This window comes from Oreochromis aureus, linkage group 17 (genome assembly GCF_013358895.1).
Source record: "Oreochromis aureus strain Israel breed Guangdong linkage group 17, ZZ_aureus, whole genome shotgun sequence".
Classification (NCBI taxonomy): Eukaryota; Metazoa; Chordata; class Actinopteri; order Cichliformes; family Cichlidae; genus Oreochromis; species Oreochromis aureus.
In genome coordinates, this window is record NC_052958.1 from 21,867,841 (window position 1) to 21,939,728 (window position 71,888).

General features: G+C 40.4%; 3 protein-coding genes across 5 annotated transcripts in view; all 3 read left to right on the top strand.

Moving 5' to 3' along the window:
• Window positions 1-1,468: 1,468 nt before the first annotated feature.
• LOC116313631 (NACHT, LRR and PYD domains-containing protein 14-like) lies at window positions 1,469-19,778 on the top strand. Of its 3 annotated transcripts, none has more exons than XM_039601604.1 (10): window positions 1,469-1,820; window positions 3,372-3,479; window positions 4,890-5,119; window positions 5,243-7,185; window positions 14,010-14,183; window positions 15,627-15,800; window positions 16,221-16,394; window positions 17,101-17,274; window positions 17,736-17,909; window positions 18,175-19,778. In XM_039601604.1, the coding sequence occupies exons 4-10, from the start codon at window positions 6,119-6,121 to the stop codon at window positions 18,182-18,184; spliced, it is 1,947 nt and encodes a 648-aa protein (XP_039457538.1). In that variant the 5' UTR covers window positions 1,469-1,820; window positions 3,372-3,479; window positions 4,890-5,119; window positions 5,243-6,118; the 3' UTR covers window positions 18,185-19,778. The 3 variants fall into 3 exon arrangements, with proteins under 3 accessions (XP_039457538.1, XP_031587242.2, XP_039457539.1); XM_031731382.2 differs by having other exon boundaries at window positions 5,246-7,185; XM_039601605.1 differs by lacking the exon at window positions 1,469-1,820 and adding an exon at window positions 2,204-2,435.
• Window positions 19,779-22,982: 3,204 nt separating this feature from the next.
• On the top strand, window positions 22,983-34,636 carry LOC116313628 (NACHT, LRR and PYD domains-containing protein 12-like). The gene is made up of 8 exons (XM_039601345.1): window positions 22,983-23,672; window positions 23,789-25,706; window positions 27,973-28,146; window positions 30,414-30,587; window positions 31,038-31,211; window positions 31,653-31,826; window positions 32,686-32,854; window positions 33,697-34,636. The coding sequence occupies exons 1-8, from the start codon at window positions 23,300-23,302 to the stop codon at window positions 33,802-33,804; spliced, it is 3,264 nt and encodes a 1,087-aa protein (XP_039457279.1). The 5' UTR covers window positions 22,983-23,299; the 3' UTR covers window positions 33,805-34,636.
• A 9,139-nt stretch (window positions 34,637-43,775) lies between these two features.
• Window positions 43,776-71,888, top strand: part of LOC116313629 (receptor-type tyrosine-protein phosphatase R) — a gene marked incomplete at its 5' end in the record, with an annotated part of 34,804 nt that continues 6,691 nt past the window's right edge. Inside the window, 10 exons of the mRNA XM_039601346.1 lie at window positions 43,776-43,832; window positions 59,158-59,271; window positions 59,346-59,495; window positions 60,309-60,416; window positions 63,710-63,832; window positions 64,392-64,513; window positions 64,729-64,869; window positions 69,462-69,651; window positions 69,977-70,061; window positions 71,515-71,594. Of these exons, the coding sequence (XP_039457280.1) occupies window positions 43,776-43,832; window positions 59,158-59,271; window positions 59,346-59,495; window positions 60,309-60,416; window positions 63,710-63,832; window positions 64,392-64,513; window positions 64,729-64,869; window positions 69,462-69,651; window positions 69,977-70,061; window positions 71,515-71,594 (1,170 nt within the window). The remainder of the gene's footprint in view (window positions 43,833-59,157; window positions 59,272-59,345; window positions 59,496-60,308; window positions 60,417-63,709; window positions 63,833-64,391; window positions 64,514-64,728; window positions 64,870-69,461; window positions 69,652-69,976; window positions 70,062-71,514; window positions 71,595-71,888) is intronic.

The window sequence follows — 71,888 nt, forward strand, 5'->3', positions numbered from 1 at the left end:
CCTGTGGTACATGATCATATTTAAATTTGAAGAATTAATTATGGCAGGACTTCTTTGAGCAGTCTTGTAGGAATGGGGTCTAAATGACACATTGATGGTTTGGAGGAAGTAATTACTGAAGTTAACTCAGAAAGATCAATTGGGGAAAAAAACTGAATTAGTATCAATGGTACTGAAAGTAGCCGTAGATAATATTACATCTGTGAGACGATTAAGAGTAATTTTTTTTCTAATGGTTAAAATTTTATTTGTGCAGAAGTTCATGAAGTCATTACTAGTTAACGCTAAAGGAATGGTTGACTCAGTGCTTTGACTTTTTGTCAGCCACAGAAGAAGATGATAACAGCAAATGAATTATATCCCTAAACTTAGTTGCAGCACTTTGATAAAGACATCAACTGTTATTAAATATATTCCCCACTGCTGTGCAAATGTAAATGTTATTAGGAAATGATCAGACAAAAGAGTTTTCAGAGAATACTGCTTCTATGCCATATTTTTGGACAGGATGCAGTGTGATTAAAGCTGGAGGAGGTGGTGAGAGGGAGGTATGAGCTTCCCTGCTGCCTCTACGACTTTAGATAAGAAGAAGAAAATTGCTGATTTATGATTTTGTTATTTTAGATTTTTAACTTTGTGATGAATTCAGTGTTCATCAATCAAATTGCATGGCACAATTCGCTGTGCATTATTTTGTTATTATTTTTTTCAGATGTCAATTTGTCATGTTTTAACAATGTGAACATCTTTTATAGTAACATGTTTTCATGTCATATTCAGCATGTCTGTTGTCTGTCTGGAGTATAATGTGTAATGTTGTCAATGCCCCTGGGATGTTCCTGGCCAGTCGCCTATCTTGGGGGTCACTGTACCGAGTGCTCCGATTACCACTGGGACCACTTCACCCTTCATACATAGGGAGAGGAAACAAACAAACAGCAAAAGATGGCACAGCAGATAGAAACGCAGGTTTGTCCTCTAACTCGTTTGTGCAGTCCAAAGGAACGCTTCATCTGGATTGCCGAATGTCAACATGCATTTGGGCCTTCAGGCTGGAGGTGGACGCAAGCACTACTGGCACTGGGGCAGTACTGCTACAAGATGGAGTTGATGACATCAGTCACCCAGTTTCCTACTTCTCAGCTGAGTTCAAGCCTCACCAACTTAACTACTCCACCATTGAGAATGAAACGCTAGCCATGTTGCTTACTTTGCAGCATTTTGACGTTTACGTAGGGTCAACTACAACTCCTGTTATGGTATATACCAAGCATAACCCTTTGATATTCCTGAAGCGCATGTACAACCACAGCCAGAGATTGATGAGGTGGGCTTTGCTTGCTCAAGAATACAATCTAGACTTCAGACATAAGAGAGGTGTGGACAATGTAATAGCTGATGCACTTTCAGGGCGCAGTGTTGACCTCCCTGATGAACATGGTGGTATGTGTTAAAAGAATGTCTGTTTTACTTTATGTAAAATTTTATGTGGGGGTGTTACAGTCGCTGACCTCTGGTGGCTCTCCCTATGTGAGAGAGCTTTTTCTCGTTTCTCCCTCTGCTGTATTCCAGGTCTGCCTCATGAGCCGCAGCTGACATGTGTTGCAGCTCATCAGCCATGGCATGAAGACTGCGTCTCTAACTGCCAAGCCCCTTCTTCTTCTTCCTCCCCTTTTTGCCTGAGCTGTGAGCTGCAGTGGTTTGGGCAGCGGGCTGTAGCTGTGTGTGTGAATTTATGAAACTTGGCGTAACTTTGGCTTTTCTTTTTGTGAGTAAAGGTGTACCTTTACTGAGATAATTGTGAACCACACTGGAAGCAGGTAGGGGTTCTCTGTCATTTTTGTTTTGACTGTTTTCTCCTGTTTTGTGGCTAGACAAGGAGTACAGCCATTGTATTTTGTTTTCTGATAGAGAGATCTTGGTTTGTCTTTTAGTTAGAAAGGAGATGTTTTGCTTGTTGCTTTGGCCTTGAAGACCCTGACGCGTAGAGCTTCCCTGTGTTTATTTTTGGGCCTAATTAGTTCTGTGAAATAAATCGTGTTTTAATGACATCGACTTTGCAGTCGTAAATGGGTTTTCATTACACTTTGTGTTACCCCCCCACCCCATTACTACTTCGTTTCTAAGTGGGGTGTAACAATGACAAGCAAGTTAATAATAAAAACTTTACTACTTGTGTTCATATACATGCTATTTAAAAAAAAGAGAGGTGATCATATCGCTTTAAGAAGCTCAACTATGACTTGCACACAACAATGTAGTCATGTGATGTGAGGGAGGAAAGAAGAGCTGCTTTACAGGAAACTGCTCAGTAAGTTCTGACTATATGCCATAGTTAACAGAACAGGAAGATTGTCTAACAAGAATGACTGTTAAAAAAACCATCCACTCTTCAGCAGTGTAAGGGCCTGCTTCCAATGAAAAGTGACATGAAGGTGAGTCATATCCAAGGAAGAAAGAATGCTGCTCTGTTTGTTAGATCAGCGTCACTAAAACTGTTAACAGTTATTAAAAGATTCACACATAGCTGTGGTAGTCTGACGGTGTGAGGAGGCTTTGCTGCTTCAGGAACTGGACAACTTGCCGTAACTGATAGAGCAGAATTTATCATTCTACCAAAAAAAAATAATAATAATAAAATAATCCTGAAGTACAGTGTTCAGCCATCAGTTCATGCCACCTCTAAATTGCTAAAAAACAAATTTAATGTCACAGAGTGAGATGCTTTGGCATGATCTTAAAGGGGCCATTCATCCTTAAAACTTTCCATTGTTGCTGAAATAAAGAAAATCATAATTTAAAACCTGCAATTTATGTTTATTCTGGTTACATTTATATAATTAGAAAATTTGTTGTAGCTGAAATATTTAAGTGTCACAAATATACCCCTCCCCACCCAGGAAGGGGCAAATAATTTTTCATGACACTGTTTCCATTCAAATGACTTTATGCTTAAATTTTTCAAAAGGCATGATAACATCAGAGTTGGTGTGATAGAGATTTTAGTATTGTCTAAGCACTTTACAGGCTCAGAGTTTAAATGTAGTATTTGCACAGTGAAGAATATCACTTGTTGAATAGTAAAATAAAACAGACAGCTGTTTTTTCAAGCACAGCAGCATGTGTGTATGCAGAAAGATCACACAATAGAGCTGTGCCTTCTGTTCTGCCAGCACTTCATTTTGACTGCCCATCTTCAAAACACAAGTTCCTGCATAGCCATAATCAGGATTTAGGATTTAAATACCACACTTGATCATGTTCAGAGCCTCAGCCTCATGAACCCGACCATGATAGCGTCATCTCAGTGTCCAAGCAACAGGAACATATACAAGAACAATGTGGGATTTATTCTATGTTCCTGTTTCCAGAGGTCAGCAACAGAGACAGAGAGCAGTCTCCAGGATGTCTATGGAGAGTGAGCAGCCCAAAGATCCTAATCCACATTTGAGTACTGAACCTGAACCTTCAAACACAAGGTTAGAGACTTTTTGTCCTTCATGGACTTGAGGGTCAGCTCACAACGGAAAGAATGTTTTCATTAAGGAGAGCTAGTCCTGTAGTGATAGTTGTATAGCTACATCTATCACTACAGACTTCTTTCTCTGCTTGTCCACCTATGTGCGGTTGATTGCCGTCACCAGATTGCCTTTCTGTATCTGGAAGTCTCACAGGATCTTAGTCATTCTCACCCATCACTGGGGGCGTACACCATCTTAACCTTGGGACCAGCACATACTCTGCACAGATGTTCCTGTATAACTCTGTATGTATGCCCTGCCTGCTAGCATCTTGCACTCAGCTGTTATGTGCTGGATTATCTCAAGGGCATCTCTATACAGGGTTTTGGCTGGTGTGGTAGACCACAGCCTCTATTGATCTCAGGCCCAGAGCTCGTTCCTGTGCTGCCACAATTACTGCTTCTGTGCCATCTTTCAATCCAGCTAAGAGCCACTTCTTCTATCTGCTGGTGTTTGCTGTGCAGTCGCCTGTCCTTCTATGATAGTTTCTCTCCTTGCTCCTCTTATTTTACAGGTTTGTGCTACCTGAGGTATTCACAAAATACACGATCATTTGTGGTCATCTTTCTGATGTACTCATGGCTCTTTCTCGTTTCATCCTGGATAGTAGTTCTGACACTCACTAGTCTTTGGCCTCCTTCTTTCCACTTAGTGTATAGTCTCAGGGTGCTGGATTTTGCACGTAACCCTTCATGCATGGGTAAGGGGCTTTCTAGTCTTATTGTCAGTGGTTTCTATTTTCTTCTTTGGCCAGCTTATTGTCCAAGCAGGGTATCTGATAACCAGCAAGGGTGTAGCTGTTCATTATTCTTCCCATTAAGCTAACGTCTCAGGACTTGCCTTACTCTTCAAAGGTATAGCCTGTGGGATTCCAAGGTACTTATAACTATCCTCATTTTCTGCAATGTAATACTTCTGGTAGTACAATCCTCTCATTTCTGACTAACTTCCTTCTCCTTATTACTATTTGAATGTTATCTGATATTGTTGCTCCTCGTGGTGGGGATCAACAAATCAATGTCTCATTCACTCCTGGCATACAGCTTGATGTCATCCATGTAGAGGTGGTGGCTGATGTTTAGTCCATTCCATAGTTGGCATCCTTAACCTTGTTAATGATCTTGCTGAGGGTTATCAGGACTATCCAGAACAGCAGTGGGGATAGAGCATCTCTTTTGTAAATGGTGACAACTTCTGCAATTGGCTTGAAGTTGGTGTTTAGGGTTGTTTGCCATATCTACATCTAATTCCCGATGAAGGCTCTGACTTTACTGTCTTTTGTACTGGTCAGAATCAGAATAATCTTTATTTGACTAGTTAGCGCACACAAACAAGGAAATTGACTATGATTTTTCTTCATGTCCACAGCCAAAAGAGATGTCATGTTTATGAGGACAAGCAGCTATCCTGCTGTGCTTTGTGTCATGACATGCTGAAGGATCCAGTCTGTACTAGATGTGGACATTGGTTCTGCAGACAGTGCATCTGCCCATACTGGGACCAGTCTGCTTCATCTGGGGATTCCTGTCCTCAGTGTAGGAAAACTTCAAGAACCAGTAATGGACTACAGACAGCAAGTTGGAGCAGCGGTGTACAAAGTAAGACTGAATATCTGCCTGCTGAAGGGCTTATTAATGAAAACTATTTTTTGGTGTTTTGTTCAGATATTAAATCAATATTAAATTCTTTCTTTGTTTTTGATTATTTTTCTTGTCTTTCAGAAGATGCTGGCGGTCAGAAGGTTTTAGATGAACATAAGATCGATCTCAGGAAGAAATATAAACATGTGACTGAAAGAGCTGATGAAATGGGCAGTGGAACTGTCTATCAGGGAATCTATGCAAAGTTCCATATCACAGAGGGACAAAGTAAAACGGTTCATACCCAGCACGAGGTGAGGCAGCTAGAAATGGCTTCCAAGGAGAAACCCATGCATGACACTCAAATCAGGTGCCAAGACATTTTTGAAGCCTTACCTGAACAACAGAAACCCATCAGAGTGGTTCTGACGACTGGTGTTGCTGGAGTTGGAAAAACATTCTCAGTACAGAAGTTCACTCTGGACTGGGCAGAAGGTTTGGAAAACCAAGACATCGATGTGGTGGTCTTGCTTTCATTCCGGGAGCTGAACATGATCAGAGATGACCGGTACAGTCTTCTGGAACTGCTTGATGTTTTTCATCCAATATTACGAAAGGTGACAGCAGAGCAGCTCGCTGTCTGCAAACTTTTGTTCATCTTTGACGGCCTGGATGAAAGCAGACTTTCACTGAATTTCACTAAAGGGAAGCTTGTGTTTGATGTCACATGGAAGTCATCAGTTAGCGAGCTGCTGACAAATCTCATCAACGGGAATCTGCTTCCCATCTGGATAACTTCCCGACCTGCAGCAGCCAATCAGATCCCTCCTACATGTGTTGACAGGGTAACAGAAGTACGAGGCTTCACTGATGCCCAGAAGGAGGATTACTTCAGGAGGAGATTCAGTGATGAAGAGCTGTCCCGCAGAATCATCTCCCACATGAACACATCCAAGAGCCTCCACATCATGTGTAGAATCCGTTTTCTGCTGGATCACTGCTACAGTTCTGGAGCACATGTTGACTACAGAAGAGAGAGGAGAGCTGCCCAAGACCCTGACTGACATGTACTTACATTTCCTACTAATTCAACCAAAAAAGTACGAGTATCATGAGGGACATAAAACACGTCCACAGAAACTGATGGAGACTGATAAGCAAGACATTCTGAAGCTGGGAAGCCTGGCATTTGAACATCTAGAGAAAGGAAACATTGTGTTTTACCGAGAAGACATGGAGCAACATGGTATCAATGGTGCAGGGGTCTCTTTGTACTCAAGAGTTTGTACAAATGTCTTCAAAAGAGAATGTGGTATCTTCCAGAAACCAGTCTACTTCTTTGTTCATCTGAGCTTTCAGGAGTTTCTTGCTGCAGTCTACATGTTTCACTGTTACACCAACCAGAAGACAGAAGTGCTTCAGAAGTTCCTGAGAAATGGTCTTTGTATTTATCCTGAATCTTTAGTATCTTATTCATCATCATCCACAGATATATCCTTTCTGGATAAATTTTTGTGGAGAGTCATGCAGAAATCCCTCGAAAGTAAAAACGGCCACCTGGACCTGTTTGTCTGCTTCCTTCATGGTCTCTCTCTGGAGTCCAACCAGAGACTCTTAGGAGATTTGCTTTGTCAGACAGAGACAAATCCGCAAATAAATGACAGACTCATAGACCTTTTCAATTCAGAGACTTCAATTCAAAAAATGACACTAAACAGCTATAGAAACTTCAGAGGCCTGTGGGGTCAAACAGAGGAAAGACCCAGAGCATTATCAATCACCCAGCGAGTCATCAACAATGTGACGACAATGAACATTTACAACATGTCTCCGGACACAAGCATCAACATCTTCTATTGTCTGTTGGAGATGAATGACCGCACATTGCATCAGGAAATCCAAGAGTTCCTGAGGTCAAAGAACAGATTAGGGAGAGCCCTCTCTGAGTCCCAGTGCACTTTTCTGGTCTTCATGCTGCAAACATTTGAAGAGGTTCTGGATGAGTTGGATCTGTGGAAGTTTAACACAACATTGGTGGGAAAATGGAAATTGATTCCAGCTGTGAGGAACTGCAGAAAGGCTCGGTGAGACAAGGAGTGATTAACATCTTAAATCGGTGTTAATTAAGCTGTTCTGGGTGTTTTTTGTTTTTGGTTTTTGTTTTTTTTTTTTTTTTTTTTTTTTTGTGCTTGATTATTTGTGTGTGTGTGTGTGTGTGTGTGTGTGTGTGTGTGTGTGTGTGTGTGTGTGTGTGTGTGTGTTTATCTTTTTAATTTTTATCTTTTTTTTTTTTTTTTTTTTACAACTTTATTTATAGTTTTCAACAAAACAGTTCAGCATTTCTTACAAAAGTTGTGAACCCCACCCCCATCCAGGTGGCATCCCCACAAATAAGAAAACACAATTAAAAAAAACAAAACAAAACAAAAAAAAAAAACCAACCAAACAAACAAACAAACAAACAACAAAAAAAAAACTCAAACCAATCTGTGTCAATCATTATAGCACCAACATCCGGACCTCTGGCACATGAGAGAAGTAACAAAAAATAAATAAATCCCAACAGTCAAGGTGCGGACATTGAGGAGACTAGGGACGGCAGTCAGAGAGGAGAGCAAGAGCATAAATTACCAACAAATAAAGAACAATAAGTCAGGCAAAAGGCAGACTCTTGATATGAGTTATGAACTGCGACCAGGTTCTGTCATATTTACCCTCCAAGCCGTGCACTGTATACCTAATTTTTTCCAGAGCTAATCCCAACATCACCTCTCTAATCCAATGGACATAGGAAGGGGGATTCGTCGCCTTCCAGTCCAACAGTATCAGACGGCGGGCATGCAACGAGGCAAAGGCTATTGCATTTTTATGGAGGTGGGAGAGCTTTAGCTCATCACGAGCTACACCGAAGATAGCTATCAAAGGGTCAGGCCGCAGTGTTTCGCCAGATATAGCTGACAGTGATTGAAAGATTGATGACCAGAAACCATACAAAGAGGGACATGACCAAAACATGTGCCCCAAAGAAACAGGAGAATAATCACATCTAGGACAGTTTGGTGCAACATTAGGGTATAATTTAGACAGTCTGTCATTAGAATAATGCAACCTGTGGACAACCTTAAATTGAATCAAGCCATGTCTAATACAGAGAGAAGATGTGTGTATCGCTGTATGGTATTTTTCCAGGTGTCTTCTGGTATAATTTCTCCGACCTCCCCTTCCCATGCTGCCTTAATTTTGTCCCATGTATGAGGGCAGCTATCAAGAATTAATGCATAGATCTTTGATATTGCTCTTTTAGTGGGTTGACTCACATTAAGAACTAAATACAGTAGGTCTTTAGAGGGTGGAGATGGGTACCCTGAGAAAAATTTAGAGGCAAAACTCCGAGCCTGAAGGTATCTGAAGTAGTGAGACTTAGGTAAATTATGGTCTTCACATAAAGATTTAAATGAAACAAAGCCATCCTCAGTGAAGAGATCTCGAAGAAGACCAAGCCACTTCTGTGCCAAGCTGCAAATGAATGATCTATTTGAGATGGTGCAAAAGATGATTAAACATTATTGGAGAGAAGCTACATGTATTTGTCAAATTAAAATGTTTCCTGAATTGACCCCAGATCTTAATCGAATTTTGAACCACCAAATTTGAGTTCAGCTCAGGTGCTTTGATATTTAGTGGGAGAGGGGCAGTTAAGATCGAAATCGGAGAAACTGGGAGTGTAGCTCTCAGTTCCATATCAGTCCAGACTGGACCCTCCTTACCTGCAAACATGGTTATCCAATATGTCAGCTTGACAATATTAGCTGCCCAATAGTAAAATAAGAAATTGGGTAAACCCAAAACACCATCAGATTTAGCTCTCTCCAGGCTTGCTTTCCTTATACGTGCAGGTTTTTTGTTCCATATGAACAAAGAGATAAAGCGATCCAGCTGAGCAAAATAGGATTTGGGGAGAAAAATGGGAATCATTTGGAATAAATAAAGAAACCTGGGCATTACAGTCATCTTCACTGCATTTATCCGTCCTGCCAGTGAGAATGGAATTTTTGACCACCTATCCAGATCAGTTTTGGTACGATGTAAGATAGACCTGTAGTTATACTGGAAAATAGCCTTAATTGAGCCAGCTATTTCTATTCCCAGATATGTAAATTTGTCATTTTCAATTTTAAAAGGCAAATTTTCACAAGTGATCTGTTTTGCCAGAGTATTTAATGGAAACAATAAAGATTTTGACAAATTAACTTTATACCCCGATATGTTACTAAACTCTTGTAGCCAGTGGAGAAGGTAGGGCATACTCTCAATTGGGTCTGATATCTGCAAAAGGAGATCATCAGCATAAAGCAAAGTTTTATGGTTTATTTCACCCCTGGATATACCTTTAATCCTCCCATCAGATCTGATAGCAATTGCCAGTGGTTCGATTGCAATGTCAAACAGGAAGGGCGACAGGCAGCAACCCTGCCTCGTTCCCCTGTAGAGCGAAAAATATTCCGAAATCAGACCATTTGTCCTGACTGCAGCCATAGGTGTTGAATATAGGACTTTGATCCACCTACAAAAAGTAGGCCCCATGCTGAATTTTTCTAAAACTGCGAAAAGATAGGACCATTCGATTCTATCAAACGCCTTTTTCAGCGTCAAGGCTCAGAATAACTTCCGGATGTATTGTTGAATGGGGAAAATATCACATTAAATAGTCTTCTCACATTAAAAATGACTGCCGTCCAGGAATGAAGCCTGTTTGGTCCTCATTAATAATGGTGGAAATAATAGGGTCTAAACCGTTGTGCAAGAGTTTTGGTTAAAATCTTATAGTCACAGCACAGAAGACTTATTGGCCTGTATGAACTACACTGTACAGGATCCTTATCTTTCTTTAGTAAGACTGAAATCGTGGCCTGGGTAAGCGTCTGCGGCAGATTTCCAGTAGCAAAAGATTCATCATAGACTGATTTTAGGATGGGTGTGAGTTTTGAAGAGAATTCCTTGTAAAACTCTATGGGGAAACCGTCCGGACCTGGCGCCCTTCCAGTCTGAGACAACTTGATAGCACTCGCTATCTCCTCAATCGACAATGGCTGTTCTAAAGACGACTGAGCATCTGGAGAAAGCTTGGGAAGATCCAGCGAATCAAGAAACGACTAGATCTCAAGCGAGTTACTACCCACCTCTGATTGATATAGGGTAGAATAGAATTGTTTAAACTGGTCATTAATGACTCGGGGGTTGCGGGATATCGAGTCAGCACCTATTTCAATTCCTGAAATCATTTGTCCAGCTGACTGCTGTTTGAGCTGAAGTGCAAGGAGCCTCCCCGCTTTATCTCCATGCTCATAGTATACCTGTCTGGATTTAAAAATATTTTTTTCGGCTTTCCATGTCATAAGCGTGTTAAATTCAGTTTGCAACAGTAGTTTCTCCTTAAAAAGATCTGGCGTAGGTGAAAGAGCATAGCGCTTGTCAATATCTGCAATTTTGTCAGCCAGTTCTTTAAGTTGTTTAGAACGCTCCTTGTCTCTATGTGCCACATAAGAAATAACTTGGCCCCTAATATAGGCTTTCATAGACTCTCACAAAACTCCCTTGACACATCCTGAGTGTCATTAATTTCCAAAAAGAAGTCAATCTGATTGTTGAGAAATGTTCTAAAGTGTTCACATAAAAGTAATTGGGGGTCTAGCCACCATGTTCGTTGGGGCGCTACATTGCCTGGAAAAACCAGACCCATCTGCACAGGGCTATGATCTGATAACACTATACTGTGATATTTGGTGCTGGAAATTAAGGGAAGTAGCTGGTTATCGACAATAAAGTAATCAATCCTGGAGTAACTATGATGAACAGGGGAGAAAAAGGAAAATTGCTTCGTAGTTGGATTTTTTATACGCCAAGGGTCTGATAAGCCGTAAGAACAAAGGAGGGAATTAATAGCCACTGCAGCTGACGAGAGATTGTTGCTCGACCTTACGCTTGACCGGTCCAACTGGGGATGAAGGACACAATTAAAGTCTCCACCTAGAATTAGTTTGTAGGAGTTAAGGTCTGGGAGAGTCGAAAAAAAATTAAGAAAGAATTGTGCATTGTCCCAGTTAGGTCCATAAATATTAGCCAATATTAATGGTGTATTAAACAGCTTGCCCACTACAACAATATATCTGCCATTAGGATCTGATATTACTTCAGAGTGTTCAAATGGAACCCCTTCCTAATTAAAATTGCTGTTCCCTGGCTTTATAGTTAAAAGCGTGAATGATATATTTGTCCAATCCACTTACAACTTAGTCTTTTTGGGAGTTAATATTTAAGTGTGTCTCCTGTAGAAACATTACATCAGGTTTGAATGATTTCAAATGACTAAATACTTTGCTCCTTTTAACCAAATTATTCAGCCCTTTGACGTTCCAGCTAATGAATGAAACCGCTTCTTGTTGATTATTTACATTATCCAGAATCATAGTGCCACAATCGATAATAAACCGATCCTACACGTTGGCTATATCTCAGTACTTCAATGCCTGTTTGAGTCAAATCATAAACCACAAATAAACCCAAAACAAAACTGACAAAAGCAAACAGATAAACATAGACAAACCTCTTACCATCCTGGACCCCTGGGCTGGTCTTCCTTAAACCTGAGACTGCCCTGAAAACTCTCCTCTCTCTCCTAGGCATATAACACGTTTACACTAACTTAAACTCTTACATGAACTCAGCAAAGGCAGAACAAAATGCAATAGGACCCTTGTCTCAACACTATTATTGCTGCATGCATGCCGGCACCCATCCGCTTACAGGCTGGTACGGTTCCGAACACTCACAATTGGAAAATAATCCCACAAGAAAAGAGTAAAATCCAATAAAATTAATGACACTGGTGGTAAAAAGGGGATTAATTAAACAGAATACATTAGAAAACAAAGTAAAAGTACTATTAGGGTTATAGTGTCAAGTTGGGACTCAACGTTAACCACACTGACGTGGCAGAGAAAAGAGAAAACCAATAAGGATACTAAAGATATTCTTAAATAAAATATTCTCCAGGCCGCATGATGTCCACAGAAACTCTCAACATATTGTAGCTATACATTGTCCAAACATAAAATGCATCCAACTGTAGCGTGGCGACGTTTACCAGTCAAAGTACAGCCTGTGCAGACTACCTCAATGCTAGCATGCAGCGTATGATACCTGTTATGGCCCGTGAATTAACTGTCACTCTCCCTCCGTCTCCCGTGGGCGCAGATTGGTCTCGACGTAGTGCTTTGCCTTGATCGGGTCTTGAAAGACATCTGCTCGCCAGCTGGGGCCGTGATCTTCAATGTAGCTGGATACAGGAGACCATATTTCACGCCCGTACACCGGCGAAGCAATCCTCTCACCTCGGTAAAGGCTGCTCTCCTTTTTCTGACGGCGGCCGAGTAATCTGGGTAGATGTAAAAACGCTTCCCATTATGGGTGATGGGACCTGCTCCCATGGCCTTTCGAAGAACATCCACTTTCTCCTGAAAGTAGTGGAACTTGACGATTATCGGTCTCGGGGCATCTCCATCCTTTGGCCTCGGCTGCAGGCTCCTATGCGCCCGATCAAGCGTCGGCGTATAGTCGAGGGCGAGCGCTTCCTTCAACAATTCAGCCACGGCTCTCTCCAGTCGTATATTTCCGAATCCCTCTTCCACTCCAATTAGTCTGCAGTTATCTCGCCGCTGTCGGGACTCCAAATCATCGGTCTTGTCTGCCAACCGGGCGACTTGAGTAGATAGCGTATCAACTTTAGCTTCAAGTGCTACAACACGGTTAGCCTGGCCATTAGCTTCCTCCTCAAGATCATCAATGCGGGTCGAGAATGTGGCGCTTTCTTTCTGTATTTCTTCAATAGCCTTCGCAAACTCTGCGCGCACATTCAGGATTTCTGTCCTTAAATCACTCGCTAAGTTGTCTATTTTCTTGTGTAGTTCACCTGCAGCTGCCATCACAGACGAGTCGATCTTGGCTAGCACATTCTGCTCCGTTTGCTTTATGGCAGCCATGATTGCGCCGAGATCCGACCCTGACCCCACCCCCGCGGCCGGATCCACATCAGGCAAGTCTGAGGCATCAGGCCCCGGCCTCGGCTTGTGCGATTTAGGCATTTTGAACAGCTTTAGACTACAAAACACAACTAATTCGAAAGACTAGGCACTTTTGAGACAGGTTCGCACCGGGAAGTACGAGAAGGAGAGTGGGAAAATTAAATAAATGTTCAATCTAAGCAGAGCTCGCAAGAACACGTCTTCACATGTCGCTGCTCAGCTGCGCCCCCCTTAATTTTTATCTTTTGTAGTGATAAAAGAATGAGGGTAGTGCATATAATGTACAATGATATAAGGCTAAAGGTTGTCCTTGTTACTGAAATTATTGCTATTATTTACATTTATTTTGCCTAATCCATTATTTGAGAAAGAATACTGTTAGACCCGGCCTCTCCCTTAGATAGTGTGAGGTTTTTGGCAATTCAGGATGGGCTCAGCATATAAGCATAAGTGGATGGATGCAGTAATAAAAGAATGTGACTGTGGTTCTCATTGTTGTGGTTGTTTGTTTTGTCTTTGCCTTTAACTATCGAGTGTTATTGACTATGTTTTTAGGTGCAAGGTCATTTTGGGTGACTTAGCATCAGAAGGCCACCAATGCATCACTTTTTCACACCTAATTCAAATCTACATGATTATCATATCTGCATTTGTACACCTTTGGGCCTTTAGGCCAAAGGACAAGGGAGTGAACTGATGAGGACATCTAGTGGGCAAATAATATAAGATAACCACAGATTTGTGTGTGAGCACCCCATTTCCACATGAAATGTATGAAAAATGTGCTATCTTTATAATAAATTTTAAAAATGTATCTGTCATTGTAGACTTTCTGGATGTCAACTGTCACTGGCTCACTATGAAACCATAGCCTCAGCTCTAAAGGCCAAGAACTCCCATCTGACAGAGCTGGACCTGAGCTTGAATGTGATGCAGGATTCAGGAGTGGATCTGCTGTCTGCTGCATTGAAGAGCCCAAATTGTAGACTGGAAACTCTGAGGTCAGTTTACTGAATGAGCCTTAGTTTGAAGTGTTAAGCAAGTTCGTCTTGCAATCGGAAGGGTGCCGGTTCGAGCCCTGGCTCGGACAGTCTCTGTCCTTGGGCAAGACACTTCACCTACTGGTGATGGCCAGAGGGGCTGATGGTGCGATATGGCAGCCTCGCTTCTGTCAGTCTGTCCCAGGGCAGCTGTGGCTACAACTGTAGCTTGCCTCCACCAGTGTGTGAATGTGAGAGTGAATGAATAGTGGAATTGTAAAGTGCTTTGAGGGTCTCGAAAAGTGCTATATAAATGCAATCCATTATTATTACCTATGCTGTGTGATGAATGTAATGTTCCCTGTCTCTGCTCCGCCCCCCGGTGATGCATTGGATATATTTGTGGCCTAGTGTGATATTTTATGTGTTAGTAATCTCTGTTTTCAGTACTTTCAGTACTGGTTTTCCTTTTAGATATGGCTACTGAAGATTACTTGTAGTTAGAATGCTCTGCCTCCAGTGTCTTTCAAATTGGGTCCTTTACAATCCATACACCAAACCAATAGTTGAGGATAAAATCAACAATTCTGTTCTCTAGGTAAAAAAAAAAAAAAAAAAAAAAAAAAAAAAGGTTACCTCACAGTAATCTGAGATAAGAAAACCTGAGGGCCATATAAATTTTGTTCTTCAGCATGTAATCTGTGTTTGTGGCAATTGAAGTCTTCTTTCTGGTTAGAGGACTGTGTCAGATGTCTGAGAGTGATTTGATTTTGTTCTTTTTGATGAGCTTCTAATTTTTGTTGTCATTATTTTGTTTTTAATAACTTGATATTGGAAGTAGCTTTCCTTTCTCTTTAAGTTTAGTTTTTAATTGTAAACAGAACTTGCTTTGTCATGTGGACTTTTTAAACATTATTATTATTGTTACTCCCCCACATTACCGGGAACCCACGCTAACAAAAGCTTTTTTTTTTTTTTTTTTTTTTTCCCCCCAAAACTAGAAACAATGACATGAGACACGTACCTTCAAAGTAAAACAGTAAACACACCAACTGAACTCTAGACATGTAAACTTAGCAGACTGGGGAGACAGAACATAGGGACCTGAAACATGGGAGAGAAAGGCACAGTAGACATAACACGGAACACAGGGAAGCCATCACACAAAACCTAAGAACTAAACCCTTGACAGCAATAATTGAAACCTAGGGAAATGACAATAATCAAAACAGTACAACCAAGGACTCAGAAAATAAACCATAATATAAAAATACAAAAACTCAAAATGCTGGGTCACAAAGACCCAGAACCGTGACACTATCATAATGGTGTAACGCTGAAGGGAAATGTGATTCAATTTTATTTCAGAAATGGTCACTGATCAGGACAGACTGAACATCCACATTTAAAAACACATCTGATTGTATGATCAATGGTTTTGTTCCCGTTTTATTCTTTGTGTAGATTGTATGGCTGCAAACTGTCAGAGACCAGGTGTGCTACACTTGTCTCAGCTCTGAAGTCTAACTGCTTCCATGTGAAAAACCTCGACCTGAGTATCAACAGCTTGATGGATTCAGGAGCAGAACAACTGTCTGACCTTGTGAGGAGCCCACACTGTAGACTCGACACTCTGAGGTCAGACATCATGTTTTCGTTGTTTGTTGAGATTATAATGTTAAGTGCTGGAAACACTAAACAACAGATACGAGCATTACACTGGTACATCACAAGTATCCTAATGGCAGCCTGCTTTCATATTCTGTGGTTCATTGCATTTGCTATTACAGATCAATACTGAGCCTCATTCTTAAAATAACAAACAGTCTGCTACTAAATTTGATCTGCAAAAGGTGATATTCTGTACTATTGGTCACATTAAAAAAAAAACTACTATGATTTTTTTTAATTGATTGATGAATATTCTTTGACTGGTATTCATTTTCTAAACATCTCTTCTTCAGCCCAGCTCTGAAATTGATTTTGAAACAATGAATGAATTCATCAAGCATGCTGTTTAAAAATTGTCCTTTTTTATTTATTCATTTTCTTTTAAAGATTGGAGGAATGCAGTTTGTCAGAGTACAGCTTTGTCTCTCTGGGCTCAGCGCTGAGGTCCAACCCCTCCTATCTGAAACATTTGAACCTGAATGACAACAACCTGCAGGACTCAGGAGTGAAGCAGCTCTGTGGTTTTTTGGAGAATCCACTTTGTACACCGGAAACTCTGAGGTCAGTTCATTTTTCTTTTGCTTCATATTTGTTTGCATGTTTTAGAGCAGAAAAGGGAAAAGCTATCCAAACCGACCTGGCCCTATATGAGAAGGTAAGTACTCATAAACCTAATAACTGGTTTTGCCATTATTGGCAGCCATAACTGCAATCAAACATTTGTTATAACTTACAAGGAATCTTTTATATATCTGTAGAGAAAATCTGGCCCACCCATTTTTGCATAATTGTGTTAATTCAGCCAGAGTAGAGGCTATTAGAGTATTAAAGGGTTTTTTATTTATTTAATTTTCTTTTTACTTGTGTCCTGTCTGGCACCTTTTGTAATGAGAATTGTGATCTGAATGTGATGTTGAGCAAACTATATTTGCTTGTCCAAGATGTGCTTTGTAAATTCTTTATAGGCTCCTCTTCCTCATGTGTTACTTTTATCATTCTTCATTTCCATTTGTGCCACTTGACAATAGTGCATTAAATGTACAATTTGGCAAAATCCAACCTGACAGGCAGGAGGGGAAAAAAAGACAGAACGGAAAAGGAACTGGGGAGAAAAGGGAAAAAAATAGTTATAGTTAATAAAAATAGGATAAAAATAGAAAAGATTTTCACATCTATGGACAAAAAATCCTCTGAAATCCACATGAAAATGAGAATACGTGTGATTAGAATGTCTATAATTTTGTCCATCTTATATTCTTGATTAAAGATTGAGGAGCTGCGATTTGTCAGAGATCAGCTGTTCTTCATTGGTCTCTGTTCTGAAGTCCAACCCCACTCATCTTAAATATCTGGAGCTGAGTAACAACAACCTGAAGGATTCTGGAGTGAAGCAACTGTGTGGTTTTCTGGAAAGTTCAGACTGCAGACTGGAACATCTCAGGTCAGTTCGTTACCTGAAATTTTATGTGTTGTAGAAACTTAGATACGCCGTGTAAGTTGTGAAAGGAAATAAGCAGAGTTATGTTTTGATTATTCTCAATCAAAAAATGTTCAGTCATAACATATTCTCAAAAGTGTCAAATCTGTTTACAGAAAATTAGAGTTAGAAAATGAATTTCATGAAGGAGACATTTTCTGGGTTTTTTGTTCTGTTGATTTGAATTCATTAAAATGCCTGATAATCCTGTGGAACAAACACACATAAGCGAAAGCCTTTTTAATGAGTATGAGATTAAATGCTGTCGCAACAGTTTACTGATGTGTAAAATGCTAACATGAAATTGATCTTCAATAACAGGAGGAAGTTCTTTTAGAATGTAGAGGTCACTGAGACATAGAGCTCTTTAGGACAATTAATCATTTTTTAAATATAAAACTATATATAACTTATTCTTTATTCAGATTAGGGTGGTGCAGTTTGTCTGGGATGAGCTCTGCTCTTCTTGGCTCAGCCCTCAAGTCCAACCCCTCTTATCTGAAGCATCTACACCTTAGTGGCAATGAACTCAAGGATTCAGACGTGGAGCTGCTGTTGGATCTAGCCAAGAGTCCACACTGCAGACTGGAGTATCTAAGGTTAGTAGAGGGGTCGAGTCATTCAGGACTCAATTTTGTTCCACGGTGGACTGGAAACGGAGTTCACACATGCAAGGACTTTCAGTGTGGAGCTTCTAATTTAGCACATTCACTCCAACTTGTTATCACAAGAGCTGAGAGAAAGCTGGTTACGCTGCTCCACAGCTGCTCTGAACAGGAGTGGTTGCATGTACTGCATCAGCTAATGAAGGGAGCCTATGTACACAGCCATTTATCAATTCTGTTCTTTGTTCTCTCTTCTTAGCTGGAAGTAAAGGGTGGAGCCTTGAGAAAGGATGATCTGTGTCCCGATCTCCAGAGATGTTGAAACAGCAGCATCAGCCACAATCCCCGTGTGTACCTCTGGATCTGACTGAGGCTCATCAGTGTATCTGCACTGCTCTGCTGCTGCTGTCCTTTTACAGTCTCTGCAGACACATTCACACTCCTCCTTGACCTGCATTTTATTTCATGTTTTTATTTATTTACATATTCTTAAGCCAGAATTTTTTCTGTTTATGACACAAGTCCGAGAATCATATAAGTGGCACACAGAGTACTTCAGTGACTTTGAACTAGTGTAAAGTCTGTGGCTATCACTGTTTTCGTCTTCTTCTTCTTCTTCTTCTTCTTTATCATGATACCTGATCACAGTGTTGGGTGTCACTACTTCAACAGTAAAACTAATCTCTGTAATCAGATTACATTTTTCACTAACACAGTAATGGACCATAGTGTAATACTAAATTAATTAATTGCATTATAGTTACTTATATTATCTGTGTTATAAAAGGTTGTTCAGTTGTCTGCATGCCAGTCACACTGAAGTCTCATTAGGCTGGTTTTCAGCTGCTTTCTCTTCCCGTTGCCTTTTTTGTTTGTTTGTTTGTTTGTTTGTTACCAACACACAACCACCCATATCTTAATCAATACATTTTCTTTTGTATCTTAATGTTTTGTTGGTCAGTTTTCGTAATATATATTCAATATATTATGCCAATAAAGGTTATTGGTAATTGTAATCATTAGAGATGTCTCCGTTTTATATGTGAAACATCCATGCACACAATAATGATAACAGTCACTACTGCAAACCTTGACGGCTAATGTACAAAAAACGATTAAACAATAAAAACAATACAAAAATAAACAATAAAAAATAAAAATGTGGCTCTGTATCATCGTCTCTCTGTCACGAGTAACCTCTGGCTATGAATATTTGCAGCTACATGAGCATATCTGTATGTGCATAAATAATCTTAAGCTTATTGCATAATGTGATTAAAATTTGCTTTATTGTTCCCAGTGTGGGCATTTATAATTTGATCTAATATCAGCCTTCTCTAATAGATGATAGCATCTTTAAAGTCACTGTTTCACATTTAACTTAAAAAAAGCTTTCCAATCATTCATGGATGTAAAGTTTTAGAAAGAGAGAGAGATAATTTTGTAGTGGTTAAAGGAGCTGTGGCAGTTTGTGTTAAAATAACAACCTTAATCTCAACATTTTGATCTTGAATAATAATATAAATAATATAAATTCTATTTTGAATTTAATCTTAAACCCCGGTTCCTCCGGGGTTTTCATACAGCTGAATAAATGTCAAACAGAAAACTGATTAAACAGAAGTGTGAGATGGTCAAGAATTTGCGCCACCGTCTGGTTATATTTTAGATAGCAAAGAGCAGGAGGCAGAGTTTCACTCCACCGAGAGAGCTCATGACGTAATTCTGAAGGCTAGACCATCAAATTTCACAGTCGCTCACTTCCGGCCTACCCGGCTTTGGGAGGACCCGGCCTTCGTGATCTAAGTGGGCCAGGTCCTCCCAAATCCTCCTCAGGAGGATGCAGCCTCTGAATTTGGACACCCCAGCTGTTTCCGGCCACTACTATCACTAGGTATAGCAACATCTATCCCTGTGGTTGTCTTCTTTGGCTTGTCCACCACTGCTATGTGGTTGTGGCTATCATTCTGAAGTACTCATGAGTCTTTGTTGTTTTATCCTGGATAGTGTTTCTAAAACTCACTAGTCCTTGACCTCCTTCCTTCTGCATAGCGTACAGTCTCAGGATGAGATGAAATCCACCATGCGCTATAAAGAGTTTCCTTGTCTCGATGTCAATGGCTTCTATCTCCTCTTTTGAGCGATTTATAATCCCAGCAGGCTATCTGACGACTGGGTTGTTGACCGAATCTTGTTCTACCCATTCAGTTGACTCTGTACCACTTGCTTTACTCTCTGCAGATATTTAGTGGTTGCAGCTTTCCCAGTGGCCTCTTCATGATTCTCATTTGCCTGTGGGATTCCCAGGTACTTGTAGCTGTCCTCAATGTCTGCAATGTTGCCCTCTCATTGTGCAGTCCCCTCAGTTCAGACTACTTGCCCTCTCTTTGTTACCATCTGACTACACTTCTCCAGTCCAAATGACATTCCAATGTTGTTGCTTTAGATCAGGGGTAGGCAACTCTAAGGCTGCATTCACACTGCAGGTCTTGATGCTCAATTCCGATTTTTTGATCAAATCCGATTTTTTTGTCTGCTTGTTCACACTACAAATAAAATGCGACAGCAAACGCGCTCTAGTGTGAACCCTCAAAGCGGCCCGCACGCGCAAAAGAAGACGTCACACACAACGCCTTGTTTAGACCCAGAGCAAACAATATTGTTTGACTGATGGCCCTTAATATAGAGACTTCGGACTTTACGTTTCCCAGTTTTTGCTTTAAGTTATTTTGTTATTTACATAATAATGTAAATAACCTAATAATGATCCTTATTGCTGTTTTAGAGGAGCGGTGCTTCAAAGGATAGTTGCAGATTTCTGTCAGAATCTGCAGATTATACAGTACAAATAAAATGTTCACGTTGTCTTCCCAACAGTTTCACTAACATCTACACTGAATGGCCAGGAAGCGTTCGCGATGTCTTCTCGGGTGCTTCTCCGGCGCTGATAATTGGCGTCTGTCTTGTGTCAGTGACGTAAAAGACGAATTTAATGCGATATGACCATTCAAACAGCAGTCACTTTCTAAAACATCGGATATGTATCGGATTCAGTACCACATACGAAAGTGACCCAGGTCGGATTTGAAAATATTGGATTTGTGCCGTTCACACTGTCATATCAGGATTGGATATGGGTCGCATAGGGTCAAAAAAGTCGGATTTGATGCGCTTTCGCCTGCAGTGTGAATGTAGCCTAAGGCTCGAATGCCGGTGTGTCCTTGATCCAACACAGCTGATTCAAATTGCTAAATGGCCTCCTCAACATGTCTTGAAGTTCTCCAGAGGCCTGGTAATGAACTAATCATTCGATTCAGGTGTGTTGACCCAGGGTGATATCTAAAACCTGCAGGACACTGGCCCTCGAGGCCTGGAGTTGCCTACCCCTGCTTTAGATCCTTGTGGTGTGGATCAGTGAATTGACATCTTGGTCATTCCTAGCACACAGCTTGATGTCATCCATGTAGAGGAGGTGGCTGATGTTTGCTCAATTCCGTAGTTGGTATCCTTATTGATTCTTGTTAATGATCTGGCTGAGGGGGTTTCGGCCTTTGCAGAATAGCAGTGGGAACAGAGCGTCTCCTTGGTAAATTCTGCATTTGATGGTGACTTGTGCAGTTGGCTTGAAGTTGGCCTCTAGTGTTGTTTGCCACATCCCACATCCCTGCCACTAAGTTCCTGATGAAGACTCTTAGGGTACTGTTGATCTTGTACAGTTCTAAGCAGTTCCTGGAGCCATGTGTGGGGCATTAAGTCCTAAGCTTTCTTGTTGTCAATCCACACTGTGCACAGGTCATCTTGTAGTCTCCAGCGATTGCTCTGCCTACCAGTAGTTGATGTTTTACTCCTCTGGTGTTCCTGCCAATTCCTTTCTGGGCCCCGCTCATGTAGTGAGCCATATGCCTGTTGCTATATGCCTGTTGCTATAATGTCTGACAGGAGTTTCCATGTTGTGCTGAGGCAGGTCATTGGCTGGTAATGGGATGGGACCAGACACTTCTGGGGATCCTTGGGAATCAGGGATGACTGGCCTTATGTTAGCCATTCTGGGTATGTCTCGTCCATTAGCAGCTGGTTGACTTGTCCTATCAGGCACTCATCGAGTGCATTTATCTTCTTTAGTCAGTAGACATGAATCATGTCAGGGCCTGGTTCTGTCCAGCTCTTCATGCTTGAGAGTCTTTCTTGAGATGTCTGCTTCAGTCTGCTCTTTGACCAATGATTCATAGCCTCAAACATGAACAATGTTATTTTTTATTTTTACTTAGTAACAAAAATGTACATATTAACCCTCTGGGGTCAACGGATGCGCTGGTGCGTCAAAATCACATGACCAATTTAAGATGACACAGCACCAAGATGCAGTGACCCAGACTTCAAACTATATACCAGTTTTTAAATTGTGATGATAGGCCACATAAAAATAGAGTTATGATAAAAAATACACAAAGTGTTTTCTTTTCTGAATAAAACAGTGGTATTTACAGCAGGAAAAAAAAATGTATAAACTGCATTTTCTAAGGACAGCGCTAGCAAACACTCTCTGCTTGTGAGCAAAAAAAAGAAAAAAACACCCCTTCCCTATTGGTATTAAAGTGCACCATGTCGACCAATCAAAAAAAACAACAACATGTGACTTTGGTTGTTTAGGAAGAGGGGGAACTTTTAGGAGTGACGCTGGCGAGAGAGAGCAAGCAAGCGAAAGAAAGAGAGCGAGTTTTGAGATGGGAGAGATTTGTGACGTTTACCGTGTTTGAAGTGTGTAGTTAGTGTGTAGTGTAGTTGATAGTTTTGTTTTGGGTGTCAGAACAATGAGGCGACTGCTGCAAAAAAGCCACCAAAGGTAGACTGCAGCGTAAATGCTGTCTCCAGGTGGAGAACAGGAGGAGTGATGTTAGACCTGCAGAGTTTAGGCCTGTGCTGTTCTCCTCTGTCTTATAATGGACAGAAACTATTTTTTGGATTGGCACAAATAATTTGTGTGCCTTCTTATTTCATGGAGAACACCTGATTGTTCTGTAAATTGTTTTAAATGGTTATATAAAAAACACATTGGTACATTTTAGGTTAATAGCAGCATATAACTTTGTTTGCAAAACCTGTGCATAATTTAAAAAAACAAAAAACAGTTTAAATTACAATTACAATTCAGACATGTGAGATTGTACTGAAAAGAATGATACCAAACAAGACAAGGTAAACAGTTTTTAAAGGTGAAATATAGAAGTAAAATCAAAAATAGTCAAAAACAGCCAATTATACCCTGGACCCCAGAGGGGTAATACAATCCAAATTATCTTATTTCTGGCATAAAAGTAATTTCAAGAAGCTAAAATGCAAAGTAAAGTTGCCTGCACAACCAGGCCAGATATCAAAACTTCTAAATGGAAGAAACTACTGGGTACTCACAACCACAAACATTCCAGAGATATTTTTTTTTCTGTTATCCAGGGTTGGCATTCAGCTTTTGTATTTCTGATTTTACTGTGTTTTGCACTGTAAGATTACTTTTGCTTCATGTTTACAGTCAAAAGAGGAGACACACTGATATGGAGAAGCAAGTGTCCTGCTGTGCTTTGTGTCACGATGTCCCAAAGGATCCAGTCACCACCAACTGTGGACATTGGTTCTGCAGACAGTGCATCTACCCATACTGGGGGAAGGCTTCCTCACCAAGAGACTCCTGTCCCAAGTGTGGGAAATATTCCAGAACCAAAACTGGACTACAGTCAGTCAATCAGAATACCTCTGTACAAAGTAAGACTGTGTGCTTCTAGTTAACTACTGACAACTAAACTTCTTGTCATGACATTCAGACATTAACAAATTTCCTTGTTAATGTTATTTTAATTTTGTGTGTCTGTCTTTCAAAGATGCCAGTCTTCACGAGGTTTTAGATGAACATAGGATAATTATGAAAAACACATGTGAACATGTGACTGAAAATAATGATGAAACAGGAAGTGGAACCCTCTGTAAGGGGATCTATGCAAACTTCTATATCACAGAGGAACAGAGTGAAGAGGTTCATACCCAGCATGAGGTGAGGCAGCTGGAAATAGCTGGAAAGAAAGCCATGCATGGCACTTCAATCAGGTGCCATGACATCTTTGAACCCTTACCTGAACAACAGAAACCCATCAGAGTCGTTCTGACAAATGGCATGAGTGGTGCTGGAAAAACCTTCTCAGTACAGAAGTTCACTCTGGACTGGGCAGAAGGTTTGGAAAACCAAGACATCGATGTGGTGGTCTTGCTTTCATTCGGGGAGCTGAATCTGGCCAGACATAAGCCATACAGTCTTCTAGAACTGCTCCATCTTTTCCATCCAACATTACAGAAGGTCACAGCAGAGAAGCTCGCTGCCTGTAAACTTTTGTTCATCTTTGATGGCCTGGATGAAAGCAGATTTTCTTTGGATTTCACCAACAGGAAGCTCGTGTCTGATATCACACAGAAGTCATCAGTCAGTTTCCTGCTGACAAACCTCATCGAGGGGAATCTGCTTCCCTCTGCTCTCATCTGGATAACTTCCCGACCTGCAGCAGCCAATCAGATCCCTCCTACATATATTGACAGGGTTACAGAAATACAAGGTTTCACTGATGCTCAGAAGGAGGAGTACTTCATGAGGAGATTCAGTGATGAAGATCTGTCCAGCAGAATCATCTCACACATGAAGACATCCAGGAGCCTCCACATTATGTGTACAATCCCAGTCTTCTGCTGGATCACTGCTACAATTCTGGAACACATGTTGACTACAGAGCAGAGAGGAGAGCTGCCCAAGACCCTGACTGACATGTACTCACATTTCCTGCTCATTCAGACAAAGAAACACAAATACCACGAGGGACATGAGACAAGCCAACTGATGGAGGCTGACAGGGAAGTTCTTCTGAAGCTAGGGAGATTGGCATTTGACAATCTGGAGAAAGAAAACACTGTGTTTTACCAGGAAGACCTGGAGCAGTGTGGTCTGGATGGCACAGAGGTCAAATTGTACTCAGGAGTTTGGGCAGAGATCTTCAAAAGAGAGTGTGTAATCTTCCAGATACCAGTCTACTACTTTGTTCATTTGAGTATTTGTGATTTTCTGGCGGCGGTTTATATAATCCACTGCTACACTAACACAAAAACAGAGGTGCTGCAAGGCTTCCTGAGAAATGGTCATCATTATTATTATCACACAGATTATTCCACAGATATCCCATCTCTGGATGTCCTTCTGCAGGTAGCCATGCAAAAGTCCCTCCAAAGTGAAAATGGCCACCTAGATTTGTTTGTTCGCATCCTTCATGGCCTTTCTCTAGAGTCTAACCAGAGACTCTTAGGAGATCTGATAGGACAAACAGAAATGATTCTAGCAACGAATGAGAGACTCATAGACCTCGTGGAAGTGAGAAATATTAGACAGATAAACAACCTGAGAAACTTTAGAGGTCCACAAGTTCAAATAGAGAACAGACCCGGAGAGTCATCAATCACCCAGAGAGTCATCAACAATCTGCAGACAATAGACATTTATGACATTTCTTCTGACAGAATGATCAACATCTTCCATTGTCTGATAGAGATGAATGACTTCTCAGTACATCAGGAGATACAGGCGTTCTTGAAGTCAGAGAACAGATTAGAGACAGAGCTCTCTGAGTTCCAATGCACAGCTCTGGCTTGCATACTGCAGATGTCAGAAGAGGTTCTAGATGAGTTGGATCCTTGGAAGTACAACACATCATGGGGAGGACAATGGAGCCTGATTCCAGCTGTGAGGAACTGCAGAAAGGCTCAGTGAGTTCAAATGTTAATGAAATCATAAATCATTGTAGGTTTGTTTAATATTACTTCAGATTCTTTTTGTGACATATTATTGTTCTCATGACTAGGGATGGGTATTGATAAGATTTTCACGATTCCGATTCCATTTTCGATTCTGTTTAACGATTTTATTTTTAAAAAAGGAGAACACACAGGTCGATTAGCTTAGAACTTTGTTTTATATCTTCTCTTTGAACAAGATAGAAATTTAGGAGTAACATGGCCTTACAAACCCAACAGTGAGATCTTAAGAGATCCACAGTCTACGGCTCTTCAATGGGGTGTCACAGGGTCCCCAGGAAAAAAAAATTGTAAATGTAAAATAATAAAATAAATATTGTTCTGTAGCAATAACAAAATATAACATAAATTATTCTGTAGCAATTACACAAGAATATCCAGTAATGTCCCTGCCTACAATTAAACACATTCACTTACCGAAAATCGGGGGCATCTGCTGTGGCAAATGGGTGCAAGCCTTTGACCACAAACTTAGTCACTGCTCGGTGACATTCGTCTATCCTGGCCTGAAAGGAGACGCTAACGGTAGACTGCAGCGAGAACTGCCAGCCAGACTGTTGTCTGTCTCTCTCATCATGGTCACCTAAATGCACAGTAATGGCAGGTTTTGTAATAAGGCAGATCGCGCTAACATAATATGCACTGTTAGCGGATTATTTACCTGCCGTATTAACGGGAGAGGATGTGCAAACGTTACTGCTGCTGCTGGGTTGAGATTCACGAGTCCGGAGCGGAATTAAAAACACGACATTCATTTAAGGTTATCGCGTGTTTTGTGAGCAAATGCTTTTGCATATTTGTAGTGTTTCCTCCTCTAAATGAAATATCTACTTTGCAAGTATTGCAAGTTGCCCCGTTGTCATCCGTTCTCGTCAAGTATAACCAAACTTTTGAGCGTTTGAGCCGCTTAGGCGCCCTGCCAGGTAAGTGACGCTCCGCAACGTGGTGACGTCATTCGGGGCGACTGGAATCGATAAGGGAATCGTTTGCAAAAATGGCAAACAATTCCAAGGAATTGAAACAGTGGGAACTGGTTCTCAACAAGAACTGGGTTTCGATACCCATCCCTAATCTAATCTAACTAATCTAATCCAAATAGGTCCAAATTAGGGATTATTAGTTAAAATAAATAAATAAATTGTAGGCTAACCGTCGCTGTCTCAGCTTCCCCAGGCACCAGGTGAAGCAGCCAACTCATCTCTCTCCTTTACTACACCTGATAAACAAACTCTGACACTCTTTATGCTTTCAGGATGTTAAGGCCGTATATCTGTGTCCCTTCACCCTTAAACAAACGCATTGCTTCATAATCCACCTCCACTCACATGTGACCACAAAGGGTCCTTGCCACTTGAATAGTAACTTTGAGCTGCAAGAAAGAAGCAATTCAAGTAGTTTATCTCCTGGCTTAAATTGCCTGAGACGAGCCCCTCTGTTGTGCAGGCTTTGCAGACGTTCCTGGGCCAAGAACAAATTGTTCCTTGATAGCTTATCCAGTGTTGCAGCTTTGCTTTCAGGACAAGGATATTTTTAGTCACATTTTTACTGGGACTTTTACTTTTCTCCAAGTTTTCCTTAAGTAGGTCCAACACGATGTTTATCCTCGTGAATGAACTTAAAATTCAATGGCATTCCACCAGTCAGTCTGGCGGTGGGGCATGTTAATTACTGCCAGCTGCTAGCTTGAAGGCCTATGATACATGGCCCAAGACAAACTATTCAAAATGACTGACTATTGTGAAATAATCAGGACCCGCACAGCATTCAATTCTCAGTCGTAGCACCTTTATTTTGACCCACAGTGTTTTCCACTCTCGGCACCTTGTGTTGAACCGGGAAGCCAGCTTTCCAGTTGCCTCCCACACCACACACTGTTCCTTCCCGACTCCAGACACTAAAAGGGGAGAGCTCATTAGTTCCAATCCCTCTCACCTGTCCCCTCCGACCTCCCTGCACCGCCCCGTGAGCTCACCGTACCACCCCTCCACTGCAGCAGAGCCAGAGACCACATCCCTGCCACAACTATGTTTTGCTGCTAGGTCATTTTATAACCTTATAACCTTTCGGCATCCTATAGGCCCAGAGGTAGGGGAGTGAACTGATTACAACATTGGCGAGGAGACGTGATGAGATAGGGAAAGAATAATGAATCACAGATTTGTATAATAAAATACATCTTTTTATAGTAACATGGTTTGCAATGTATCTGTCATCATAGATTTTCTGGATGTCGGCTGTCCGGGACTCACTATAAAACCTTGGCGGCAGCTCTGAAGTCCTATCCCTCCCATCTGACAGAGCTGGACCTGAGCCTGAATGAGATGCAGGATTTACAAGTGGATCTGCTGTTCGCAGCACTCAAGAGTCCAAATTGTAGACTGGAGACTCTGAGGTTAGTTTACTTACTGTAACTTCTGAAAAAAATAAGTAGTTCAAAGTGTGATGTTCCATTATGAAGTGACACCAGTGCTGTGTGAAGGATATAATTTGCTCTGTGTTTTGTGTTCTTTTGAGTTTCACAAAGAATTGTATCCATTTCCAAACAATCTAAAAAAACAGATGATTTAAAAAAAAATGTCAATCTTTCTTTAAGAGGCCTTTCAAGAACCATTGTACTAATAAGGAAGCATGACAGTAGTTTTTTTTTTTTTTTTCTACAGGCCTAAAATAGTCAGTATAAAAAAAATAACTTTCTTTAGAGACCCAGAAGTCTATTGTTATGCTTAGAATGTAAGTCTCTTACCATGCTGTTAACTACTCCCTTCTGAGAGTGGCACAAACAGCCCTAACATGCACAGAGTGGGAGTGGGCACGACTGTGCGAGAAGACAACTTTAGGATGCTAGACTTAATGGCGGAATTCCCATGAAAAAGCCATATTTTAGACTGACCAATTAAAAGAAAAGACTGAGATGGACAAAAGAGAACAGACACTGGAGGAAGGCATTATGGACAGATCAGTCCAAATTTGAGGTGTCAGAACATTTGTGACATGGAGAATGAATAAAAAGATGCATGAACAGTGGTTAATCCCATCAGTCAAGCATGGTTGAGGTGTGATAGTCTTGGGGTCCTTTGAAGGTAATAAAATAGCAGATTTGTTCAGAGTGGAAGGGGCCTTGAGGAACGAAAGCTCTGCTTTTACTCTGGTGTTTGACGTTTGGATTTTTGTGTTAGCTGAACTTTGAATTCCTGTTCTGATTTCTTTATTTCTTTAATAATTTCTTTTATCTCAGGTGATATCATTTTGATCCCTGCTTTCACTTTATGGTTGTTTTAGCCTAACTTCCTTTCTGCAGTTGTGTTTTGGTTTAGTTGTTGATTTTTAGGTCTCGTGTATTGTTCATATATGGTCCTTTACACCCCACACAACAAATTGTGATGGAGTGTCATGTTTTGATGTGTGGCAGGCAGGATGTTGGACCCAAATGCAGGACTCATAAACAGAGGAGTAAACTCAAAACAGCAGCTTTAATGCTGAAAAACTTCTAATCCAAATACAAAGCAAAACTAGAAACTAGACACTCAAACACCAGAAAATAGACCATAAACTGAAAACTAGGAATTGACTTTGAAAACAAAGCTCAGAAACATACAGCATAGTAAGGGTACAACATGACAGAGCAAGGAACACACAGGGCTTAAATACACAGAGGGATAATGAGGGAATGGGACACAGGAGGAGATCACAGCTAGGAGTAATCAAACATGACAAGACCAAGCGAAAGCAAAACTGAAAACATTAACATAGGACAAGGACTACCACAGTAAAACAAAAGACCTGAGACAGTTCACAACAAAATGCAGACTAGACACCAAGACGTGGAAATGTGACAGACCTGGGAACAGAGGAAACATGAAGCACAGAGACAGGAGTAGCAAACTGCAACATGAGACACGACTGACTAGGGAGCAAGAAAATGAAAATGACAAAACTAAACCTATCATATGAAGGGCACAGGAAGCAAAATCTAAGAGCTAGAAATCACAAAACAAAGAAAAACTAGAGAGCTAGAAATTCAAAACAGAAACCAAAACACTAGCAGTCAAAAACTATGATGAAATCTAATATCAATAATAGTACAAACTCAAAATACTGGGTCACAGACCCAGGTCCGTGGCATGGAGGATAATCCACAATGTTGTTCGGTTCTTAAACCAATCTGAGAGACCATTGAGGGCCATATTACTTTTGTTCTTCGGCGTGTAGACGTGTGTTTGTGGCAATTCTTGATTTTTTTTTTCTGTGGAGTGTTTTACACTGTCTGAACTATTTGAGTCCTTTTCAACCAATTTTTAATTTTTATTTTCTTCTTTGTTTATTAATTTGGTAGTGATGTGGGAATTCTTTGTTGCTTACCCACATCACTGGTACTTAGGTAACAAAATAGGCAGTTGTCCATGATATGGTATTATTTGGTTTAACTTCCAGGTTAAAATAGGTAAGCTAGATAAGCTGCTTGTTTTTCCTCCAGGTGTCCTCTTCCTTATTTTTTCTCACAATGTTCTGAGAATTGTTTAACTTTGTATCAGAAGGGCAAAAACACATCATTTTTTTTCATGAACGGTCACTGATCAGGTCAGACTGTGAACATCCAAATTTAAAAACACATCTGATTGTATGATCAATGGTTTTGTTCCCATTTTATTCTTTGTGTAGATTGTATGGCTGCAAACTGTCAGAGACCAGGTGTGCTACACTTGTCTCAGCTCTGAAGTCTAACTGCACCCATGTGAAAAACCTCGACCTGAGTTTCAACAGCTTGATGGATTCAGGAGCAGAACAACTGTCTGACCTTGTGAGGAGCCCACACTGTAGACTCGACACTCTGAGGTCAGACATCATGTTTTCGTTGTTTGTTGAGATTATAATGTTAAAGTGACGGAAACACTAAACAGCAGATATGAACATTATACTGGTACACCCCAAGTATCCTAATGCTCGTTTGTTTTCATATTCTGTGGTTCAATTATCAATACTGAGCTACTATCATAATATTTATAATTACAAATTATAACAAAAAGTCATCTATTAGATAATTTGATCTGAAACACGTGATCTTCTGTTTGATATATATATGTATATATATATCTATATATATATATATAGATATATATATGTATATATAACAAGATCCTTTACTTTTAAGACTCCATTGTTCCTCAAATAGCTATTCTAAGCTTCTATATTCCAAATCTTCTTCAGCCCAGCTCTGAATTGATTATGAAACGCTGAATGAAGTATGTTGTTCACAAACTTTGATCCTTTCTTCTGTTTTTAAAGGTTGGAGGAATGCCGTTTATCAGAGATCAGCTGTGCTTCTCTGGGCTCAGCGCTGACGTCCAACCCGTCCTATCTGAAACATTTGACCCTGAATAACAATAATCTGCAGGACTCAGGAGTGAAGCAGCTCTGTGGTTTTTTGGAGAATCCACTTTGTAGACTGGAAACTCTGAGGTCAGTTCATTTACTGTCTTTTACCACCATGATTTTACACTCACCAGCCTTTTCATTAGGTATACCTGTTAAACTGGTAATTAAAGCAGATTTTAAATTATGTAATCACATGGCAGCAACTCAGTGCATTTAAGTGTGTACAATCCAGTGAAAAAGTATTCCTGAATTCTTTCTTTTTGCATATATCAGCAAGATACTAGCAAGGTATACCAAATGTGCCAAATGTATGCCGAGTGTATCATCTAAAAGTTTTGAATTGTCTTTCTTGATTTTAATATTTTGCCCAGCTTCCCTAGATTTAGTCTGTTATCACAAAATGAGTGTGAGTAGTTCATGAAGTAAATTATTGTTTACAAAATATCCTCTGAAATCCACATGAAAACCAAAAAACATCTGATAGATTATCCATCATTTTGTCGATGTTATATTCTTTTTTTCAAGATTTAGCAGCTGCGGTTTGTCCGAGATCAGCTGTTCTTCACTGGTCTCTGTTTTGAAGTCTAATCCCGCTCATCTTAAATATCTGGAGCTGAGTGATAACAACCTGAAGGATTCTGGAGTGAAGCAACTTTGTGGTTTTCTGGAAAGTCCAGACTGCAGACTGGAACATCTCAGGTCAGTTCATCTGGGAATCTGTCGGTAGCCCTGGGTTAAATCCAGCATTGTAAAAAAGCAAGCAGTGCCCAACCCGTCCAGGAGCTCATTGTCCCGGGGCATGGGGTAAGCATTAAACCATAACAGCTCACAGTAGTCAACACGGAACCATATAGACCCATCTTTCTTTACTTCAAGAACTATGGGGCTCCACCAAGGGCTGTGTGACTCTTCTATTACTCCCAGCTTTATCATTTCAGCTAATTCCTTTTGCACAGTTTGTCTCTTTTGCTCAGGTAAGCTGTAGGACCACGTTTCAAAATGGTGCTCTATTAGATTCTTATGGCCTGGCAGTGCTGGCAATGGGGAGAACACAGCTGCAAGCCACTGTTGCAACACAACAACATCCGCTCTCTGGGCCTGTGTAAGATGGTTATCACAAAGGAGAGAGGTGGCAATGGTGGAATTTGGCACCTGTGGCCCCAGCCACTCTCTCTCCTTAACCGGGCTCACCAGAGAATGATCTCTGCTGCCAGCTCCTCTCGCACCAGATGCTCCAATCAGATGAAGCTCCCCTCTCCAGCCCTGGCCACTACTGAAATAAGGAGGGAATGATTATGCTAATAATGATGCTATAATAATAATTATGTAATAATTATGATAATGTTCACTGGTTGGGAAGATCAGCCTCCCCTCACACCACACCCCGAACCCTCTGCTCCAGTGACATGATAACGATCCATGAAAACACTGTACTCAATTTAGAAAGTAGACCTCACTGAGACATAGAGCTCATTGGGACATTAATCCACTCAGTTATCACTGGAAAAACTGATTAGATTATTAATAATTTTATATGCATGTTTTATTCTTTATTCAGATTAAGGTGGTGCAGTTTGTCTGGGATCAGCTCTGTTCTTCTTGGCTCAGCTCTGAAGTCCAACCCCTCTTATCTTAAACACCTACACCTGAGTAACAATAAACTGAAGGATTCAGATGTGGAGCTGCTCTCTGATCTAGCGTCCACACTGCAGACTGGAGTGTATGAGGTCAGTAGAAGGTGTACTCCATCTTTGCTTGAGCAGTATTGTGCTAAACAAAGTTAGTATGAAAGCAAAACTCCCGTGTTGTCTGTAAAACTGCAGTCTTTTCAGTGCCTGCTTTATTCATTGGAGACGTAAGAGGAGACTGACGCCATTCGACCAGTCAGATGATCCAAAAATCTTTTTTTGATCAGGTGTTTAAGTTCTGTGAAGATAATTAGTGTTGTGTTCATGTCTACAAGAAATAAAGCTGGATTCTAACTGACAGCCATACGATTTGAATCAAACTCTCCAATCTGATCTCACATATTTTTGTATTCATTTTAACACTAAGCAACAGATTAGCTTCATCTTTGTCACTGTTCTGAGATCAATTTAACTGAAGCAGAGACATTAACTGGGTGTTATTTAAGAGTACATTTATTAGCATGCAGAACGGAAGCTCCGCTCCCATTTTATATATATTTTATATATGTATAAATGTTACATATATTTTATATATATTTGTCCTTCTCTTAGGGGTTTCATCCAGATATCTTCAGGGACAGTCTCTGTTTATTAAATAGTGATTCAGAAATAGATGAGCTGTTCATGAAAACACAGAGACCCATCACTAAAGTGTTGGTACAGTAATGACGTACTCAGGACTCTCAGCAGTTTGTACAACAATGTTTCTAGTTCTGCATATTCAGTCCAAAACTGAGAGGAAGGCACACGGCTGCTCCACCACAACCAAGTCCCTGATGCTCTTTTTGCTGGATTTCCTGCGACACTGACTGACAGCTGCTGAAGAGAGCCTCTGTAAACACTCATTTATCATCTCTGTTCTTTTATTCTTTGTTCTACAGCTGGAAGTGAAGTTACCAGGGCTAAGAAAGGACAGCAGCAGCTTGTGTTTGGGGAGATGCTCCAACTGGTCAATGTTACTGGGAGGTGGAGTGAAAAGCAGAGTCTAATCGAGCACTGACTGACAGAGGAATGAGAAGCAGTGCAGATGACTGTTAGTGCTGCAGAGTGAACTGCTGTGGGAACAGCTCTGCTGTCAGACACAGCAGAGTCCACCATCATTCCTATGTCTCCCTCAACAGTATGTCTGGACTGCTCTGCTGCTGCTCTGTCCTTCTACACACTCTCTGCAGACACACAGAGACTCCACCCCCTCTGCTCCACATTCACCTGCATTTTATTTCATCTTTTTTATTCATTTACATATTCTTTAAAAAAAAGTCTCTGCAGAATATTTCTGTTTATGACACAACACTTAGAATCAGTGTGCTTTGGACTAGTGTAGGCTGTGGTTATGGTTGTAGAGTTTTGAGCTGCAGCTTCACCCTGTGGAATGATGGGGAACTGCAGTGAATATTCAGTTTATACTTCAGAGCTTGTACAGTGGTGTGTGAAAGTGATCGCCATCACTTTTTCACATGGGGCCATGTAGGTTTGAAATTTTTCCCCCTTAATAGAATTAGAATTAGAATTCAACGTTATTGTCATTGCACATGTCACAAGTACAAAGCAACGAAATGCATTTTGCATCCATCCAGAAGTGCTTTAGCCATAATATAGATATATTGCAAAATATATATTAGCAATAATATAGATATATAGATATATTACAGAAATGGGTCTGTTATAGGTATGAGGGTACAAAATATAGGTCTATTATGAGTATGTTACAATGTGCACGGTATGAAGGTATGTTATGAATATGATATATCTATAAGTATGTAGAGGCTGTAGTGGGTGTACAAGCTATGTACGGCCTATGAACAGGATATAAATATGAAACTATACAGAAATATGAACTATGCAAGTTATAAACAGTTGTGAACAGTCGTTGAATTATAATAAACACCTTCATTTAGAAACTGCATTTTGTGTTTACTTGTGTTATCTCCATCCATCCATCCATTCGCTTTCACTTATGCTTTTCAGGGTTGCGGGGGCGCTGGAGCCTATCCAAGCTGTCTTAGGGCGAGAGGCAGGGTGCACCCTGGACAGGTCGCTAGTCTGTCGCAGGACTAACACATAGACAGAGACAACCATTTGCACTCACATTCACTCCCACATTCACAATTTAGTGTTTCTAATTAACCCAACCACAGTGTTATCTTTGTCTAATATTTAAATTTGTTTAACAATCTGAAACATTTAAATGTGACAAACAAATATGCAAACACTTTTTCACACTACTGAATTTGCAGCTTGTCATTCCTGTCAGTGCAGGATTATTTTGATTTTCATTTTATTTTTCTAATTAGTTTTTATCTATAGTCTCTATAAATATGACAACAACTCTACCAGCAAGTTGAGCAGTGACACGATAAGATTCACAGCAGAAGAAAAGGACATTATGAAAGCTTGCTTTTTTCATGTCTAAAAATTTATACAACTCCAACTGTTTTATAACAGGAAATAAATAGTTATAATATTGTCATGGTTACCTGTTGCCTCTTTACTCACAGTTTACTAACACATAATCACGTGTGGCCATTATATTTGTTCATCTTAATGTTATATTAATTTTTCTACCATCAATATGTATTAACAATATAATGCTAATAAAAATGTTTAATTTTGAATAGTAATGTTTATTTAATGATTTTATGGGAAACATTAGCAAAAATGACACAACAGTCACTACTGCAAACCCTGATAAAGTCAGGGTTTGCAGTAGTAGTCTAAATATTTGTAGTCTAAATATTTGTGACTTTGTTAAACACATCAATGTGAAAAATCCTGAGAGCCATAAATGTTTGAACCTCTCTGTCAGGAATAATTGGTAGAGATGAATATTTACAGCTACTGTGCCAAGTGCATAAATACACACAGCTCTTTCACTTTGAAGTTGCAGATATTGACTATATGAAGCTTCGGGTGTTTCACTAATTTCTGAAACAACCTACACAGGTAAAAATCCTTTTGAGAAAACAGGATTACCAACCTCTTACAGACAGGTCTGAGGAGCGGTGTTTGGTTTCCTCCAGAACCTCTTGGAACCTTGTTAAGATCCAACAATTCTGCCATTTTTCAAGTGGTCGTAAACTTTTGATCAGGACTGTATTATCACAGCAGGGCTGCTGTACATTAAGTGACCACAAGATGTCAATACTTCCAAATAAGCTGTTGAGCAAGGCTTCATCGCACACATATTTATGTCTATATGTATCTATATGTATAATCAATCCTTGCATAACATACAGAGCCTTTCCAAAAAATTAGAATATCATGGAAAAGTATATTTATGCCACGGCGCATCGAGGCAGTAATTAAGGCAAAGGGATTCCAAACCAAGTATTGTAGATTGACATATCGTTTTGAAACTACCACATTTTGATTGATTTGATGTGATCCCAATTTTTTTTTCTGCAAAAACAGAAGTAAATGGTGATGTCTTGATTCTCATTTATTGAATTCCTGTTTTCGTGGGTTTAATGAGCTGAAAGCCCAAATTATGTACAAATAAACAACTAAGTCCTTAAAATTGTTTAAGTTGTGGGCCCTGAATATATAATCTATGAAAGTTTAATGTTTTGAATGGAATTATATTTTAATTATACTTTTATAATTTAATTATACTTTTCCATGATATTTTCATTTTTTGGAAGGGCTCTGTATATTACTCCATTGTCTTTGCACATGTTGGTATTGTCTGTTGTCCACTGTGTTCTGAGAGCAAAGAAATAATCAGAGCCCAATTCCTTGTATGTGTGCACATAGTTGGTCAAAAAGAAGTATATCTCAAATAAGTAAGAAAATTTATGTTTTACTAAATTATTTTATTATTGTAACAATGCTTCTTGGCAATATGATTTTTTTGTTCATTTATTTATTCTGTTTATTTCCCCTTAAAAGGAGCCATATTTGTAAGGAAAACACATTTCTGGGATGAGCAGCGGAGATGAGTATGTGGGCCGTGCCCATGAATAACTTGACAGATCTCTGCCAAACATTTTGTTTTAAGCTTCTGGCACTCCAAGTGCTGACAATCAGGTGATTAGCATGGACTCTGCTACAACTGTCAGTTGTTGTCTCCTCCAAGCATCCCACGTTTGACTGATCTGGATTGGGCCGGAGCCACAGAGCAACTTCAAGCTGGTCTTCCACAGCAGCATCTCCAAACTGAAGGTATTATTTGCATTATTATTTCATACTTTACACTCCTGGTGATGAAGCAAAGTCCAGACAGCCAGAGATAGAGTTACCTTGTAGTCTCTTATAGTCACCTATATTATATTATATTATATTACATTATCCATTTTCTTCTTCTTATCCAATTTAGGGTTGTGGGGAAACTGCCATAGGGCAAGAAGCGGGATACACTCTGCACAGGTCATCGGTCTGTAGCAGGGGAACACAGACCAACCATTCACACTCACATCTACAACGCCTACAGCCAATTAAAATCACCAGTGAACCTAACAAGCTGTGTTTGGACTGTTGGAGGAAACCAGAGTACCTGGAGAGGACCCAGCCAGACTCCACACAAAAACATCCGCCAGATGGTGGATTATATGATATGATATAATATGATATGATAAATACATTCTGGGATCAGGCCAATGACTGAAAAATGACAATTTTATTGCAGTCATTTAAAGTAAAAGGATTTAGTTTTTTCTGGGTTAACGATTTGCTCCATTATTGCTAACATAGGTTTTATAAATGTAATTCTATTAATCGGTAAACAAAATAATGGAGAAGATGACTGAAATCATTCTAATAGTATTGAGATTAATTTGAGCGCTGATATTCTTAAGGACGAATCCTCATCTCCTCTCCTCCTCTCCACGCTTTCTCTCCTTCCCTTCGTCTCTCTCTTCATCCTCGCCAGCCTTCATCCTCCACCTGAAGCTGATCTGGACACAAACACTATTCTTCCTTTGATGTCAGAGGGGGAAAGTCCTCTGCTTTTGCTCGTATCTACCGCGGTTGCAGAGCGACTCTTCCTTTTTCGGCCAGGCCGCTTTAGGACACGGCAGGGCGGAGAAGGAGCGACGCGGGGTTCGGTGCCGGAGCGGGTCTGCGGAGCTCTGGCAGCGGCTGCTTAATGAAGGAAAGAGCCGCGGGCTGATTACAGCACCGAGACAAGCTGCAGGAGGAAATCCGAGGAGCTGATTCTTTCTTTCAGAGTGAGCTGCAGAGGAAGCACAGGAGCATTCACCATGTTTCTGTCCGTGTGTCTAATATGGACACAGCTGCTGCTCACAGGTAAGCGCCTTCTGTGTGTTACTTCACAGTGATCCTGTTTCGGTGATTAGATATGTTTCTACAGTCCAGCCTGTAAACATGAGCGCAGATGGGGGCTCACATCTCCTCTAATGTGCGGTTTGCTTGTTTGATAGCTGGCTGAAGGTCTTCCAGATAAAATAAGCAAGAATAACCGCTAGCCTCCTTAATATATTAAGGAGGATTTTACCCAGTGCAGGTGATGATGTTATATCAACTGCAAATACATAGTTGAAGTCCTTAAGCTGACATTCCTCAGAAGCAGTGTTTAAGTCTTCCACAGCATGTGTGCTGTACACATGTAGAGGAACAAAAACATAGAAAAGACAGACTTTTAAATATTGTTGATACTGAAGTGTTGAATAAAGAGGATTCTGTTGCTGCAAATATTGCAAAATAGGCTATGATAGAACCCATTTCCATTGCTGACTCATATAGTTTTCCAGTATTTTCTAGTGTAGATGCTATATCATATTCACAGAGCAACATTTTAATAGTTAATAATAGTGTTAATAGTGTTTAATAATGTTAATCCCAGAATGACACACTGAAGTGGGTTACTGTGATTTTGAGCACAGCATTTTAAGACCTGTGCTTGAAAAATTTTCCATTGAATAATTTCTGTATCAAAAGGATTGCATTTAAAAATATTCCATTTCTATAATAGAGTCATCTGAAGCTGCGGCAGAAGGTGCTGGCATCCTCGCTGCACCTTCCTGGCTGTTTTAATGACGCAGTTCCTGAGCAGAGCCTCAAAATTGAATCTAGGTCAGAGTAAACCACCAGACTGTGTCCCCACAAACCTGGGCTCCTAATTGGCGGCGGGACAGCTGCTGTGTTTTACACATGAGGTCAAATAGAAATTCAAGAAGATCGATGGCTCCCACATTGCAGCGATTCACTTTTACCTGTGTGTCACAGATGGATGTATTTCAGTATTGCTGCATGAAATGACTGGTAGAAGTAGAAGCAGGTGCTGGGCTGGAAACAAGCGCACAGCTGAAGAATAAGATCAGCTACTGGCTCACTGCAGGGCTCCATTTTTACCAGGCTGAGGTAAAACTGGAGCTCTGCTGTGGAGCATTTTCCTCTGTTGTGAGGTTGTTTTGGCACAAATGTTGCCCTTTTTTGGCATGTATATGTAAGAGGTTTCCTTTTTTGTAAACTAGAAACTTCTCAGTTCAGATTCTTCCAACTACAGTTAGGTTCTTGCTATTTAAAGACAAGTTTTTATTTTTTTTATTTTTTTACATTGGCTAAAAATGTATCATTGCTCCTTAGATTTGGCTTCATACAAGCATCCCTTTCACTTTTCTGTCTGACAATGGGCATGAAGCCTCCAGGGGGAAATGAAAGCTCCTAAACAGGAAGAAGATTGCACTTTTGTTTTCCTGGTAGTTGCTTTTAGATTTCCCCAGGCAGGTGAAATGGATGCTGCTGGAACGACTGGAATAACTCTAATAAAAGGCAGAGAGAAATGGGTTTGCTTTTTGAAGCAGTTTAACAGTTTCATAGGAAAGGTTTGGCGTTTGTTGTTGGGTTTCTCCAAATTTGAGAATGGATTTAGGAGGAATCTAAACAGAAGAAGGGGACTCAATCGGGATCCAGAAATTTCTGAAAGGATTCTTTACCAATACAAGAGAGTGGGCATGATTAAATAAGAATGACAGAAGAAGAAAATATTACAGACGATTCCAGATCCAGATATTTGTCTTGTTCCAGTGACTTAGCTCATTCATGTTCTGAAAGGAATTTTACTGCCTTAAAAATTGTAAAGAGTCCTGATTCTGCATCCCTGCTTGGATGTAAACAAGGATGGCAATAACATTGATATCTCACACCTTGAATGGGATTACTATGAAGCTTTTAAGGCAAAGAAAACTAAAAGTAAGCACTTTTGAAACATCTTGACACAGGAACACTGAGATCTGAGACGCTGGTATTGTGCGTTGGTTTGAGATGGAGTCTTGACTATAGTGTGAGATCTGTAATCTTCATAATTTGATATTTGTGAGGGACTTTGAGAGGTACATAGCTTTTTGCAGATGTACGTACATCACCTGTTGGATGAGCACTTTTTTGTCTTCCTTTTTTGGCCCTTTCAGGGCAGATCAGTGTTTGGTGTCTGTGTTGATTGTGGCAGACTTTGCTGACCACAAACAGTTGTGGTCTCTATAGCTAATTGGAGTCTGTTGGGACCTTCTTACAAGTATCTGATCAACAATATGAGGTATATGCAGTGAAATTGTAGGATTTTATTCGGATGTTTGCTAACCTTCTAACCAATTTTGCTCACTTCTCTGATAACTTGGCATCTCATCACAGATATGGTGACTAGGTCCAATAAAACATAATGGAGGCCCAAATGCTAAAGGTGAGGCTTCAAAATGCAGAGCTCAGAAACAAAAGGGTGATGTCACAGTGGCTACATCCATCTTTTCTATACAGTCTGTGTTATAGACCCAAATGTTCCAGTGGGTACATTCCTACTCGCTGCAGTGTAGGGACATTTTTTTTTTTCAAGACAAACATTGGATGGAAATAAAGACAGAAGACAAACACGATACTTAACTTGAAACAGATTTATTTTACAGAAACAAGAAGTCAACATCCTTGTGTCCTTGTTTTTTCTCATTTAAACCTGGTAATGAATTTTAATAATCATAACTTTAAACATCTCTCCTCCTCCTCTCACACGCGCCCGCACATACTGAAGACTTTGCCCTTGCTCTAATTTGACCTGTGATTTGCTGGTAGTCTCATGGAAAAGAGGCAGAGCCGGCTCCTCTGTCCAATCAGAGCACAGCTCAACTCAGCATTGTGCATGGCAACCAGGACGCTGTCACTAGGGAAAAAGATGCCAAACAGAGACGAGAAGAGCCATGTCAGCTTCCCGGACGCCTGAAAGGCCTGCTTCAGTTTTTCAATTCAGCTGAGACCTGATTTATTGTTGCAGCTTCCTGTTGTTGTTAATGTTTTACAGCAAAATTCAACATGTTTCTTTGTCTGAAACCTACTTTCAGACATATGTATTTTCCAGATAAAATTGAGAATCTGTACCTGGTCTCTCTTCCTGGTTTTTGTCTGCATTTGTTGACTCACAGAAAACAGATTTTTGGCACCGATACAGCAGAGATAAATAATGTTTGCAGACCGACAGCAGTCGGAGGACACCTTCTTTTCCGTGTCTTTGCTGCCAGAACAAACATTGGACTCTAACAGACGGCCGGACGAACAGTCTGTCAGCTCAGGCTGAAGCTGCAGGAGAAATTTCCAGCATCATCTGCTCACTCCTCTTCCTGCAGACAGTTCTAATAACATAAGTGATGCAAGCTAGCGTTATAGCTAGGCAGCAGAAAAACCTACTTTATTAAAGTCAACAAAATGACTTTAATAAATAAAAAGATGGACAATACACAAGTCTATCGCTGTGAATATACAGAGTTTCATGCACTTGGCCTCTTGTGTTGGTTAGACATGATTAGTCATTTTAAAGTCTAATTCTTGATTGATTCACATGCAAACTTGAGCTTTTTAATGTCTTCAAGTGTATATTTCAGAAACTTTCTACTTAAGTCAATTTTCTGTCCGCCAGCAAACTAAACATGAAGAGGACTGGCCACATCTGATGGTTCTTTCATGTCTGAGTGTTCTTTAAATAGAAAGGACCATGAATGAATATGAAATGGAGAAAGTGCTTCTCTCAGTCATCCCCCCCCACCCCCCACCACCACCACCCCCCACCACCACCACCACTCAGGATAAATAAAGACTGATGGTGAATTATGCAGTGTTCGTATTTATCACGGTTGGGTGGGTTCAGTCAGTGCACAGGGGTTTCCTCTCAGCCTGCCTGCAGACTCATGAAAGTCTCTGTCCTGCCCAATGAGCTGGGATGGCAGAGGCAGACAGATGGGATCTCCTGCTTTCATTTCGTCTGCTGCTTTCTCTTCATCTCTGTGAGAGATACTGAATGTGATGTGTTGGAGAACGACATGATGAAAGATAAGAGGCATGAGGAGGAGGACACAGCAGAGAATTTTTACAAGAAATAGATTGTTGAACTGTAAAGCCTTGCTGCATGTCTTCTTTCTCAAGTCTTGAGTTTGAAAAGCTTTGGATAAATGCCTGCACACAGATTACTTTGAAAATGTATCATGTGTAATTAAAATCTACTAAAGAACTATTAACATTCATTTAAATTAATTATTGTAAAATAACGCTCATTCTCTGAGATTATTTTAATTAGGAAAGCGTCAAATCAGTTGTTACATCTGTGGACATCCACATCTTTACAATAAAAATAGAAAAAGTATTTTTATTTTTGAAGTCCGAAAAATTGCTCATCTAATTCCCACTTATGTCAAATGTGTCATGTTCATGGTTTTACAGTTAACATTAATTGGTCTCTTTATCCATCATAACAAATGTAGGGAGGTAATGTTTTTATAACTCACCTGTTTTAATTGCATTAAGCTTTAAATTTGCATTTATATGCTTGTATATTTGTACATTTTATATATATATATATCTTTCTCCCTCTTTTAATACTGTCCATATGTATATAGCGCTGCAGAACTGTGTTTGCACTGAGTAGGAGATGCTCTGTATCTCATTGTACAACTGTATAGTGACAATAAAGGCATTCTATTCTATTCTATTCTATTAAAGGCGTGGCTTTTTGACTGACAGGTGAAATGTGACACAGACAGCTGCTAGCTGTGTGCTAAGCTTTTTGAGCATTTTTAGTGCAATTATCTGACCAATAATATGTTTGCTGTCAGGTTAAATGCACTAACAGTCCGTTCAAGAAGGCAGTGCTCCAGTTTATGTGAGTAACATTGTAGGATTTATTTTAGATGTTGCTTAGTGCTACCTAGTAAGCTCTATTTGTGCATTGCACAGACCTGCTAACAAGACTAGCTAGCATTAACGAATATGTTCGTTAATCTGGTCACTTCTGGCTCAAAAAAAAAAAACAACAACATGGAAAAAACAACATGGCAGGAGCCAAAACACTAATGTTGAGGCTTCCAAACCAATGGATGAGGTATAGCTTTAGAAAAATGCTTTAGTTTAATGTGGTGTGGTGTACCTCAGGGTTCTGTACTGGGTCCACATCCACTAAGATTATCTCATACCACTTTCATAGAGATTATATTCAGTTGTATTGTATATGCTCATATGTGAAATCACATATGCTGCTGCACTGAAAGTACTTCCTCTGGGTTTTTTGTTCCTTTTCCCATGATAATTAAAGGGCGATTGTGAATTATGCAGTGTTCATATTTATCACAGTTGGGTGGGTTTAGTTGGTGAGCAGGGGTTTCCTCTTGCACAGTCTATGGCTCCAACACTATACCACTGAGATGAAAAAGGTGCATCATTCATTAGAGCAGCTTCAGTCCGAGTCGATGCAGCAGCATAATTCTCTCTCTCTCTCTCTCTCTCTCTCTCTCTCTCTCTTTTCTCCACAGAATCATCTTCCAATGAGGCCTCCTCACCTTTACGGCACTCGGGTCGTTTCCCTCCATCTTTGTATGGTCATCAGGATGTGAACAAACTGCCAGAGTCCCAGCACCACCTCCATCATCATCGTCACCATCAGCGCCCTGCCAGATTAGCCAAAGACCTACCTGATGGTCTGTTTCCTCAGGAGCCCGCCGGCCAGCAAAGCCTTAACCTGCTGGCACGACCACATCACGAGGTGCAGCCGGAGCATGCCGCTATCTCGGCACGACATTTGGTTACTGTGGTGAGTAACCAGCCATTTGATATCAGTGGAATTCTTATGATACACATTATGTTGAGACAAACTGAGGAGTGAACGAAATGTGAAAGGGTCTCAGTTTTTTCAATTATAGCTTTAAAGGTTTGAAGTCTGGACATGAACACAGTCATATTAACTGTGTCCGTTTGGGTTGCAGCTTGTCATGTTATGATTTTAGCATGTTATGATGTGTACTACCAAAACTGGGGATTAGAAGGGAATTTGGCTTTCTCTTATATCGATGCAGAAAAGTTCGTTTATAAAAATTCACCAGAATACAGAAAACTGAGTGTCTGTGCTGAAAAATGCGTTCTTTCTAGCAGAGGATGTTTGGTTTCTGAAATATATTTCAGACACAGAAATGTTCCTTGCTGGAAGTAAAGCCCTGGAACTAAATCAGACCAACAGGCATCCATAGTGATGAAATGTCAGTTTGACAGCTGGTGAAATTCCAGCAGCTGAAGGCTGCACTTAAGGAATTTCTGGACGGTGTGAGTCACTCGTCTTATTTTCCCACCGTTGATATGATTGTTTGATAAACGGGGTGAGGGAGGTTACAGGCACCTCATGCTGAAAAGGTCAGAGGTCGCAGTGAAGGGGCAGGAAGTGAATGATGGGTGAGGCGTTGCTCTATCCACAACATGGGAGGAGGAGGAGGAGGAGGAGAGATGCTGCACTCACTGTTGCTATGGTAACCTTCATCATAAGTATGTATGCATGAGAGACCCACTTTACCTTCACAATGGGGTGGTTGCATAACTCGGGGACAAACAGCAGCGACCTTCACAGCGATACTGAGACAACGACACAGGTGGACGAATGAGGGAGCTAGGTGGGTAAAAGATGGCAGTGCGAGAAGGCGATATGATGACACCGACAAGCTCTCCTTATAAATAACGATGTTGGAAAGCCATAACATTTTTTTTCTGTGACCCAGATTCTGACTGCAGGTTCAGCTGTGCTGTGTTCTCACACTGATGCTCAGGTGTGTTCCTCTCAGCAAAGAACACATTCATAAATCTTTTTTTGGACTATTTTTACTCTCATGAGGACTTTTTTTTTCCCAGTGGGTCTGTGGAAAAAAAAAAAAATTCTTTCATTTGCTTGTTGCTGTAACTGCATGAGTCATAGTATAAATGTGAATATTCATCCTGTGTCTGAAACAACTTGGGCAACTCTTCCTTTATAATAGCCGTCTTCTGATTGGCTGCTCTTCACTCTAGCAGAAGGTGGAACAACTACTTGTAAAGCTCGTTTTTGCTGGGGTTTGATTGTAGTAAGATACCTTTGAGGTGTCACAATGCCCTGAGGTAGATTGATTTCTATCAGTGGCCTCCAGACTTCCTCACTATTGAACACAAGCAGCCACTTTTATTATATATAAGAAGCAGAGATTACCAGGGCGTGACTCTAGTTATAGGAGTTCATGTGTCATCATGTGAACACATTAAAATATTTCCTGTACTATTTTCGTCTTCATTTACCATTTGCTTGCTCCCCACTGTACCACATATTGGATTTCATGATTGATTCCTTGTGTACGTCTTCAGAGCTGTGGTCAGTCATCTGATACTTGGTCTGATTCACAGCAGGCAGAGAGATTTATTTATAGGACAAACACTGTTGCTGATTCATTTAACTGAATCTCTACATGCCTGAAATGTGAAGTCTCGCTGCCAACACTCCCACAATATTTCGCCAAGCAGTCAATGGTGTCATCGCCACAGATGCATTGTGGGAGTAGAGGCAATGTGGAGAAACCTCCAGTGGAAACCAAAAGACGGGCGAGGATGCTGGGAGCTTACAGATGGCTACCTGTCTGTCTCCGCAGCTCAGTCTTCCTCTGTGTTTGTTTTTGGATCAGTCTGCAGGATGCGGGGTCCTTCCAGCGGGTCACCCTTCACAATGCACAATGAATAAAACACACACAGACCAAAACACATGAACATTTGAAAGGACTGCTGTGAGAAAATAATATGAAATCTAAATTTGTATTTAAGGAATTAACACATTCATGGGACCAGTTAATCAGGGTCACATCAGCTGGTATGAGCAGGTAATAAACATCATGAGATGTATTCAAATACAATACCACTTTTTGGTCAAAGTACTAAGAGTACATTATTGGACTCTGGCATTTCTTTTTTCTTTCGTAAGCAAGTGTTTATTTCCTTTGTGGTTTCCAAGTTTAATGCTTGTGTGTAATTTTACTTTTAATTAAATTGTGCGGCTAATTTGCTGGTGAGTAATCTCTGACTGCCACTGGGCCACAGTCGGCCTGTTTTTGAAAGACGGTCAGATTTTCCGACACAATGACTTGATTTTTCAGCCTATCCTGTCCCCTGATGACCTTTCTGCTTTTATCAATGAGAAACTGCTGTGAGGCGCAGTGTACACTTGAATAACTCGTTTCTGTGTTAACTGGCTTCCCGTGTGGTCACATGACCCATCCCTGCATGCTGCTGCCGTGCCATCACTTCACCACTAATGGACGGAGAGTTTCTGTGACACAGTTGAGCCTCACTGCACTCACACTGATCTAGCCCTTTGGTGGCCACGGTGCATTAAAAAGCCCCGACAGCACAAACACAGTCCAGAGGTCCAGCTCAGGGACTCCACTTACCTGAGTCTGTGTCACCATCCACCTTAAAGGTGTAGTTTCCTGTTTTTGTTCTTGGATGACAAAAAAATTAGGCCTGCTACTGTTTACCTGCCATCACTTACAGGCTGTTGCTCTGCGTTGTTTAGTCTAATAAAAGTATGATTCGCATAAGCTTAAGACAAAAACCGAGCCACCTACATTACCTATGAACCTGAAACTTCCCTTTCTCTCGTCCACCCCCACACCTCCTACAGTTGCTGCTCTCAAACTCCTCTGCTGCACTTCTTGAATATGCAGACTTGCAAACCTCTTCCTGAATCTCATGTTGTTGTTATTATTCTGTTGTGATATGTCAACATAATATGACTCAAGGAACATGCTATGATGGAAGCTGAGGGAGGCGGAGCGGTTGCGTAACTCCCAGATGGTACCCAGTCACCTCCTGTCTCTGCATCCCATCGCATGCCTGGAAGACACTACTGTATGTGAGTGTGTGTCTGTGTGTGTGTGGCCTTTGTTTCCCTGTCAGCTTCTCACTGCATGTGTGAGCTGGTTGTTGCACACAGATTCTGCTGTACTTGATATAAAAGTGCTATGGTTTACCACTTTAGCTGCGGAAGGGACACGTTGGAGGCGTCCCTCTGTGAAGGTGAAAAATCACTGGGTGAACAGTGCTGTCGTGTATTCTTATACAGTAACTACATCAGTGCTTTCACAGATGTGCAGTAAAACCTTTTCCTGGAGACAGATTATTGAATTTCTCTTGTTGAGTTTGAGTTTTTTCAAATTTTCGAATGTGCAAAGCAAATGTTTAAACATGCAGACCCAAACCAGCGGGCGGATGACTGAGTTCATATCTCTGCCTACACACATCACAGTGTTTGTGTGATGTGTGATTAAATAGTGTCTGTGTGTGTGTGTGTGTGTGTGTGTGTGTGTGTTACAACTGCTGGTGGAGGGAACTTTGACGCCACTTCAAACCCACAGAGATGAACATGATTCATCCACTGCTCTGCGTTTGCTCGGTTAACAGGTTTGCTTTGACGTTCACACTACTGTATCGTTGAGTGTTTTTTAACTTTTAAATGCATAGTTTAGTGAAGTGAGACTATTTTAGTCCCACTTCTCTTTATATTTAGTTTTTTTTATTTTACTACTTTAACAGTATTAGCTCATTTTGAATTTGATGGCAATGGCACATTGCAGAATGGTTGGGACGGGAGCAACGAAAGGCTCAAAGAGGAAATGGTGCAGCAGGTCAGAAACATGCTGGATTTAAAATGAGTAAAAATGAGTTTTACCAATCTACAAAATGGTGTCTACACATTGTAGAAAAATTTCAGAATAATGTTCATCAGTGTAAAATTGTAGAGACTTTGAATATCTCATCACTTACAGGACGACATGTCCTCAAAAGTTTTAGAAAATCTGGAGAAATCTCTGTGCATAAGGGACAAAGCTAAAAATCAATATTTGATGCCTCCGATCTTTGAGCCCTCAGGCGGCACTGCATTACAAACAGATGTTATCCACATCTGCAGGTTAAAGCTCTGTCATGCAAAGAAGAATCCAGATGAGACCTGCTAACTTCTCTGGACTAAAATGGAGCGAAGCAAAGTGGAAAGTTAATGAAAAACGTGGACACTTCTTCCAAACTAAAGAGAAGAGAGACCATCAGTTATCAGTGCTCATATCTTCATATTAGAAGAGTGCAGTGCTGAACTGGCCTGCCTGTACTTCAGATCTTTCACCACCTGAGAACATCTGGAGCATCATGAAATCAGAAATACGACAAAGACCCGGAACTGCTGAGCAGCTAGAATCCAGCTTTCTGGAGCTGCCAAATTCAAAATGATTTTTTTTTTAAATGGTGTTTTCTCAGGGTTTGTGATTTGCAAATCATTGCATTTTGATTTCATTCCTGCTTCCTTTTTCCCTTTGTCATTCCTGGGCGCAGCTTTGTTTGTGTTGTGTTTTTAATAGAGATGGCACGATACCACTTTTTTATGTACGATACCGATACCGATATCATAAATTTGGATATCTGCCGATACCGATATGAATCCGATATAATGTGTTTTTTTTTTTTAATCAATAAAACTGTTTTTTTAATATCTTGCTGCATTTTGTATAAGTTCATACTCAAGTTTAAATAAACAACAACACTAAAGCTATTCTGTTATACCTGTATGTAAAAAAAAAAAAATACACTGCGCCCAAAATATTTCATAGTTCAGCAACACTGATCAATCTAATAAACTTAAACCTGCTCCATCCTCCCTATTCTGGTATTTTAAAGAGTACTTAGCAGAAATATTAAGCAACCTAACTAATAGGGTTGCAAAATTCAGCAAAAAAAATAGGAACCACCCCCACCCTCCACCTCATGATGCTTAATCGACGTAATCAACTTTAATTTGATGCAGGGCGAAAAAAAATGCACAGAAATAAATTATTTTTCAAGAATAATTAAATAGATTCAACATCTTTCTTCAACAGAATTGCAGACTGCACAGATGGTACCTTCCCAAAGGAAAAGTATTATAGCTTACTAGGGTATATAGACTTAACAGTTACTATATACAGTAATGGACTTCTATACATTTTACATCAGATTAAAACTTTGGGTGTAAGATTCAGATAATTATTTATTAAAAGCTAGACATTTTAAATGAGAATAAGAAAGAAAAGTATGTCTTTGTGCCCCCTTTTCCCTGTTCATGCCCTATCGGCCCCCCTGGCTAAACTTTGCTAGATCCGCCCCTGCACAGTTACCAGCCGTCAGCTACGTGAAAAGGATCCTGGTGTGAAAGTAATATTAAATAAATTCTAACAACAGCTTATCAAGCTTAAACGTGCTGCTGTTGTTCAGCCGCTGGTTTCCTCTTTCTGGTGAGAAGTGGGCCAAAAACAAAGAAGAGAGACGGACTCGCGACAAAAAAGCCGATCAGCTGATCATTGATCAGTTTCATGATTGAAGTAGCGGCAGGAGAGGGAGAGAGAGAGAGAGAGGCAGTCGCTCCATATATTGGTTGTTAAGCTTAATGCGGGAATGCTTTACAAACATTCAGAGATGAACTTACACATTTGCTTTACTTCTCTCTGGGATAACTTCCTCGGAGATGAAATGCTGATTTGGTAGCGAGGCTACAAATACACACAGCCGCTCTATCACTTGAGGCATACTGCTGCAACGTGCTACGGTTATGAGCCGAGTTATGCCGTGTTGCAAGTTTTGTGAGATGCTTTTTTGATATTTAATGGATCGGATTACATTTTTTATTTCTCGCTGATATCCGATCCAGTAATTTAGGTCAGTATCAGACCGATACTGATACGTAATATCGGATTGGTCCATCTCTAGTTTTTAACATCTTTTCCATGTGGGTGTCCAAATAGTTGTAAATTCTGTGAAAAGGGGTGGATGTTAATCTAATGTAATACCCACCCCAAACCCTACCACCATTACTGCTTCCTGTACTCACATCATTTTTATATCAATATACTGAAAATCTTTACATTTGTAAGTGAAACATGGTGTGTTAGCACTGCACTCTATACTGTTTACCAGCCTCTTACAGAATCACAAAGAGCCTTTGTATTAGAGATGGACCGATCCGATATTACCTATCGGTATCGGTCCGATACTGACGTAATTACTGGATCGGATATCAGCGAGAAATAAAAAATGTAATCCGATCCATTAAATATCAAAAAAGCACCTCACAAAACTTGCGACACGGAGTAACTCGGCTCATAACCGTAGCACGTTGCAGCAGTATGCGTCATGTGATAGAGCGGCTGTGTGTATTTGTAGCCTCGCTACCAAACCAGCATTTCATCTCCGAGGAAGTTATCCCAGAGAGAAGTAAAGCAAGTGTGCAAGTTCACCTCTGAATGTTTGTAAAGCATTCCCGCATTAAGCTTAACAACCGATATATGGAGCGACTGCCTCTCTCTCTCTCTCCCTCTCCTGCCGCTACTTCAATCATGAAACTGCTTAACGATCAGCTGATCGGCTTTTTTGTGCAAGTCCGTCTCTCTTCTTTGTTTTTGGTCCACTTTGCACCAGAAAGAGGAAACCAGCGGCTGAACAACAGCAGCACGTTTAACCTTAATAAGCTGTTGTTAGAATTTATTTAATATTACTTTCTACACCAGGATCCTTTTCACGTAGCTGACGGCTGGTAACTGTGCAGGGGCGGATCTAGCAAAGTTTAGCCAGGGGCCGATAGGGCATGAACAGGGAAAAGGGGCACAAAGACATACTTTTCTTTCTTATTCTCATTTAAAACGTCTAGCTTTTAATAAATAATTATCTGAATCTTACACCCAAAGTTTTAATCTGATGTAAAATGTATAGAAGTCCATTACTGTATATAGTAACTGTTAAGTCTAATATACCCTAGTAAGCTATAGTACTTTTCCTTTGGGAAGATACCATCTGTGCAGTCTGCAATTCTGTTGAAGAAAGATGTTGAATCTATTTAATTATTCTTGAAAAATAATTTATTTCTGTGCATTTTTTTTCGCCCTGCATCAAATTAAAGTTGATTACGTCGATTAAGCATCATGAGGTGGAGGGTGGGGGGTGGTTCCCTATTTTTTTTTGCTGGGAATTTGCAACCCTATTAGTTAGGTTGCTTAATATTTCTGCTAAGTACTCTTTAAAATACCAGAATAGGGAGGATGGAGTAGGTTTAAGTTAGGTTTTAAGTTAGGTAAGGTTTATTAGATTGATCAGTGTTGCTGAACTATGAAATATTTTGGGCGCAGTGTATTTTTTACATACAGGTATAACAGAATAGCTTTAGTGTTGTTGTTTATTTAAACTTGAGTATGAACTTATACAAAATGCAGCAAGATATTAAAAAAACAGTTTTATTGATTAAAAAAACACACTATATCGGATTCATATCGGTATCGGCAGATATCCAAATTTATGATATCGGTATCAGTATCGGACATAAAAAAGTGGTATCGTGCCATCTCTACTTTGTATCCTAAAAATATTCAGATGGGTAATAATCAGCTCACTGTGCTGAGTACAACCTTATGCCGTAAGGCTATTGAAGAGACCTTTGTGTGAATTCAGCTCGGGCTGAATTCACTCGGGCCCCCCCCCCACACACACAAAAAACCTGAAAATAACCAGTAAATGCAGGTATGATAAATATAATATAAACTAACAGAAATAAATTAAGTACATTAAAAAAACTCTTCAAATAGAATAAGAAGATCTGATGTCATGATACCACTCTGTGCTGGAAAAATACAACTGGAGTAATTTTTCTCAAAGGAAACAACACAAGCATGAATAATCTAACCTCATGGCATCCCACTCATTCAGCCGTGTGTGTCTGTGTGAGATCTCACTGAGCTGGAGGTCACATGTGTCGCTCACGTTTTTCCCGCCAGCGCTCTGCACAGAAGCTGCACAATGAAAGGAAAAAGAGACTGAGACAGATTCCACACGGAGATGGTTAATTAAAGAAAAAAATCACAATGTGATTAAATTCACGGTACAGGAAATATTACCAGCTCTGACTGAGTCTGTCTGTCGTGTCTGTCTGACTAATTAGGCAATGTTAAGCAGTCAAAATTAATATTTCTGTTAAATACCCACCATTCTTGGCCTGGCCTTTATACTCAACCCTAGAGGTATATGCATTTCAGCTCTGAGTTTTATTTTTATAACGCCAACATTTGCTCCAAGGCGTTTTATACTGTAAGGTAAAGACCCTACCATAATGAAGAGGAAAGCCCCCAAAATCAACCCCCAATAAGCAAGCACTTGGTGACAGTGGGAAGGAAAAACTCCCTGTGATGAACCTCCGGCAAGTCTCAGATGAACGTAGACACTGTGACCAAGACTACATCTTGTTACTGGAACCAGAAGTACCACAGGAGTACCAGGAGTAGTTGGCTAATGCTAGCCTGCTTGGTTGGCTGTACTGTGTCGATGGGCTGGAATTTCCTTCTTTGGATGGTCTGTTAGTACGATTTGCTGCCCAGCAGCCATATTATTGATCAGATAATCGCATTGAAAGGGCTCCAAGAGTACAAATGCAATCCACAGGTCCAGTACAGGGATTCCAGTTAGCTGAGCTGAAGCCTAACATACAGACAGCAGCTACACCCACCTGGGTCGTGATCCTCCTGTCAGTCAAAGAGGCCATGCCCCTAACTCAAATTTCCAGATGGATAAGCTATAAAAAATTTGAAAGGGAGGGATCTGTCCACAGAAACCAACTTGTTTCTGTCAGGCTGTAAACATGTTTATTTCTGCTGTAGAGAGTCTGGTCTATGGAAGCCTGTTTCCGCCACAAAAAAAAGTATCCATAACTCGAAATTTCGAGTTATCTTTCTCGAACTTTCGAGAAAAGTTGCTCGAAATTTTGAATTTGCTCAAAATTTTGAGTTAATAACTCGAAATTTCGAGTTAGCGCTGCCAATCAGTAATCTACGTGAATGACATCATTTCCTTGTTACCCGGAAGTTGAACCCTCAGCTACAAATTCTACAGCTAAGCTTACCAGTATTACAGCCAGTCATGAATGCACAAATTGCTGATTATTTTCAGTGTGGCTTCACAAATGATGAAATCCTTGTGTTATTAGCTGAATCACATGGCAACAAACGTACTCTCAAAAGTGCCAATTTGTTGTGATCCGGTTTTGAGTGGACATTCCACGTAGATTACTGATTGGCAGAGCTAACTCGAAATTTTGAGTTTATTTTTCTAAAAATTTCGAGTTAATAAATCGAAATTTCAAGAAGGATAACTCAAACTTTCGAGTTATTGGGCCTTTTTTTTTTTTTTTTTTTAAGTGGCGGAAACGGGCTTCCATATATTTCACTGTTCAAGCCTCTGGTGGACATTAGGGGAACTGCAGCTTTTTGATACTTGAGGGTTAATTTTATGTGCATTGAGGTTGCCACTTAATGATAAACCATTTATTGTTTAACTAAATGGTAACCTACTTATTTATAGGGCAGCAACCAATCGTTCTCTTTACTGATTCACATCATGATTATTTTATATAATTAATAATAATTTATTCTTTATGTATCACATCAGATCCACTAATAAGACATACAGTATATGATTCTGCAAAATGTGTACTTTTACTTATTTTCCATGGTGTAATGTTTTTTTCTAACTTTTATTTAAGAAAGTTTTCCTAAATGCTTCTTTTAGCAGGACTATAGGAATAACTCCAGCTCACTTAGCTCCCTAAAGAGGACAAAAGTCTGTCAGTTCCTTAGAGGCCACAGTGATGACTTTAATTGGCTTTTCTGTTTATTTACTTAAAATAGCTGCATTACTTTTCTGTTAACCAACTAATCAATTAGCTGCCTAATCGCTGCTGCTCTGATTGATTTTAATGCCCTACTGCCCTTTTTCCCTTTCCTGCTTTTGCTTTTGAGTTTGTTTTTTCCTGCACTTTTTCTTGTTCCTCTTCTCCACCTCTTAAATATTTTTATGTTTTTATTATTTATCTGCACTACTTTAGCCTCCCTCTCTTTCTGATTTTTCTCATTGAACCAAATTTGATTCCCTTCCCATCTGACCGGAGGCTATCAGCTAATTAGTTGTTATTAACATTGTGTGTGTGTGTGTGTGTGTGTGTGTGTGTGTGTGTGTGGGACAGAAATAGCACCTGATCTCGACAGGAAGCACAGCGGGATAATGGCATTACTGGGACAACGGCCAATCAGGTAGCGGGTTGAGCTCTCTCTCCCTCTAAGCCAATGAGAGATCAGGGAATGACAAGCTCAGGAAATGGAGCGAAAAGTCCCTGAGCCCTGACTGCTAGGCTCATCGCCTGACTCTGTGTATGTGTCTCTTCATTCAGTGAAAAGCTTCCTGTGGCGGACGGCGAGGATCAACAATGTTTGCATGTTTGCTCGGTAAGGTTGTGTAGGTGTTGGTGGTGGTTTGCTGGTTTTTTTCTCTTTCACTGACATCCATCTAAGACTGCAGCTGCTTCTGAGGATGATCTTCGGTGAGCTTCTTTCTGTATTTGACCGTTTCTCTGTTTAACTTTCACTCAGCTGATGAGTCGTTCTTCACATTGAAACAGTTTGTCAATGATCTGAAGATATTTAGTTCACTGGGTGACCGTTTCAGGCATTTTAAAGCACTGAGGAAAATGAAGTGGTTCTTATTGAGAACTTTTTAATTTGTTAATATCAGAACTTTTACAATTTTGAAGATTCATCTTTTTCTTCTTGCTTTTTCTGGTTATTTGAGCCAGTAAGAGTTTTGAGATTTTCAGCCTATGACGTTAAGTCTCAGCAAACTGTTCTAAGAAACATTTTATTTTGATTACTGTTTAAACATCTTAAATCTGAGATTTTTCATTTTGCATAGCCATTCACGTCAGAAAACTGAATACTTTGGTTTGTCAGCAGGTGAAGCTGATTTCTGAGGCATAAATATGGTGGTTTCTTTGACATTTTTTAAACAAACAGGTTTGTTTTGTATCGTTGATTCTGTTTTTTTGTGGTGACTCGAGCTTCGTAGGCTTCTAATTTTCTTTATCATCTATGACTAAACATCTGGTTTGGTTTGTCAGTTGGTGAAAGTTAAATGAGTTTCAATTTCTCATTGACAACAAACTGCTTTAATTTGAACTGTTTTTGGTATTTTTCACAGTTTGCTCACCTTCATAGAGCAGACATCAGTTGGTTAGTGGCGTCCAGTTCTGCAGTAGTGGGTTACGTGTTTGTGTTTTTGTGTCTCTCGAGCAGTTTAAGACGTTTGTTTAACAGAACGAGATGCAACCAGACGCAGTTGGATAATAACATCAGCTGTGTGCCTCTGCTTTTTGTTCCTCATATTGAATTAAGTGGCAGCAGAACATGTTGTTGTTGTAGCCATTAGTAAACAACCTCCCACATGCGCACACACACACAAGTGCGCACACACACACAAGTGCGCACACACACACAAGCGCGCGCACACACACAAGCGCGCACACACACACACACACACAAGCACGCACGCACGCACACACACAAGGACGCACAGTGTGATGTTAGGGCGGCAGCAGCAGTTAGGAGTGCGTTCAGCTTGTCGCTCTCTGCAGTGTCTCAGCACAGGTGTGAGATGACAAAGACAGCAGTATTTTTTTTTGCCTGCATAGTCAAACTGATCCACAGCACACAAAGCCCCGCCGGCCCCACCGTCCCTACTGAAGTAGCTCAGGTCTGCCCACTAAAGCTCCCTCTATAAACTGCTGTTAACTGAGTCGACTGCATCTATCTGTAACGTTTGCAAATGATTACAACTGGAGATGATCACTGAGGGATCTGAGAGGATTTGGATTTGATAAGTGGATTTAAAGTCAATAAATCTGAACCTTCACTTCCCTTAAATATAAAGTTTACTTTGAAATGAGAGACTTAAACAAAACAGCTGTTTGTCCGTGTACTCGTCAGTCTTCATCCAAAGAAGCACTTCCTGTTGGCTCTCTCTGCACACAGATTGCAGTAAACTGCAGTGACTCATTAGCGTCTGTCATATCACTTTTTCTGGAAGCTGAGAGGCTTTTGGGTAAACCAGAGAAGCCAAACAGGAGGAGGAGGGTGAGAGCACAGAGAGATAAAATAACAGGATGGGAGATGGAGGGATTTGATCTGTTTGGTGAAGAAGCCACAGAACAAAAATCTCTCCTCTGTAAGGAGAGGCAGGAGATCCAGCATGGTGATTATTTAGGTTTTCTTTTCCAGTTTTATTTGTCGGAGTCGGGACTGATCTTCAGTTCAGTTCTGTCATTCTTTTCATTGATTTGTTTTTTTGAGATTTTTTTGTTTGTTTGTTTTTTTGCTTTTTATTGTTATTGTACTGTTGCACCCAATGTGACCCAGTGTCCTATATTGAGATTCACAGCCAGCTAAACTCTCTCTTGCATCACTTCCTCCAAGGAACAGGCGCGTGTTGTATTTGGACAGGATTTAATGCAAAAAAGTGTGAAACTGAAATGATACAGAATAAAGAAATGTCACATAAACATTAGCTTGGGTTGAACTTATGTGGACATATAAAACACATCAAACGTTTCCAAATCACTTCAAAAATGTCATATACCCTGTCTTAAAGGTAAACACAATTAATAAACTTACTCATATTGCCACTCAAAGGGATTTAACGGAGTGGATGTCTTTGGATCAGAAAAAACACACCATGGCTGTGTCCCAATTCAGGGTCTGCACGCTTGAAGTACGCATTTTAAATGCGATTACGTCACCGCCACGCGACGACAGCTGTCCCAATTCGAAGTGTACTTCAAATGCATACTCCAAATGCACCGTCGATTTCCCCAAATATCAAGCGTGGTCCGGTGCACGCTTCGTGGTCCCATATATCCCACAATTCATAGCGCGGCGGTGGGTGTGGATAATTTTGACGCAAAATACGGCAGAAGGGAGCGGCCGAAGAGTGAACTATCAAAAGTAAGTACTGAATATGATGTCACTTATTTATGTGCAAATGTTTAATAACGAAGAACATTAAAACATTACTGTTGGCCACATGACGGCAAAGTTGTGTGACATTAGTGATGTTTGTACTTTCAGCGTTAACTTGGTTTTAAAGCCTCTCCATCCATCCATCCATAAAATATAGTCGACCTTATCTTACAGAGAATGTGATGATTTTATGGATAATTAAAGTCAGTCATATATCCACAAACACAACAAGCTGAAAGTCAGTGATGCTGCTCGGTTTGCAGTCCTGAATATGACGGCACAAGCAGGATTCACTGCACTGTTAATGTTAGCTATGTTATATTGCTGCCTCTGTTCGGTGGTGTCGAGCCAAACGGACTTTAACGTGTGTTTGAACGAGCTGACGGTTCACTCGTTAAGCTGAAAGAAAGATGCTTTAATCACAGGAGTCACACATGTGTCCACTGTACCATCTGGGAACTCTTCTTGTTTAGCACTCGTAATAACACAAACACTAAATCCTCCTTCTCTTGTGCTGTTTTGTAGCAGTGTGTACACCTGAGACTGTCACCTGTCTGCCTGTCCTGCACTCTCTCTCTGTTTCTTTCTCTCTGATTGTGGAATAAAAGTATGAACATGTATTTATAAGTTACACTTGTGTTTGAATCCTGCAGCTTATCACACATTTGATTTCCATGTGTGACAACTGCAAGTGTCCAGAGTGAGGACAGACTGAGGGACCCACTGCTGCACATCATCTGTGAGGCTTTGCACCCCTGATGATCCACCAGGACAAACTCAGCAGTGTGTGAGGAAGAGGAGGAGGAAGAGCCAGCAGCAGCTGACAGATGGAGAGAATAGACAGACTGTTCCCTGTTTGTGAAGGACTGCTAGGAAAGTTTAACATAACTAATTGTCTGTCCTGAATCAGTCTTATTAGGTAATGTTCAAATAATGTTATCATTCCAGTGTTTTCAGCGTGGGAGAAAGTACTCAGGGCCTTCAAGTTACACACTATGAAAGGCAGCAACAAGTTTAATATTCAGAAACCTAAAGTATGTATCAGCAGCAGAATGGAGCTAAAAATAAATGTTTGTTTCAGTTCTATGAAGCTTTGAGTATTTGTGATTAGTAGTACTGCTGTGTTTGTTGCATCATATTGCTGTAATTGTTTATATGCTTTATATATTCTGAGGTAAGTTGATCTATAGTGTTACATCATATTCTATAAGGATGTTATGTGTTTGTATACTTTCTGCCCAGTTTGACCCATTTAGCAGAAGTCAGCCTGTTTAAGGCTCTAATATCTATTCTGTATGACTTAAAGCAGTTATGACATGGTATGATTTTCTCACCCAATAAAGGAATATTTAATATATCAGTCTGATCTTCATTCTATCAGACACAGTTTTCACAGCTCATACATTTTCCTTTTTACACATGTACGTAAGCATTGAGCCAAATTTCCCACCTGCTTCACGTTGTCCTCCCATCAGTGCAAAACTGTCATGACATGTTTTTGGTCTCTTTGTGTTAGACGGCTGCACCCGTGTTCTCAGAACCTGGGGTTACAGTATGTAACCGACAGGCTTCAGGCCTTGGACTGGTCGTGGACTCACTGTAAAGCTCCAGTGTTGGCGTTTTTGTTTTTTGCATGACTTTTTTGATATTTGCTGTTTGATATTTTTGGCTAGATTTAATATACTAGCCTAGCACAGCTGGATCAGTAGAGTTTTTTGGCTGCTATGACTTTTGGGGTTATCAGGCAAATATGTCCATAAAATATAGTTTTACAGTTTCTAGAATTTTACTCACCAAAACTAGATTCTTCAGATGGTTTGTTGGTACAATAATTATACGTCTAAGCAGAGGGCAGCTATGTTTTTTTCTGTTGTTGTTGTTGTTGTTGTTGTTCTTGTTGTTTTTTGGTTTTTTAGGTGAGATGATTGCATTAAAAGACACAAACGCGTACGGTTTAGGCCTTACCGCATGACTTTCAGAAGAGTTATAACAAATTCAAGCATTGCACACGTTTGGAAACAGCATCCAGCAGACATCAGGCAGTCTGTGATGGCTGAGGCTGATTTTTGGCCTGCTATGAATTCCTACTGAATGATGCAAAAATTTAGTTTCTTTTAAATAAATGGAGCATTGCTTTAATTTTTTTTGTGTCATAATTATCCTAAGAATACACAGATCAGCTGAAAGGCTAAACTGGGGGAAGTAATCTCTCTCTCTCCCTCTCTCTCTCAGTACCTGGCTGTGGATGTGAGAAGGCTGAACGTCAGTCTTCTTCGGTGGTTTCGGGAAGGTGTAGCGGCGGCGCTGGGCGTTCCTGTGGGGCACGTCCACATCAACCAGCTGAATGTAAGATGCCAGTAGATCACCCGCTGCTCATCCGCTGTTCACTTGACTGCCTGACTGACAGAAATCTCTTACAGGAGGAGAAGAATGGCATCGAGCTGTTTGTGTCCTCCGATAGGCTGGGGATCTCCGAGCCCCGCCCCGCCGAGGAGGTCATCCAATCACTGAACGTCAGGGTGCTTCATCGCCACCTGGGACACTTTGGCATCACCGAGGTCTCCACTGAGGTGTGTGCATGTGTGTTTCAAGTTAAGCATCCCCATTAGTTGCCATGGAGACAGACAGGGAGGATGGATTGAGATTATTAGAGTCCAGAGCGCCGCTCTTGAAAGTTTAATAGAACTATTAAAGCGCCATCGATCAGCCAGAGGAGGAGCGGAGCAGCTTTATACGTTAAGTTAATATTATCGCTCACAGTCGCAGCTGTGACTAACGCAGTTCTTCTGTGGTGATATTACAGCAACAAATCAGAAACTTCTCACAGGTGTCAGTGAGAAGCAGATGCCCACAAATCAGGCTGCATTAAAGGAGTAATCCACCAAAAATCTGTTTTTGAATATCAAAGGCTCCCAGACTTCTAACTGCAGTGACAACATTCTGAATGGCAGCTCCTATAATATCTTCTTTATGGTGATCTTTAAAGTACTGTGCAAAAATCTTGAGCCACTGTTTTGGAAAACGTGCTACCAAAAATATATAAAACAAAACCAGAGTCTGTAAATCTAACAAGCTTCAAAGTCAATGTCAGGTATAAATGCAGCTTAACGCTGTAAAATTGCTGTGAAGAACAAAAACTGTGTTCACATATTTTGGAGGAATAGCTTCAATAATTTTGTGGAAGGTTTTTGAAATCGAATATTCTCAGGAAGTACGAGCTGGCAGATGCAGGCCTGTTGGGAAATATTAGATCATGATGGACTGAAAAACGTCTTCAGATCCGCCTCCCACCTTCATAGCCTAACACAGACCACGAGGAGGTCATAAAGCAAATCCTGAACAGATGATCACAAACTGGATTTTAAATTTCGTTTCCTCTGTAGAAAAACGTCCTTCAGGGCGAGCAGAGGGACCACGTGTGGAGCAGAGAAGACTTTTATGCTGTCGTCCTCTTCTTCACTGTATTCGTCATCGTCATCACCTGCTTGATGGTAAATGTGTGTTTTTTGTTTTTTGTGTGTTTGTTTTAAAAACTCGTCCTATATATCCCACAGTGAAAGAAGATTTGCTAATCTAATTAGTTGATGTTGCCGCACCAAAAAGAAAAATCTGGATTCACAATCCTCAGCTGCCACATCAGAAAATCCAATCAACCAGTTAACAAGATCTCCTTCAAGCACTTTGACTTACATGTAATTAGGTCAGAGAGTTACTGAAGAACATATGAAGCCTTCAAGTAAATAAACATAAATGAATTCTCCAAGAAGAAAGAAAGAAAGAAAACAAATTCATGAATAATTACATTTTGAAAAAATTACAAACAAAAGAGTCAAACAAAACTTAATAAAAAATATTAAATAAGATTACAAAGTCACTCCCCAAAATACAAAAAGAAAATAAAAAGTTATAAAAAACAAACAAACAAAAATGTAAATTAATAGATCTTTTTAGAATGGCAAAAAAATATTAATAGACCCCAAATAGAAAGAAGAAACAAATAAAATCTCATAATCATATGAATATGAACAACAAATAATTTTTAAAGCAAACACAAAATAGTCACTAATATTTAAAAGTTGCAGCGTCACATCTTGTCCACATGAAGGAGCACCTGCACACACAAACCTCCGCATGCCTCGGCCTCTTTGTATTCTGTTAAATTCTCCTTTTTTTCTCCTTTTCCTTTTCTACAATGTTCCAATATTCACAGGTTTAGCAGATTTATGTCAGATCTAAACAGAACAAAAACAGAAAAAAAACCCCCGGAATTAAAACCTGTTAAAATATTTTATTTAAAAACAAAAAAGAAAGAAAAAATGTTTCTTTCCTCTGGACATAGCTGGACTGGCCATCGGGCATACCGGGCATTTGCCCGGTGGGCCGCTGGCGATTTTTTGTTTTTATGGGCCGATGGATTTTTTTTTTTTTTTTTTTTTTTTTGGAAGGGTATATATAATGAAATGTGCTGGATTGGCCAATTGGTCATGATCGACTCTGGGCTGGACCAATTACAGCCGAGGAGGCCGGATGCACCTTCCCCCTTGTTTAGCAATCTTATAGACGAACTAAAGAAAATGGAGAACAAAAAAAGGAAAGGAGGTGTTTATGAAAATATCACTAAATCTGTCATTTATTAATTTTAATATTAATTAATGATCATGTCTCACCTCTAGTGTTCTTGGTCTTAATTTAAGGTTTTTCCTATAGCGATTGACAGATCACGTGACTTTCGCGCATTGCATGCCGGGAATTCGAGGCAAAACAATCCAAGTACCGCATCAAATGCAAGCATTTGCAGCACCATAAAACGTTCATTCTCCGGTTCCAATACCTTCTTGGTTTTTCTTTGCCGCACAAAAAAGGAAGGTACAAAACTAAGGAGAACAATGCCGGTCCGTACAAAGACAGACTCGACGAAAAGGCAAAGAAAAGATACAAGGAAAAAAATCAAAGGAGTGAAAGGGTCAGACCCTTATGAGCACACAGAGTGGACAAAAGACGATAGCGTGCTGCCCAACTTTCACCACACTCAGATTTATAATTATACGGTTCTTGGGTGAGTGCATACACTCATGAAGTTTTTAGTAACTTCAGGTCACTGCAACAAGCCCAGGTACAGTTTACCGATGGATGGGTACAGGACCTTGAAATGCACCGTGTAGAACGAAAGACCATCGTACAAACAAAGGTAAGTTTACCAGTCTCACAAATCGTCGTCATAAATACACATTCGTTAACCGTTTATTAATATAACCTTTGAGCTCAACGGTAATTAATTAGTAGTGGAAATAATTTCTGGTACGCATTACAGAAATGTAGCAGTGACAATAATATTGTATGTTGTAATCGCACTGGACAATTAGTGATACAAAACAACTGTTTTATCCTGTGAATAAAAGTATATGTTTTGTCAATGTACCGTGGTAATAACAGAAGCGAAACGCAATATTCTGTCAGGACAATTCACTATTTATGCACAATAAATAAAGGAGCATAGCGCGACAATTTCTGTTCAGCGCCAGACTTGCTTGTAACCTATATCACCAGTTATGTTAAGAAAAATGACATATTAACTACAACAGAAGACTCACCTTTGTGGGAATGCTTGGAGCAGACTAACATGTGAGCTGGAGTGTTCTGGGACGTTATATTTGGTATATCCAGACCATCCGTCGGCTCTTACTTCAGAAACATGGCTTAAAAATTTCTCTTCAACCACGTAATCCGATAAAAAAAAAAAAACGATCTCTTTACCCCTCGGCTTCCAGTGGCTGTCATGCGACCGGCTATTGCAGTTAATAATACAACAGCTTCTTGCCATTTTTTGTGTTTCTTTTTATCGCTGTGTAACTGAGTTCAATTGAAAGCCTGCGTGCGCTAGTACCTCTTGCCTCAAGTTCCCAGAATCCTTTGCGGTTTTACCTCTGATTGACGTCACATTTTCAATCTCTATCCTGGTGGGCCGGTCTCCAGTCAAAATGCCCGGGCCGATTTTTTGTCCCAGTCCAGCCCTGCCTCTGGACAAATTTTGTTGCTATTCAAGCAGAAACTCACCATTGAACCCTCAAAAGAAACAAAACAATAAATACATTAAAATAAGAATAACATAAAAGGATGAACATAAAATAGAATTAAATTGTAATATATTAAAAATCTAAGAATGCAAATTTCACTTTCAGTATTTGAAAAAGAAACACAGCGGGGAAAATAAAACAATATTTGAATACAATAAATAGAAAATAAAAAATAATGGGAAGATAATTCACAAGTCAACCCAAATATATATTTAAAAATAATAATATTAATATAATAAAGAATTGAAAAAAATATAAAAGTAAGAAACTATATAAAATAAATTAAACACAGTAAACAGAGAATATATAAGAAAATCAGTCAACCAGCACAAAGTAAGAAGAAAAAAGGAAGTGGAAAACTTGATAAAATAATTATGGCCAACAGGAAGGTAAAACAAAAAACTGTCTTTACTCCTAAAAGAAAAAAGAACAAAAGAGAAGAGACTAAAAATGTGCAATGTTAAAAAACCAACAAACCAACAATGTAAATAAATAAATGACATCATCATTTATCTTTAAGTGTATTTATTTTCTAGGAGGTTCCTGTTTTTTTTGTTTTTTGTTTTTTTTTTTTCTTTCTTTTTCCAGCATGCAAATCCTGGATGTTCACATCTGGGATCAGAACATTTTCAGGTTCTTGATCGGAACCAGCTCCATCCTTCACGCTCTGCAGCATCCAAACTTGATCTTTCTTTCTTTTTTTCCTCCAGGTTTTGTACCGACTGAAGGAGAAGGTGCAGGTTTCTGACAGACAGCTGAAAGCTCCGCCCCCTGACCTCCATCTAACCCCGACAGGACCTCCAGACCCCGCCCAGAGGTCAAAGGGCACCAAGGTCACCACCACAAACCCAGTGCTTGTCTAATGCTGGGCATACACTCTGTGATTTTTGGCCCATTTTGAGCAGATTTTTCAGTCGTGCAACCGTTTTGGGGATCGGCCCGAGTTTGGCCTTAATCGTGTGTCGTGCATCGTGTAGTATACATGGGGTAATGAGAAGCGATTAACACCTCACGACCAGCTCCCGATCAACAATCGCAGGGTCGCAAGAAAATCAAACCTGTTTGAAATCCTGTCGGCCCTCGTGAGGGTGTCAACCCAGCCTCTCACAATGCGAACGCGCAAACAGAAATGGAAGCAGAACGACGGAGTAGCAGGGCAGTGCAGCGTGTGATCTGGACACAAGTGATGGAGGCACAACTTGTAGAACTTTGGCATCGGGCTGGATAGTGTGAGACCCTGCATCGTGACCGACAAGCTTCTAACCCTTGGGATTCAATCGTATAGTTTGAGCAGGAACTGAATAACGCGACTGAAAAAATTGCACAGTGTATGCCCAGCTTAAAACAGCCAGGTGGCTCAGGAATGCAACTTAACGAGTGTGTGTGTTTCAGGTTATCACGTGTGGAAGCATGGTCCAAGCTGAGCTCCTGCCTGCTGTAGCCACACCCATTCCCCAGCAACAGCCAATCGCAGCCTGCCATCGCCTCGGTCCACCTGTCGTCCCTCTGCCAAGGTTGTTTTATTTCGCTACAGACTTTTTCCCATGATGCTTTGGTCATTTCTGTTTGAGTTTTAATAAAGCGATAATCTGATTAAAAATCGGGACTTCTCAGCTGCATAAAATCTGCAGGTGTTCATAATGGGAATGATCTTATGAAGCTCCACAGCTTGCTGCTTTGATAGTTTTTAATCAGTCTAGGCTCAATTTACTCTATTTTCTCCTCATAGCCCCGCCCCCACACCTGTACCAATTATTGGTAGCAAGAACCACACACCCCCACCCAGCGTGACCCCAGTTACAGCCAATAACGAGCTGAAGCCCTGCCCCTCCCCCTTCAGGATGAAACCAGCTGCAGGACTTCAAGAAAGGTAAGAATTTCTTCTGGATTTAAATGTCAGGTTGAAACGACACGGGTACCAAACATGAACATCACACTTTAAGACCTGAACTCTGCTGTTGGACGTGTGCTGAATGTGGTTTGGACTGAAAAAAGAGAGCCCGTCCCTGAAAAAGACTTCACCTTAAATAAAACCAGACTAGTAACTGTAGTAACTGTCACACTGACGTGCGCTCAGTAGAGGTTCAGTACGATTTCACACATATCTACAGTCCGATGTAAAAGCAGCTGGAATCTGGATAAATTAAAATGGGAATTTTTTAATTATAAAATATTGTGAGATCAAAAAGCTACTGAATTTCAAATGGCAATGAAGCCTGTATGTTTTTTTTAATATTCAGATGGAAATGTATCTAATGAGTGCTCACAGTGTTTGTGAGTGGAAGAACGCGCTCCGTGTGTGTGTGTGTGTGTGTGTGTGTGTGTGTGTGTGTGTGTGTGTGTGGAGTAGCGTAACCTCTAACCTGTGATTGTTGGAGCAGGCAGGTGTTGAGCTGTGTACGTGCTCACGATGAGCCTTCGAACAGATGTGCTTACACAAGGTGGAAAGTGTGGTGAAAACATTAAATCCATGATTAGTTTATTTTTTTCAGTCTTCTCATTTCATGGAGTCTTAACATTTACTCTCGCTGTTACTAAAACCTTGGAAGCACAAGAAATGTGTTGGGCAAGTTCGACACAAACTGTGCAAAAAGAAGAAAAACCTCTTTGAAGCTGGGTACCGTCTATTTCCTGATTATAAAATGCAAACACTTTTGTAAACTGTGGCTTTTGATGGTGTTAGCTGCTCTACAGCTGCGATGTTAAATTTTGGATTGAACTGGATTAAGATCTGTTGACTTTGAAAGCTATAGTGTGTGATTCACATCATCTTCAGCCTCCTCAAACCACTCAGTGAGCCCTTGTAGCCTTTGGAGGGAAGCGTTATCATTCTGGAAGAGACCGCTCCCATCAGGATAGAAATGTTGTCGTAGGATAAAAGTGATTTGCAGCAACCCTTCCTTCTAAGGGTACAAGTGGCTTTGGAGGGCACCGCAGAGCGGAGCCAGGAGATCCCCTCGCTATAGGGGTGAAGGGTTCAGCTTTTCCCTTTTAATTTATTGTCTGCCTGTTTATCAGTACCTAAGGCTTGCATTTAGACAGTCACGTAAGTTTCCTCTGTAATCAGTCTGCAGAGTGTGTGTTCATATCTCTCAGAGAGGACTCAGCAGGTCCTTAGGCTGGTGTTTATATGAATAGAGGAGTCTCGTCGGACACACTTCCACACTTGTGTCAGGCTTGGAGCTGTGGGGTGTGTATTGTTAGTTCAGGTTTCCACAGTCATAAATGGATTCTTATGAACGCATTTTTATTCTTGGTCTCGAGTTGAAAGTTTAAAACGACCCCTCTTTGTCCCCTCAGTTCATCCTGTGTGTGCACCGAGACCTCGCTCCAGGAGCTGTCTGGGTCTGATGGAGTTGATAAAGGGCTAGTTCCTGATTATACAGGGCGTCTTTAACCCAAACTATGATGTTTTCTTTCCTTAGACCTAATCAAGTCATTTTCAGCTTACAGTGGAGATTCTTCTGGCTGACAAAGCTGTGATTAATGACACCTTCAACTTCATAATGCAGACTTCTCTCCCGAGTGGAGTGTGATATATTTGGCAAGGCAGGAGTAGGCTCTGGAGTTTCACTGGTTACTTCTCCACTAAATCAGATTCCTTGGCCTGTCTGATGTGAAGTATCTGAAACTCTGAGCCTTGTAAACAAACTAAATGCTGTGGAGGTGAAGTTGGGAGATCCCGAATTACAGAATTTATCAACTCTGAGTGGGACCAAAGAGTCCTGCTGATTACCTCCTCAGCTGCAGCGTGGCATGCCTGCTAGCGGATAACCTCGAAGCGTTCTCCAACAACTAAATCACTTTCTGCGTGGACAGGCGTTTAATATGAATCACCTCGAGTGGAAAGAATTTGCCACCTTACCTTCGAATTATCAGATTACTAATAAATTTAAAGCGATAGGATTGTGAATCCGTGGTCCTGGTGAAGTTTTGGTCTTCTTCTTGTGTTCCCAACCTGTGCCATATAACGTGTACACTTACTTAAACTGACTCACTCTTTTCAACAATTTGTCCCTTTGTTAGATATCATAAATATCTTAATACAAACCTTAAAAGAGTAAAAGCTTGGCAAACATTGGCAGGCGTGCCTAAAGTTTATCTCACATCTTTGGAGGTTTTTATCATTATATTGTGTCAGTAATATGATGATATCATCATCTGTTTTTGCCTTAAAAAGTCACCCTTCGGCACATTAGTTACATAAGACACATTTAGTCGTGAGACGCTTGGATTTGGTTGAGTAAATTAGTTTGACCTCATTTTTCTAAGTCAGACGTGTTGAGAGAACGCCGACTTACATTTTCATACAGTTGCTGTCGCCTTCTGAGTTCCTTCAAACTTGGCTGAGGCTCATTTCCCCCTTAAGTAGTTTCATAACTGAAAAGAAAACATCTTTGCGCGCCTCAGCTTGACGTTGAGCACTTAGGGCTTTATCTGCTGCTCCTAAGTCTTCCGCTAAATCACAGTCAGACCTCGGAGGCCATTTTGTTGTGGTTACATCAGAGCGAGGTAATTAAACGCACAGTGTTCCTTAAGGTAAGAAAAGGAAGGAAGATTTCGGGCTCTGAGTGAGAACAGGATGTTTTTCTCTGTGTCTGTGTCTCACTTGTGTGTCTGTGTGTGCGTTGTCCACTCTGGATGGCAGCCAATCGCCAATCAGACAAATTGGAAGTAGCAGCATCCTGGAGAGGAAACTGGCCGACACGTAGCCAGACGAAGAGAGTCCACCCACATGAACCCCATCAAAGCACACCTTGTCTTCTGTACCTCTCGGCCTTTTGTTCCGACACTTTTGTGACAGAAAATGTCAGAGTTCAGCTCAGCAGCTCTACTCTTTCAACATGAAGTTTGTGTTGGTCATTAATCTGCTGTCAATAAAGAATTTCCTTTGTTTATTTAGGGATTATTACAAGATTCTTGCATAACGTAAAATGCATTGGTTATTTAGCCAGATATTTCTGCGCTGGACAGGAGGGCATCGCTCCATGTTTTAGACAGAAGAACACATGCAGCATGTAGTTAATATCAAGAAAGCAACAACCAGAGATCTGCAAGTAAAACCAAAGTACACAAAGTATGAAAAGTTCCAGTTTGAATTGAAAAGGTTCATCAGGTAATCATGAATTATTAAAAAATAATGTTTTAAAGAGTCTTATAAAACCAGACTTTGATGTCAATAGATGGATGTTTGTCTGTTCATCTGGATGCTGCGTTTTCATCCGGGAAGAAATATTTAATCACTCATCAAAGTAACTTTTTCAGTCAGCTGACTGCGTGTTTCCCTACATTATAAACCATAAAGCTGCATAACAACTGAAACCAGCTCCAGTGCCTGACCATGAGCCACAAGCGCCACTTCATAAACAATTGACATGCAAACTGTGAGGGAGATGGCTGCAGCCCCAGCTTTTTTGGTTGCTGTGACCATTAGGTCCCCTCATTGGTTCAGAGATGTCACCTTTTCATAAAAATGGACGTCCTTGTCAGCCCAGTCAGCCCAGTGCTCCTTCAAGTCCACCATGTGCACATCCTCATCTTGTCATAACTGACTTCGATGTCCTGTTGTACCATCTGCTTAAGCAGAAGTTGTTTGGTTTCCCCGATGTATAATTCAGAGTTCACTTGGCACTTGACTTGAATGTTAGCGAATAAGCTAACATTTCTTGGCTAGCTGTTGATTAGCAAGACTGCAGGAATGGGTCATTGCATTACTTTGTAATTGGCAAATGGTCAGTCGCCAGACAGATCAGATTCCCTGAACGTAAAATAATTGACTATATTTTTGTTATAATGGGAAGGTAACAGTTCATCAAAAAGACTGTCTGTGACTGGGTTTGAGCCCCAGAAGTGATGAATCCTTCTTTGAACCATATATCCTGCTGAGGTTGGCGGTGGTTTCCCCTACGTACGTAAAACCAGATTGTGTGGAGTCATGATGGCGGTATGCAGTGAACAGCAATTAATTATTTTAAAGCAGAATTTTTGGTTTGAAGATGTACAGGAGGAATGAGACTGAGCTTTTAAAGTGAGTGATTTGTCAGATGGAGCAAACCATTTTGAACACGATGACTTCTTTGATGTTGGGTTAGGTGGTTTGTTATCAGCTGGAAGAGCGTCGTCTCCTTATGAAAGCAAGAGTTTGTCAGACCAAACAGAGGTTTTAGTAAGAGCCGAGGTTAAATCACTGCTGTTGTAAAATAAAGTAAACAAATTGTTTTCAACCAGTTTTGATTTTTCTTTGTGTTAAATTATTGTCTGAAGCATTAAGGGGGATTTTTGTTTATCAAAACTCTGAGTCAGGAGAAACCTTAAAATTGACCAACCCAAACTGAAACTCAACCAGCAAACCAGTGAAGTGCAATAAAAATGTAGGAAGGAAGGGAACTCGTTCGCGTGATCAGCCCTTCCATTTTTAACAAAAGCTGTCTTTGTCTCTTCCCTCCCATCCTTCCTCTGCAGACGTGGCTCTAATGTCTCCCTGGTGTTGGACATGTCTGCTCTCGGCGCTGTGGAGCCCCTTAACGTCGCCGTGGTAACCCCCAGGGAGGCAGCGGCCAGGGAGTACCTGCTGTCGGCTGGCCGGCCGCTCACCCGACAACAGCTGCGCGACATCGTTAACAACACCCACAAGCTGCACGCCGAGTTTGCTGTGAGCCCGAATTTCATCCTTTGGTTGGGTTTCTGATGGGACACACTGAAATGTTGAAGGGCTGATTTACATGCAGTAATGCAGTCTTTCATAATGCCCTCAAGTTCATCGATGGAACAGCTTTATAATGAATTTTGGTGCTCTATGTGAGAAAATCTGTGGCAGTTTCCTGTAATGAGAAGAGAAAGGCATTGCATTTTCTTCATTTACATAGATCATTAACTAACCGAGTCAAGTTGAAATAATACTCATGTAAAGTGCATTGTGTTTTAATCTGGGTAAGAAATGTGCCATAAAACTGAAAATTGTCTTCCTCTAATCTCAGGAAATCCCAATGAACTTCATAGATCCCAAGGAGCTGGATATTCCGAATCATGGGACCAAGAACAGATATAAGACCATATTGCCCAGTGAGTATTCTCAGTGTTGCTATGGAGCAGAAATACTTCCAAAACAATCCCAGTCTCTGATTTCCTGTTGAACCAGGAAGTTGTTTTATTATGTAGGCGGGGCTTAGTGTCAAAGGCCAACAACCGCAAGGACAGCTATTATCGCACCTCCCTCTTCCCCATGAGCAGACAGAACAATACATTTTCCTCTGAGCACAGTTTGTTCTCACACTGTCGGCCAGGCACTTATCCTGATTAAGACATTATGTAACACACACACACACACACACACACACACACACACACACACGCACACACACAATATTTTTGGTTTGTGCAGCCGTGCTTTGGGAGGAGGGCGGGGTTATCAATACAGCACTGTTCCTTCCTTCCGACCAATCAAGGGAAAGGAATGCTCACCTAGAGCTGCTGTCAATCAGAGACTTTCCTCTGTTCCACATTCTGTGTTGTTCTTAAATGTGCTCCAAACGTTAAAACATAACCTGCAATAGGACTCTACCAACCCTAGATGTTATAGGTAGATATCCACTGTCATCATATATTGGCTTGTTTAGGACTATACTGAAGCCTCAGCTTTAACCTAAAAATAAGTTTTTAGCCGACATTTCAAACAAATAACAGAGTCAGGTGACCTTATAGGCTGAAGAAGGCGGTTCCACAGTTTGGGAGCTACAGCCTTAAAAGAACGGCCACCTCTGGTTTTAATATGAGAGCGAGGGACACTTAGAAGACCCTGGTTAGGTGATTGGAGAGGTCAGCTGCATTGATAAGGTGTTAGAAGTGATGCATATGAAAAGTGAATTGCAATAATCCAGATGGGAGAAAATTAAAGTACTAAAAGTTCAGGATGATTGACTGACAGTAAAAGTTTGATTTACACAATATTTCTCAGATGAAGGAAACAAGACTAGGTAAACTTTGAGACATGAGTTTCAAAATTCAGGTGCTGATTAAAAGTGATCCTGAGGTTTTTAGCAGCTGATTTGATGTTATTAGCGAGGGGGCCGATGTACTGACTGACTTCCCTACAGAACCGTCTGGGCCGGGCACTAAACTCAGTTTTACCATAAATGGGATGTCGCAAATTAGAATAATGCAAACAGCAGAAAGTTATTTAAACTGTTTGAATTTAGGACCAAAGCTGTTTTTGTATAGGGCTATAAACATTCTACGGGTCTGTAGGAAGAGACAGACCTGAGGCTTTTTGAGCCAGCCTCAACTAATCTACTGTGGCCTATAGAAGATTACATTCAGGTCAAGTCAGTCTAAAATGGGCACGCAAACAAGTCAAAGAATGCAAAGCAGGTTAAAAACTAGTTGGCAGGAGTTTAAAAAACAAAAACAAATGCTTTTCCTCAGCATGTTTTTGAGCCTAATTTAAACTTTTCTCGTTAGTTTTCTCCTTTGTACCTTTCCTTGTGTCCTCATCTCCTGTCCTTGGTATGTTTCCTAGATCATCATTCCAGAGTGATCCTAAAGTCAAAGAGCTCCAACGACCTGCTGAGCACCTACATCAATGCTAACTACATACGGGTGGGTAACAGCACAAACTGCCCTGCAGTCCAAGCAATCGATTTATGAACTAATACTTAACACACTTGTTTTTTTTCATTAATTTTCCTTTTTCTATTCTTAAAAAAAATTCTATTCATTATTTTCCAGACATTTAGCTTTTTGTGTTTTCTTTGCTGTGTCTGTGTTGTTTTGATCGACTTCATCTGTATTTTCATGTTCTTTCTGTAGATCAGTTGCGTAACAACAAATTGTACTCTGAGTATTATTTATTTATTTTTTGCTTGGCTTATTTGTATTTCCTGTTTTTTGTTC

What these genes read in the sequence shown, in the direction of transcription:
- LOC116313631 (XM_039601604.1), top strand. Translation starts at nt 6,119, where the DNA reads ATGTTGACTACAGAAGAGAGAGGAGAGCTGCCCAAGACCCTGACTGAC. An exon ending in TGTAGACTGGAAACTCTGAG is followed by an intron (nt 14,184 to 15,626) that starts GTCAGTTTACTG and finishes TTCTTTGTGTAG; the next exon opens with ATTGTATGGCTGCAAACTGT. An exon ending in TGTACACCGGAAACTCTGAG is followed by an intron (nt 16,395 to 17,100) that starts GTCAGTTCATTT and finishes TCTTGATTAAAG; the next exon opens with ATTGAGGAGCTGCGATTTGT.
- LOC116313628 (XM_039601345.1), top strand. Translation starts at nt 23,300, where the DNA reads ATGGAAGAAACTACTGGGTACTCACAACCACAAACATTCCAGAGATAT. An exon ending in AGGAACTGCAGAAAGGCTCA is followed by an intron (nt 25,707 to 27,972) that starts GTGAGTTCAAAT and finishes CTGTCATCATAG; the next exon opens with ATTTTCTGGATGTCGGCTGT. An exon ending in TGCAGACTGGAACATCTCAG is followed by an intron (nt 31,827 to 32,685) that starts GTCAGTTCATCT and finishes TTCTTTATTCAG; the next exon opens with ATTAAGGTGGTGCAGTTTGT.